This window comes from Ictidomys tridecemlineatus, chromosome 2 (assembly GCF_052094955.1).
Source record: "Ictidomys tridecemlineatus isolate mIctTri1 chromosome 2, mIctTri1.hap1, whole genome shotgun sequence".
In the NCBI taxonomy this organism is placed as follows: Eukaryota; Metazoa; Chordata; class Mammalia; order Rodentia; family Sciuridae; genus Ictidomys; species Ictidomys tridecemlineatus.
Window position 1 is genome coordinate 65,899,369 of NC_135478.1, and position 72,089 is coordinate 65,971,457.

Sequence of the window (72,089 nt, forward strand, 5' to 3'; positions counted from 1 at the left end):
ATAGCAATTTTCAACTATACATCGCATTATCAACTGTAGTCTACAGCTATACAATAAATTCCTGAACTTATATTCTAACAAAAACTTTCTACTTTTGACAATATCACTCCCATTTTCCCCACCTCCTACCTTCTAGAAACAACCATTCTATTCTCTGCTTCCGTGACTTTGACTTTTTTATATTCCACATACAATTGAGATCAGGGTGTATTTATCTTTTTTATTTCACTTAATGTAATATCCTCCAGTTACATCTGTTGTCACAAAATGACAGGTTTGTTTATTTTTTTGAGGTCAAATAATATTCCATAGTGTATATGTATCTTTATAGCTATTGATCTGTTTATGCCATATTTTCTGTAGCCATTTGTCCTTGTGATGGACATTTACATTAATCTCACTTCATTTATTCTTGGGACATTTGAAAAACTATTTTGAGAATAATAACTAATAGGGAACTAATAGGGCAGGAGAGATACTATTTTGCTACATAGAATTTTTAATTATTTTTCTTTAAAAATATTCCTTTTCTCCCATTAACTGCTTCATCCTTCCTTAGATTTTTCCATATCTTCATATCCATATGCTGTATGGTCTTAAAACAAAAACTATATAAATGAAGCATAGTAAGTATCAAAAGCAGATTACCAGGCATATTCAATGTTCCAGCGATTAAATCCCTAAACTGTATAATTCTATTTATCTGCTGTTTCCTGCTGTTTGTCCACATGCCTATGGGCAGAACATAACAATTCCTTAGGAAGATTAATGCAAAGTTATTCCCAGGTCAGGTGTCAGGATGAGCCTGGTGACTGGAACATCATTGCAGTGCTAATAATCTCGATTTGGATCTTTTTTTTTCAATCAAAAATGTGCACAGAAAATTTTTCTTCTTTCTACAGAGAACACTTAGAAGAATATGCTATCTGTCTGTAGCCAAATTTTAATGAAAGTTTTAAGTAAAAAAAATATCAAGTAGACAATACCATATAGGAAAATATTAAGAAGGGATAGTAGTTATTTATCTTTAAAATTCCAAAGACTGGGCCTGATATGTTAGAAATAGCTCAGAGAGGACAAATAATCAGTTAAATGTCTCTTTATATCCATTATTTTCTCTAGCAGGCAAATGTATTCTGTATTTCCACACAGATTCTGATCAAGAGTATAAAAGGAAGTTAGAGTCTCTCACAGAAAGAATTCCATGACTCTCTCTCTACCACCCTGTCATTACATAATTGGAAAACATGACTAGGGGTATTATATCCAGGGTAGTATTATCATATTATATGTTAAGTGGTATTTTTGGAGAAATATGAAATTATTAATAAACTATCAACACAGGAAGGAAAACTTTATAAAAAATATGCCAAATCTTCATTTTCTCATATTATATCCAAAGTCAGATCTATATTAAAACATTACATCTGGTGTAGATATTTCCTTTTAGAGCAAATTTTGGTCTGTATTTGAAAGCATTGTAAATGTTTTTCCAACTTTCTAAGATTCAAAAATATACAAAATTTGCAAACCAGGAAAGGAAAGGTGCTTCAGTTAAAGGAAAAATAAGAGTCTGTGACTTATACACTTAAAATATAAAGATAAAATTGGAATTATAGAACAGTTTCTTGAGGGGAGAAACAGAAAGGTCAAAAACTTCTGATGACAGCAGAAAAATGTAATCTTTTTTGTAATATCTAAAAGATGATCCTTGCATCCATGAATCTCAGTTAACAGAAAGGTCAGTGGGTAGTTTGCTGATTGTCTCAAGGGTTTTAGCTACATGATGGCAGACATCCACGTTTCAAGATGTAATTTTAGGAAATATGATACATATAAAATATTTTTGGCCTATTTTCAGTTAAAGAAATTATGTTCTTATTTCTGGAAGAAAGATGTTTATATATTGTACTTCAAACATTTCTGTTAAGGGTTTCCAAATATTCCCTGTTAACCTTAAAGTAATCTGAAAATTTAAGAGCTAAGAGGTCAACCCTTGGAATACTGTTGCATTGGGATGTTGATAACTGGGTCATTTCAAATCCCATGTAGTTAATTATTTTAGCTTGCATTTATTAAACTTGCACAAGGTGGTGCAGATACAATTAGGAAGTCAACAATTTCAGTGTTTCATGTCTGGATAATTCCAAATGTTAGAAGCATTTTGTTTTATGCATAGACTTATAAAATAAAATACAGAAAATTTTCTTGTATCAAGTCAGAAGTATCTTATAAGTGTTCCTATTTCAGTATATCTCTTCCAGGCCAATGGCGACTGCAAATGAGAGAGAGAGAGACTAGATCTTTTTCAGGAATATTTTAAGCTTTAATTTTTAATCTCTTGACAGTTTTATAAAATTTTCTTAATTCTTTTTCAAAGGTCTCTAACATCTTAAAATGTACAAGTTTTTCAGTATCTTTTGGTTTGACAAATGGATTATGTGAAATTGAACATAGTACTATGTTATAAGAATACAGTAGGATTTTCTCACTTTTTAGCGTGAGACTGATTTAAAATTTTTAGTTGTTGCATCCTACTGCAGCATATAATAAGAAGAGCCAAGTATAGTGGCACATGCCTGTCATCCCAACAACTTGGAAGCCTGAAGCAAGAAAATCACAAGTTCAAGGTCAACACTGGCAACTTAATGAGGCCCCATTTTACAATAAAAACAAAAGACCTGGGATGTAGCTCAGTGGCAAAGAGTCCCAGAGTTCAAACCCTAGTACAATAAAAAAAAAAAAAACCACCCAAGAGGAATATAATATGACCCATTCCCTATAATACCTTTTTTTTTCTTTTGGATACTGGGTATTGAACTCAGGGACACTCAACCAATGAGCCACATCCCCAGCCCAATTTTGTATTTAATTAGAGGCAGGGTCTCACTGAGTTACTTAAAACCTAGCCTTTGCTTATGCTTGCTTTGAACTTGTGATCCTCCTGCCTCAACCTCAGAGCCACTGGGATTACTGGCGTGTGCCACTAGGCCTTGTGCTGTAATATCTTACCAAGTAATACTATGCCTGTTCTATGAAGGTAATATTCTTTTTTTAAACATAATCATGAATATTAGCATTATTTACATTAAGTTTCATCTTATTCAACATTACACAATTGATTTATTTAAATTATTATTTTTTAGATAGTTTTCCATATTTTATTGACAGTCAATGCTATGGTGAGCTTAGTGTTACTCAGAATTTTGATTAGCTTGTTTAGCTTGATCTAAATGATCGTAAGTTTCTTTTAAGAGAAAGCATCTAAAGACCTTTGTATATTCTGCACCACTACGCCAATCCCATCAGTTATGCAGTTGTAAAACACTTGTTGAACACACTGGTAAAAACCAACTCAGCATACATTTTCCTATTTATTGCCCTTATTTTCTTAAAATAGTTCATTTTTAAACTTTGTTAAAAATAGACAAGTTTAAATATATATATATATATATATATATATATATATATATATATATATATATATATATAGAGAGAGAGAGAGAGAGAGAGAGAGAGAGAGAGTTATAGATTACTAAAGACAATTTTTCTGGAAAAAATGAATCAAATACTAGTTTCTCAGCCATTAACTCTTGTAGGTCCCTTGTAGTTCTCTTGTAGGTCTCTTGTATTTTTATTGTTGCTTTAAGAACATCTATGTAGCAGTCAAGGAATTAAAACCTTTAAAATAACAGTTTAGAGTTATTGAAATTTCTAAGGTAGTTATTGAAATTTCTAAGGCCTCTTGCAATGGTGAGTTTACATTCAAGTCTATCATTGCTCATCTTTTGAAGTTTAGAACTGAATTTTTATTTATTTCATACCATTTTCCTTATTGCTCTGATTCTCCTTGTACTTTCCTGCTGACCATGGGAGCCTAAAGCAATCTGTGCTAATCTGGAGAAATTTTGGTTACTATTACACTCTCTCTTACAGAAATTCTGTGACTCTACCATTTTTACCCCCCTGGGTAAAACACTGTTTCACTATTTCAAAAAAATTCTCCAGTGATGGCTTCAAGATTTTCTTGTAATACTATTTATTTTTTCCACTCTAGCATCTAAATGTTCTTTTGAAATAGAGCTGTAGTGCTAACATGAATTTTGTTCCTATTTGAAATTCTATTTGTTCTCCATGTATAATTAAATTCTGGCTGATCAGTCATAGGTTACCACACTGAGCAAGGCAGGGTATTCTTTGAAGCTTGCAATGATTACTATGATTTTATGTTATTTTCTTAGAATTTTTTGATTCATATCTATTGTTAAACATTAAAATTTGCCAAACTAGGCCTTATTTATCTTAACCAGTTTAAATAAAACATCAACCAAAGAATGATTTAGCTTTTAATGAGAATGCTTGATTAAAAAGTTGATAAATTAAATCTCCTTCACTTCCACCTAATTTTTCTATATGACCATTTCTAAAAAAAATCACATATATCCATATATATATAAATAATTATAAACATAGTAGAGAATGAAAATGAATTTGCACTTGTACCTTCTAATTTTAAAATTCTTAAATTTTAATTCTTAAAAATGCCAGGGTACAGGAGATTTATACATATTTTAGGATGGATCTCTTGAAACTGCCTGAATTTTATAAAACAAGGAATTATCAACAGAAAAACCCTCATGAACCACATTTTCAAAATCAGCATTTTTAAAAGTGCATGTAATTCTAAAATTACCTTCAATGATATCATATGTAAATTAAACCCAGCATAAAGTAGGTTTTAAAAAATTAAATAGAGTTATTATAGTCTTTTTTCAAGTGCAATTCATTTCAACTGCTGAACATTAGGAAAAATCTCCAAAAACAAAAGTCATTCAGATTAACAAACTAGTTAAATGTTATTTTGTATTGTTCATCTTCCAGTGCTGTGCATAGAATGCTATGCTGAGTTGCTAGTGTTTAGTTGTTTGTCATAGCACATTGTTCTGTTAATATAAGGCATAGATATGCACTCTGACATGATGAAAAGCCAATCATTTTAATTTCTTAAAATGATGCTTTAAATCTAAACTTTCTCAATTCATTATTATTCTAATCTCACATGGGAATATGTTTCACCTTAGGTGCATTATACCATTAAAATGATCAAACATAATGACTAATGAGGTAGGAAATGCATTGTTTGTGTCATTGAAATGGGTCTCAAGTAGCACTCTCTATAAAGCAGATGAAATCTCAAGCCCTTGATAGATAGCAGAAGAGAAATATATGATGATTCAGATTTTAGCAAAGAGAAAGAGCTTATTTAGAAAATGAAAGGTGTGAAGATATACATTGTCAGAGCAGAATGTGGGCTATCTTCAGAGTCAGAAGCACTTTGAGGGTCTCAGCTTCCTCTTAAAGGAAACTTTGTAAGGAAGGCATGGGAAGATATGTGGGAGCCACGTCAGCCAGGTGAGGTCCTTTCTTTGACCATGGATCACAAGATGTTTATGGAGTCTCATCTTCTTCTAGGATCTTCAGTCTTTCATTGTCTCTTCTATCTAAATAATATTTGGAACATGCTATGTTATTTGTTTTTTTTTTAAAAATCTATATCCCTGCCTTTGCTTTATATAAGAAGAAAATACATTGTGTGGGCTCCCAGTGCACTTAAACTTAAATCAAAATAAGCCCATTTTCCTAGATAAGTGAATTTGCAATAAATAACTCTAAGATTTGTAGATTTCTCAGGAATTCAAGAGTGTCAGACATAGAGGGAAAAAAACAGGTCTAGGATGTAAGTCTGATCATGTGACTTTTAGATTTATAGCTAGTCTGTTTTTTCACTTATTTTTTGTCTTCTTTCTACATGTTAATTCCTTCTACCAAACCTCATTCTAATCAATTTTCCCCTGAAATATTTATTTATGTATTTATTTTTTTGGTACTGAAGATTTAACCCAGGGGTGCTTTACCACTAACTTACACCCCAACGATTTCTAAATTTTATTTTGGGAGACAGAGACTTGCTAGATTCCTTAGGGCATTGCTAAATTGCTAAGGCAATATACAATCCTTCTGTCTCAGCTCCTCAAGTAGCAGGGATTATAGGTGTGTACCACTGTGCCTGCCTGAAAGTACTTCCTTTTTAAAGGAGGTAACTTGGCTCTGAATTCTGCTCCATGTCATTGTGATGCTTTGTGCCTTATCTAAAGAATTTTATTTGCTTGTAGGCAAAATATTGTAACTTTTCTGTTGATTCCTAAATTTACATGGATGATTCTTTAAGCAATAAACATTTGGGTTATTGATAAAGTGAAAATTCCATAAATTAAATTCATGGATATTGCTGGGGAGACAAAATTGACAAGGCAGTAATATCATTGAAGTACTTAATAAATCAATCCAGTTATAGGCAAGAGGATATAGAAAAAGATGGTGCTTTAAGGTACATAATCACTACTAAAATCAAGGAGCACTTTCTTTTTATCCTCTAGCTGATCTTAACATTTCTATTTTAATGTATAATCAGAAAACAATGGAGAATGAATTCTCCTGATCTCAAAGAAGCCCCTCAGTAGAGGTATAGCTGAGATCTCTAATATAAGAGGTGAAATTCACTGTAACCAAACATGCAAATTTATTACCCTGACTTTTAAGTAGGTGAGCACCAAGCTTCAAAACTGAAACTGTCTTAAGAAATAATGTTGTGGCAATGCCTGACCTGAAATTGGGCTGCTTGAATTAAATTTTTATATTTCAGTTTCTGGAACAAGCAAAGAATCTAGGACTTCAGGTTGCTGCATGATTTTGGCAGCCTTTCCTTATATCTCCCATACCAGAGTATATTGCTGAAAAAAATAAATAAAAGGGAGAAAACAAACATAAAGATTTGTACAGAGTAATCAATACTTTGTCCATAGGCATTGTGAGTCAGAGATAAGGTAACTGGAGATGCCGTTTTGAATAGTGATCCAAATATAGAATACAGCCTCTGTATATTACACTGCTGGGCAACAATGGACAGTCATAAATTCCCTAGGAAACAGAACTTTAAATAAGAAAGGCTACCTTGGAAATGTTCAGGGTAAATAAAAAGCGATTACAATGAATAAGCTTGTCTGAGTTCATGGAAAAACATATTCCTAACAAATAATTCTTAATTATCTGCTGACTAGCAATGTTTGTGTTGAAATGTAGAAAGGAACAAGAAGAGTTTTGATTACATTCTGTGGAGGGATGTGGGAGGGATTTAGGATTACATGTCCAGAATATTGGAGGACATTGTGGAGAAATTAGGATACACAAATGGTTTTTTGAACAAGTTACTGAAATGAAAGTACATGTCATGGAAATGAAGAGCAGGAGATAACATTGTTGGGCATTTTGAAAGTGATTTTGATAAGATGAAGCACAGGACAACATGTAACTGTGAATGGAGCAGATGCAGTTAATAAAGAAGGTGGAAGTTTTAGAATCCTAGGGCAACAATGCTCATAAAGACAAAAAGCAATCACTAAAGAAGAAATGGTTGGGAAGAGCAGATCCTTTCTTCCATTTACAGCATCATGATTTAAGGTGGTAGAGAATCATCCAGAATAAGCATCCTAATACACAATTATGAAAGACGGTCTTGAATAAGGTCCCTTATTCACTTATTTTATAAATATACCAGGCTTTATTATGTGATAGGCCCTGTACCTTGTTCTAGGGAAGTGATCATGAGACACAGTGATCTAATAGAAGATATAGTCATCTACACAGGTACTTGCATTCTGTGTGAGTAGGCTAGCATTTATGTATCAATGAAAACAGGTCTGAGAGAAGCTCAGCTTAGCCTATCAGAGAACATGCTATGGCAGTGAATTCTAGACAGCTTAATAATTCATAATTGTCAACAAGGTGAACAGGAAGAGTGGCAAAATGATCAGAATTGAGAAGCTTCTATTGAGCATTCAATGGATATCTTGCCAAATCTGGAGAATATTAATAGTCTGTCATAGAAAATACATGTTTAGATAAGTCATAAGTTTGGGTGATTTTATGAAAGGAAAGATTATGAGAGATTGAAGACAGGAAGAAAATATTTTGAAAATATCCACATAAAGTACAAGTAGGTGAAAAGTGGGAAGAGGGAAAAGCAAGGAGAAAGGTAGCCAAAGATGTAAGCCATCAAGAGAAACACTGTTTTATGGTGTTATTGTTCTATTTTACAAAAGTGAGGACTAAACTGAGAATTTTTATTGGAACTGATACTTAAGATATTCTTCATTACAGTTCTTTATTTTTTAAAAAAAATAATGTTTTATTTTTAAGAGACAAGGTCTAGGTCTGTTTTCGAGGCAGGTTCAGAATTAGGTTTATTTCATACTTCTGCCTTTACCTCTTGAGTAACTGAGAATTCAGAATACCACCAGGCCTGGCTCTAGTACTCAAGAAAAAGGTCTCTGAAGTATAGGAATACATGTGGTGCAAAGGAGTGAAACTTACAGAAGTTGGAAAAACTTTACAAAAAGGAACAGTGATGACTATATGCGACTATTTCAAAAGTCTTAGAAATAAAAGGATGAAAAAAAGATTTATCATTTGCCAATAAGTACAGGAAAAATGTCAACTTAACTAATCATTAAAAATCAAAATCCCAATGAGATAGGACACATACTTTGAGTGGGACTATTATAAAACAAAATAAAGTAGAAAAGGCAAGTGAAAATGTGGAGAAATTAGAACACTGGTGCCACTCTGATGGAATTGTCAAATGGTTCAGCCTCCATGGAAAACTGTGGCAGTACCTAAAAAATTAAAAACACATTTACCACTTTACCCTATAATTCCATTTCTGACAGAGACTCAGAAATTATTTGCACACTCATGTTCAGAAAAGCATTATTTAAATTAAATGTAAATTTTAAACAACCCAAATGTCCATCAATGCTTCAATAAACAAAAATATACAAATAATAAAGTATTATCCAGCCTTAAAAGCTATGGGTTCTGATACCTGCTGTCACATGGATAAGTATGAAAGTTTTGTGCTAAGTAGAATAAGGCTCACACAAAAAGGGATAAATTTTGTATGACTGATGTTATGTAAGGTCCTTAGAACAATTTAATTCAAAGAGACAGAATGTAGGACAGTAGGGACCAGGATCTGGGGAGGGAGCAACAGAATTTCAGTTTGAAGTAGTAAAAATTCTTGAGTTGGGCGATAGTTATGTTTGCACAACCACATGGTTGTACTTGATGCTCTGGGCCATACATTTATTTAAAATGGTTCAGGCAGTAAACTTTATATCATATCATACATTGCCACAACCAAAAAAATTTTAAATTAAAAAGTCAGATTATGAGAGGCACAAATGTTCTAATTTCTCCACATATTTACTTGCCTTTTCTACTGTTTGAGAAGATATAAACTTAAAAAAATATATAGTAATTATTTAGTCAATTAATTACCAAGATACTGATAGAATTTATCCTCTAATCCAGGATAATGGTGAGTGAAAGAACGGGACAAAAATGTTATTAATCTATATACTGAAACAATAGGCATAAACTGCACAGTCCTTAAACATAACCATATTAAATTGAAGCATATTTAACACACACATACAAGGAAGCAGTGATGTGGGTGTATCATTTGAAGAAATCAAGTCAAAATTTAAAAAATATTTTTTAACACTTTCCTTTAATTAGACTACTAAAATAATGAGGTAGTTAATTGAGATACAATTTAATAAGTGTGGGAACTATTACACCAGCTACAAAATATATTAGTGTTTGGTCAATCTCTATTTTGTGTGTTTTTTTTTCTTTTAAAGTTACTCATCAATTTTTCCATTTGTCAGGGTAACATGCCAAGTTTTTGGACAATATTCAGGAAAGAAATTGGAGGAAGGAGAAGTGATTCCAATCAGGTTTCTTTTAAAAAATGCAGAAACCTTCTGGTGACTCTATGCACAAAAGCAACTCATAATTATCAACTGTCATAACAAAAAAACTGTCACCTAAATCCCACAAAGACTTTCTGTGTGGATTCTTTCACTCAGTAACCAAAGTACCTGTAGAATTTGTCATCCAATCCAGGACACTTGAGAGTAAAAGTGAGTGATAAAGATGCTATTAATCTATGTACTGAAACATCACACATAAATTGGCATAAGTGAGTGGTACCTCACTTCAGGCTAATTTTTTTCTTTATATATATGTGTATGTGAGTGTGTGTGTGTGTGTGTGTGTGTGTGTGTGTGTGTGTGTTTTAGTTGTAATTGGACATAATGCTGTTATTTCACTTATTTTTATGTGGTGCTGAGGATTGAACCCAATACCTCGCACATGGTAAGTGAGCACTCTACTGCTGAGGCACAACCCCAGCCCACTTCAGGCAAATTTTGAAAGTTCAAAAGTTTAGAAAATAAAGTAAAGTATCAAGAAGTCTGTGTTCAAAACCATCAGCCATGAACTCACTGAAATTGCATAATGAACCACAATGCAATGATATGGAAAGAATAGTACTAATTTGAAATACCACTCTAAAGACAATAAATAGCACAATAGCATCACTTAAAGTTCTCTTTCCTTACTACAGAAATGTCAGGAAGAACTGATAGACACTGCATGATTTTGATTTGTAAAGAACCAAGAGAAAAATATTTTAAATTAATTTCTTATTACTTATAAAATTTACAATACAGTGGAGTAGTAATTTTATGTTTTTTAAAATAGTTCACCGTGTATATATGTATAATTAATTGACACAGCACATTTATGTTTATACATAGCATCAATGTCAAATTGTCCTATCTTAATTTTAAGACACCGTTTTTCATAACTTTGAAATTTTTTGATGCTGAGTCTTTGATTTGAACTGAATCAAAACACTTTATATGAGAAAAGCTAATCCATCCTCATTTACCTAAGTAGTGCACTAAAAGTGAGTGACTATCTACAATTAATATCTTGCCTAGGACACCCTGAGAAAAATACAAGTGTGCACTGATGAGTGGTTAATGTTGTATAGCATCTTCAGCCCATGCCGGGCTTCCCTTATGCTACTGAGAGAAAAGAGATTAAGGCAAAAATAGTTTTATAAAGAAGATAAAAGTAACAATTAGGTGGGGGTAATGGTCCAATTAATCCCTTATTATCCTGTTGTAAGTGGTATTACTACAAAGACAGATACTATTCAAAATGAAAGAGAAGTGTTGGGAGCACATTTCATGTCCACCACCTCCATTCTTCTTTCCATTGTTTTTTCCATTTTGTAGCTCCATCTTTCATCTGAACCAAGTCAAGAAAGACAAAATTCATTTCTTAAACTTGTAGCTATACAGCCCTTAAAATTTTCATTTTTTTACCTAAAAGATATATGGTGCTGAAAATGTGAGGAGAAGGGCAAACAAAGAAAAGAATCCTTAAGATAAAAACTACTGGCCAGAAACCATGGAGTAATGCAGGGGTACACATTGACAAGGGGTCTTAATGGATCAATGACTCATGCTTTCCTTCTTAAAAGGTGGCACTGTCAGAATCATGATGTAGTAAGAAAATTCAGACTTTTCTATTTTTCCATACACACAAAAATTATATTCATCTATTCCAAAATTAGTACTATTTACTGATCTCACTATTTTGGTAGAGACAATAGGAGCAGAAGGTTATAGCAGAAAGGCAAAGTGGAAAGAAAAATCTCAAAGCCTTTATTTTTTTTGAGAGAGAGAGAGAGAGAGAGAGAGAGAGAGAGAGAGAGAGAGAGAGAGAGTTTCAATATTTATTTTTTAATTTTTGGCAGACACAACATCTTTTATGTATGTGGTGCTGAGGATCGAACCGGGCTGCACATATGCCAGGCAAGCACGCTACTGCTTGAGCCACATCCCCAGCCCAAAGCCTTTATTTTTTAATGGATTTCTGAAGTGTTTCATTGGGTGGGATCTGTCTCTTTCTGGCTTATAAAGGCAGCAAATAAACTTGGAACAACTTGTACACTATATGTAAAAACATAAAATTATTTTCTCCTAAAGTTGTAGACATTTCTAGAAGCTTTTGCTTATCATTCAGGACATCCTCGTATCTTTCTTGTCCAAAATGTTTTATAAACATTTTTTTCTATGTTTTACATATACCTTATTATAAATGGATCATGTAGCATGAGTAGTTTCTTTGTGTCCTGAGGTCATTATGGCAAGATGTAGAATAACAGTTTCAATTCTTTTGTTAACTTCTTAAAGGAAGTTATGTTCCTTCTGAGCCTTTAAAATCATAGAGGTCTGACATAATATTTTATATACATTTATAAACCCTATTTTATAATATGTTGTGAATGAGAATTGAATTCAAAACATAAAATTGAAATATGTATGACAGGGTCCAGAACTTTGTTTTAAATTGTTTTATTTAAGAGAAATAATTTTGTTTGATTTTAAAATATCTCTTATTTTTTTCAAGAGACCACATGGTTCAAATTTGAACCTTTAAACCCAAGATTTGTAATGTTCACATTATATAAATATGCCTAATATCTATGTTTACAGGAGAGGTGTGCAGTATTTTGATAGAAATATGTTATTGTTCTTTAATAATGATCACAACTTTCAGTTTTACTTCAACATTACCAAACCACATCAATAATTATAGTCAAATTATGATTCTCCTAGTTTTAGATTTCTAAACACAAAATCTCCTATTGGTTTTTAAGTTAACAAATTTATCAATTTAAAAACATTTCTTTAGCACCTATCCACAGTTTCAAAACTATTTCAAAGATACAAAGTGTTCTCAATTAAGACTCTTGCAACATAAAATAATATGCCTCTTATTGACTAGTAGTCAATAATCTACATGTTTCCCAGTATGCATTTGTCTTGTAGAGAACATAGTTGGTACATTAATGGATAAAATTCCAGAATACTGCCTCTTATTTGAAAATTCTGGAGAAAAAATAATTGTCATTTAAGAGCTGTAAAACTGAGCTTAAAATTTATGTAATTAAACCTTACGTTGAAAGTCATAAAGCTTTGAAGATAGCCCAACATTTCAGAATAGTTTGTCATTCTGTAAAATTGCTCCTTATAAGCAAGATGTGGGCCTGGAATTTTGCAAGGCTGTGTTTTTCAACTCCTGGAGAAAAGTTGCCCTCCATAGATGCCAGCAGAGACAAAGATAAGTTATGCAAAAGAGAGAAAGAAAAAGACCTGGTGTTCTAGGGACCAGCCCAGCCTGAACTTCCCACAAGAGGGCTAACAAACTTCTTTTGTATGCATAAACTTCTTTGATATGGTAATGTGGTACTTGCCACTTTATGAGGCTTGACAAAGGAAAATGCAGAGTAAATGCAGGCAAGAGAAAGAACAAGTGCTCACATTTAAACATATACAAAATGACATAGACAGAATCTCACATTATAGCCATGTAACTGAGACCCTAAAAGACCTGACATCTGTGCTGACTGTGACCCCAAAGGCTGTTCAGACAGATATTCCCATACTGAAGCTATAAATCAGAGAAAGAGTAGATGAGAAAACCTGTTGAGCAGACAAGCTTACCATTCTGGGCCATGGACCGCTGCCAAAGAACCTCTGTGCTAGATAAGGTGTGCTGCTACAATATCCAAAATCAACTCCCATAACCTAGTACACAGATGAAAACAACATCAGAGCATAGAGACTATGGGCTATCCTTCTAAAATACACAGGCCATAGACACAATTAGAAAGTCCAATTAGTATCACATTTAGTCTTTGTTTACCTGGTCTTACAATGAATGCTTAATCTTGGGCAGTTCATGACAGGCCCCAAGGCCAAGAGTTTAAAAACCACTTCAATTGTTAGAATTGTTAGAATTCAAAGCCAAAAAAAAAAAAAATAACAAAACCACTCATGATGTTGTCATTTAAATACTTTGTATGAATATCTATTTGCACAAAAATAGAATTATTGTATAATATGAATTTAAAATCTGCTTTTTGTAATGCAAATTTGATATAAATAATTTTCAATAAAATATAACCCTTTAAACAACTGTATATGTTTCTTAATTGTAACAATCTCTTGCTGTTTATTTTCTTCTGTGCAAATTATTAACTGAACTGTTATACATGGAGTTGGAAACTTAGAAAACTATATAATTATTTGGTAAATTTTAGAATTTTCACATAACGTCATTTAGAAAGAAAAATTCTTCCTGAATTATTTAAGCCAACCAGAAGGGAAACCAATAAGCTATAAGTGATCCAAATTGACTTCTACACATCTGTTTAAACAGAAGAATTGATGGGTAATGGGATTTCACCTTACTAAATTATTTTTTTCCAATACAAGTTAATAGCAGTGCTGGAGCAATTAAAGGCATTTACGTGTTTTATGGAAACTTTTCTAGTGAACAGAACTAGAGTTTTCAGTTGACTTTCTGGTTTGGCTTTTAGCTGAATTTAAAATTGGAGTTATATAATAAACAGGAATTTGAAGCATACAGGGGAGAAACCTTAAAAATTTAATGAGTTATTTGATTCTTTTGTGCCCAGCTTAATCTTTTATGTGAGGATTTTGGAGAAATAAAATTTTACAGCAAGTTAACATTTCTATTGGAGTCCTAGAGAATTTTATCTATAGAGAATTAGAAAAAGAAAACAATAAGACCCCTTTCAGCTGGGGAATAATTGCTAAATTTTCATAAACACCAGACTATTCTTCAAAGCTAATGAAGCATTAACTATTATAGTAATTTAAGGTGAAATGGGATGTTTGCTTTATCAGGAAGACAAGTTGGAAAAAAGCAAGTTGCTACAACACAATTTCATGCAATTGGGAAGAAAAATATATTTGGGAAAACTTTAGTCAGGGACAGAATAATGTGATTTTATTTTGGAGGTAATTTACCTAATTCAGTCTATCTCTCTGCCTTTGTAGGCCCTTGAAAGACTTTGATGTTTACAAAATTTCTAATTCACTTTTTTTGCTCAGAGACTTTCTCTCAAAACCATCAGACTTCTGTTTTTACTTTGCTTGAAGACTGGAAAAAGGTTAGCAAATGCAACATTTGGAAATATTTGTGTTGTCCTGTTGCATCCATTTCTATTTACTCACTTTTCTTATTAAATTCCATTTCCCCAAATACCACAGAACTATAATTTTTCTACTGATAGTCTATATTTATATTGGGGACTTCAAGGCCCTAAAATCCTGAAAGAAAAGATAAAAGAATAAATTACATAACCAGCAACCATATATCTAATCCAATTTAGTTAATTTCTCTCAGAAAATAACATGCCACAATTCTGTGAAGTTCTAAAACTATTTTAAAAAAGATAATTTTTGGTCCTTTCTATGAACTAAGTATATAATCATCTGCTTCATCCATGGGAAGGACCGACACAAGTAAGGTTTTCATTTTTTAGGTTCTCTTAGTGAATACTGGAAATCCAAATGCCTAAAAGGAGATTGCGTTCTGTTTGAATTCTTGGTCACAGAATACAAGTTGCAGAGAGATATGTGATGTGAGCCATGGGCAATGAGATAGGCTGTGGCAGACTGGGTTTAGAACCCAGGACTTGCTGTCTTGCCAAGTAAATATTTTGTGTCATTCCTGATTTTAAATTGGAAATTTCTAATAAAATGTAAAAAAAAAACACATACAATTAGGAAATTTTGATACATAGCATGTTAACAGATGTTTGGAATTTGGCCTTCAAAATATTTTTTCCAATAATTCTTAGACTGAAAACATTTTAGTTGGCCTGGAAAATATGTATCAATCATAAATAAAATTATTCTTTAAACTCCTTTTTGTTAACTGGATTTATTGTATTATTCAATTTAATTTGATATTATATACTCTTTGAAGCAGTGAATTTGGGAACAATTTGTCTCTTGATTGCTGCTCCATAGTATGTGGAGAGTTTTTGGATGTCTTTCTTTTGTTAATCCAAAGATCCTAGAGATCCTTGTATGGAAAATGAAAACAATTATATGACTAATTAAAATAAAAATATTTGCATATTTATCCCAATATTTAGAATTTTGTTATGTTTCTTTTCTTTCTTTTTTTTAAGACAGGTTTTGCTAAGTTGCCAAGCCTGGCCTTGAACTTGTTTTCCTTCTGTCTTAGCTTCCAGAGTCACAGGGATTATAGGCATGTGCCACCACATCTCTCTAATAGTATTTCAGGTGAAAGATTTTTTAAGGTATGGTATTATTTGGCTAATCAATCTTCCATTTTACATATAAACATAATAGAAAGTTCTTGTTAAAGACATTTCAAAGAGGGAAAATATCATAGATTTATTTTTATCCTAATTTTTATTAAATATGATTTATTCTACAAATAGTACTTAATAATACTAGAGGGAGTAACAAAGAAGAGAGGGAAGGAAGGAAGAAAGGAAAAAGTTACCTGTAACTCTTACCTTAAATCTAGTAACTATCTTCAGTTTTCATCTTATCCTCTATATATGAATAGTATCATAACTGTGAATATGGGTAAGTGCCAGTTTGATTCTGTAAAGACACATCATCATAGATACCGGCATATTTTTGAGTATTATAACAATTTGTATGACCATCATTTTTAATGTCTTTTTCTTGTTGACCAAACTGAAGAAAACTGCATCACATAAAACACTCTATCTCCTGGGCCCGTGGCACACGCCTGTAATCTCAGCAGCTGGGAATGCTGAGGCAGGAGAGGTACAGGCAGGAGGATCGTGAATTCAAAGCCAGCCTCAGCAACGGTAGGGAGCTAAGAAACTCAGTGAGACCCTGTCTCTAAATAAAATACAAAATAGGGCTGGGGATGTGGCTAAGTGATTAAGTGCCCCTGAGTTTAATCTCTGGTACTCCAAGAAAAACAAAAAACAACAACCAAAAAAACATTCTATCCTTGGGAATTCCATTGTTTTCCAAGTTTTGATAATGTAACTAATATTATAATAAATGTATTTAAGCAGTTATCCTTTGCTCTTATGTAGGGCATAACCTGAAAATTTATGTCCTATTTCTAAACTGTACTCTACAAAACTGTTTTAATCTCTATTCCACTAACCATAGTCATATATTCATATATTCAAAAACCAAGATTATGAGATCATGTGTCTACAATGTAACTTAACCATCAAAAATTTGAAAGTACCATATTGATATTTATGAACTTTTAGACTTATTGAAATGGTTGAAATTATGTTGAATACAAGGAACCCCATGTGAGAATATCTAACAAGTTTTATCAAACTTGTCACTTTCATTTGTAGTGAGTAATAAAGTTTTTAAAATGGCATTTCAGACACACTAGCAGGTAATTCAATCTAACAATGAAACCAAAATGTTATTTTGAAATCATCATATTTTGACAGAAATCTATTTATAAAGAAAGTAAAGACTTTTATGTTATTAGAAATTTAATAAACCTAAAAAAAATGAAATAGCTACCTCATTTTACTCCCTAAAATTCCAATAGAAAGCATAATTTCCTTAAATTCATGAGAAATACCAAATCCAAATAATTTGAAAAAAAATCTTGTCCACAATTATAAGAAAAAAGACTCTTAAGAAAGTCACTGAAGTCATCCTGAATCTAAATATGCAACAAAATACAAATCTAAATACTATTTGATATTTAGGAAACTATATCTAGTGATTGAGTTGGAGAACAATCCTCTGTTCAGAAATGGTCTTTTAAAAATTAGAAAATACAAATTTTATATTTAAAGAAATAAATGTAAAGAAAATTTTGAGGAAATTTAAGCCTGCTTTTCATTACATTCTGATTTTCAATTTTTAAATTCTTTTCACTTATTTTCTAAAACTAAAGTTTATTATTGAATTCTAACTTAGTTTGTAAGTTTTTTGTTCCCTGCCTTAACTTATTCAAAGACAATTTTATATTTGACTACCTATTTCTAATTTTATTGTAAAGGAAAATATAATAATAATTTTGTAAGAATAGCTAGCAGTAGTTAAAAACTCAGTTACATCAAGGCATGTATCTTTGGACTCTGAATATGCATTTTCTCATCTGAATTTCACAACAGTTCTCTAAAGAACACTATTATCTTCATGTTATTAATTGGAAAAGTGACTTTCTCTCTTAAATATTTCTCTTTATATGAGAATATAAATATATGGTTATTAATATAATTATTATTTAATAATTTATATAAGAAATTATTTGGTAATTCCAGAAGAATCATATTCTTAGACTGGGGTCATGGTTGGGAGAGAAAGAGCTAGAAACAAAGTGTAGTTTCACCATGACATAGCAATGGTACTGCTTCAAATGGAAATTATTGGTGTTGACCTTGATCACCTGGCCAAGGAAATATCTGTCAGGCTTAGCTTTTTTTTTTTAATCACAAATTTCCACTGAATATTTAAAAGATGATAAAAATTGATTCATGTGTCTCCTCTTAGGAACAATTAGAATCAAATGTTACAAATTAGAATCATAGTGTTAATTTTGAGTAGGAAGAGATTGCATTGAAATGAATCCACCTAAAACTAGCTAAAATTGATAAGATGTTTGAATTTTCTGTCCAAGTTAAAATTTCACTTTTTTATTATTTTTTTAATTTTAATCACAAATTTCCACTGAATATTTAAAAGATGATAAGAAGTTGAAAGCACAAAATCAACCTGAAAATTTCCTTTAAGTATTAAGCTTATACTCCAAAATATATCAGACTTTTGCCAATGCAACACAAAGGCTAGTGTAATGTATTCATTAAAATATTTGAACACCTTACCTTTCTGGAATCACACATACATTTGTTGGCTTTAAAACCTAAGTGAACAAGTTTACCTTTTATTCCTTCTTACCCATGATCTGTATGCCTATTATTTGTAGGACATAATAGGAAAAAGAGAAACTTCCAAATATTGGTAAAACAGATAATCTAGAAAGTTAAAAAAGTGATAATTCATAAGGTGTATAATAATCATATTTATACCTTATATGCATATAATAATCATATTATTATTAAATTATTTGCATAGAATTAGTTGTTGATAACTGGAACTCCCATAAACTGATCTAGACAAGATCCTTAATCAGTGATATTTAAACAAATACATAGGACATGTTTTGAAATATGTCAGCAAAGAATTTACTTCTCATCTGTCTTATTTTTCATGCTGGCTAATTCATTTGAATTCCCCCTCTTTGTTTTCTAGAGTATCAGCCACGGGTTTCCATCCATGATAAAGTAGAAAGTCCATTTGAAAAATAGATCCAAAATTTTTAAGGATATCCCTGAAGATTGGCCTTATTTAATCACTCAAGATAGAAATTCTTTAGAGAAATGTATTAACCCTCTATAGGATGACATAGCACATAAAATTACATCTGTCTGGTGAAGTATTTAATAAAATTTGGCACATAACAGAATCTGAAAATTAGAAATAAGTACTCTCCCTCAACAGAACAGCAAAGTCCACTTAAAATTATAGATAAATTGATGCTGAATTTAGTTATTTCAGAATGACTTATCTTCAATCTGATGTAAAAATAGTTGCTCTTTTATTCAACACTTTTATTAAGCATCTATTTTACAATGATGAGGATATAGTTATAAGAAAAGCAGGCAGGAGTCCTTGCTCTCTGAAGCGAATGTTTCAGGTTGGTGGAGTGTGTGTGTGTGTGTGTGTGTGTGTGTGTGTGTGTGTGTGAGAGAGAGAGAGAGAGAGAGAGAGAGAGAGAGAGAGAGAGAGAGAGAATATAGAGGAGAAGTAAATATGTTTATAAAATGTCAGCCGGTAAAATGTGCAGTACAGAAAAACAGGACCGGAAGGGCTTAAGGAACATAGAAGGAAAATATGCAAATTTAAATAGGGTAGTCTGGGAAGAGCGTGCTGAAAATCTGACATGTGAGCAACACCTGAGGAGACAAGGAGTGAACCATACGTGGTAAAAGAATTTCCTAGCAAAGAGAGCAAGAAGCACAAAGGCTGTGAAGCAGGAGCATATCTGGCATGTTTGGAGAATAGCAAGGAGTCTTCCATGGCGGGAAAGATGTGGATGGGGCATAATAGTAAAAGATGGAGTTAGACAGGTGGAGGAAACAGATCGTGTGGGTCTTTGTAAGGACTGAGAAGGGTTTCTGGCAAAAGTGTGACATCTGAACCCAGTTCTAAAGTTTGTTCTGGCTATTCTTTAGTATTGTAAGTAGGAGTCCATTGCAGTGATCCATGTGAGAATAGGTGGTGCAATGGAGATGGTGAGAAGGATGGAACTTGAGCTGTTTTGAAAGATGAGCCGGCTGGTTTTGGTGCCCAACCAAATGTGGGATGTGAGTTTGTTTTTGTCATGGGCAACAGGGACTATGCAGGATTTTCAGAAATTTCTCTTCTCTTGTCTGCATAATAAAGATTAGGAAAGAACTGAGATTTACAAGGTTCTCTGTAGAAGACTTTATAATTATACACCCTGAAGAGGGAAAGTAATCAACATAGAACTATTAGAGATAATAGAACAGAAGAAAAACTGCAGGTCAAAAGATACAATGACACAATTCAGTCTGATACTCAAATACCTTTACTAGGAAGCTAAAAATATAATAGTGAAAGACTTCAAATTAATGATAGCCACAAAATTGAATTATGTGTTAATTAAGCTTGTGTGAGGATATGTATCTCTAAAAAATTCTACAAAAGTTTAAAGATAAAAAAAATAGAGAAATATGTCCTATTCCTGGCTTGGAAGATCAAATGGAAGCGGTAACTTTTGATGGCTTAATCTGTGGTTTTTATGTAACTTCAGCTGAATTCCAATGATGTCATTGGCATTTTATAGAATTCAAAGTAATTGATTTTACAGTAAAAATAGTGAGATAGACAAGCATACTAGAGGGCTAATGAAGGATTAATAATTAGCTCAAAAATAGACTGTTTTAAAAAACAATAACTTATCTGATGTAATACTGCATTAAGAGGAGAAATACAGACCTTTAAATAATACAGAACATGCATTAATAATTTTAAATACATATGAAAACACAATACATTGCAAATGAAAGTAATAGAATTATAAAGAATATAATTTTCTTGTACATTCTGCTGGGAGTAACTTTATTTCAGTAAGGTACAAAAACAAATTTTCCCTCAAAGAATTGTAATTTAAAAAATAAACTCATATACAAAGAGAGTTTGATTATTTAGCCAAAGAGGAAAGCAGTTTAGATTATTGGAGAAGTTGTGAAGAAAAGATGGGCAAAAGTGTCTAAAAAAATTCAAGTATCTTCAAAATTACAATAAAACAAGGAGAAAATAGTAGCAAAATATTTTAAGTTACTGTAAGAGGTCTAAGCATCGGAGGGTAATATTAAGTATTCTTTAGAGTTTCTGATAGTTTTCAAATTTAATATAGCAAAATGAGGTTTAGTATATAAAATACACAAAGAGCTTATAAAATTTCAAAAATTGTCACCAAATCTCCAATACACACACACACACACACACACACACACACACACACACACACACACACACACACACATCTACCCAGAAATCACTCATCCAAAAGAAAAAATCTCTAACATTATTTATAAACAAAGATATAGAAATTAGTTGTGTGGTCAGTTACATACCTGGGAATAAGCCCACATCCAGGGGCAGCTGATAAATCTTAAAGAAAGCTACCTCACACCATAGAAGTGACACTATTGATGGATTCAGTCCTCCACCAGGGCAATATTTTAAGTCAGCTTTAAAATATTTTTTAGTTTTATTGTGGGAAACTCATTTGGTAGAGAGATGAGATGGGAGGGAAGGGGAGGGGAAGGGGTGATAGGAAGGGCAGCAGAATAAAATAGGCATTATTATTGCTATATGTATATATGTGACTACATGACCAATGTGATTCTGCAAACTGTACACTAAGAAAAATGAGAATTATACCCCATTTGATTCAAATGTATGAATTGTCACGATCATTGTACTGCCATGTGTAACTAAAAAAAAGAAAAATAATTTGAAAACATATAAATGTTTCGTGCACAAAGATATGTAATAGAAAGCAACAACTAGAAACAAAAAATAAATCTTTTACATTTTGAGAAAGATCAATTAACCTGTAGTTCAGTGATTCCATGCATAATCCAGATTCATGTTTACTATGAATCTGAGGTAGGAAACTAATATTTGCCACATAAGGTTTATAAGGAAAAAGAGCAAAATTCTCTCCATGTTCCAAATACAGAACAATGTTTCCTTATGGTTAAAGGTAGAAGATACAACTAAGACATGTAGTTGAGTGCAGGTGAAAGGAATTTGGATATAATTGGTGGCAAATTTCAAAAGCCATGAAATAAGTAATGTGAGTGTGTACCTGTATTAAGGAATCAGTTGGAAATGCTTGGATGTTACAACAAATGGATCAAATGACCTTTTCCTTATTTTTTGACTTCCTTAAACAATGCAGCTCATTTCATTTGAGAGCTGGGGTGAGCCTGAACATTGTCTGTTGGGATCTTTTTTCTGTTGTCCCTTGGGGCAGGGAGTCATGGGGGTAGGATTGGAGTAGAGGAAGCTGCCCCAGTTTGTCACGCTGCATGGAAGGCAACTGGGTCACAAGACTCCATGTCTTGGGGGAGCTGTCAAGCTGAGCTGGATCCCAGAAGATGTTGCCATATGAAGCAGGTCCTTGGCCAGCAGGACAGTGGTCAGTGGTTAGGAGGTCAGGGAGAAAGTCCTGGGATGGAGGGGGGAGCAGCCTGATGGAAGGCAAGAGTTACCTGGAGGGCTTCCCCCACCCCAGCCAAGGATTGAATCCAGGGGTGATTCATCACTGAGCCACATCTTAAGCCCTTTTTAATATTTTATTTAGAGACAGGGTCTCACTGAGTTGCTTATTGCCTCTCTAAGTTGCTGAGGCTGGATATGAACTTTCAATCCTCCAGCATCAGTCTCCCCAGCTGCTGGGATTACAGGCATGCACCACCACGCCTAGCTGAAGTTTATGATCACCCCTCATGACCTAGGATTTGGGGGCGTGGTTGGAGTTTGGTGACATTGGTGTGTGGCAGAGGACAAGGAAGTCAGTTGCTGGGCTGCAGCAGGATAGTTCCAGCCCTGGGGTAGGGGCTCTGAAAGAGCAATATAAGGGAATGGGCATCTTGGCCCAACCTAGGCCTTGTCCAGGGTAGCTTGGTCTTTCCTGGTCCTCTCTTTGGCGCTCAGGAATCTGGGTTTGCAGTTTGGGGTCCCTTCCATCCACATTTATTTTGGAACCTTCTGATTTCCTATTGGGAAGGCTCTGAGTGAAGAGCCTAACATGGGAAGATGCTGAGGGCATGGGCTATCATCCTGGGACCAGCACTCCCAGAACATGTTGGTGCCATCGTGAAGACAGGAGAAGGGAAGCAGAGCATGTGGAACCTTCTCTGAGATCAGTGGCTTAAGTAAAGATGCCTGCAGGTCCCTTCCTTGATGAGAACACCTCTGCCTGCACCCCACCCATTTCCTCAGCACTCCTCTGCACCCACCTTTCTCTTTCTCATGGGGACAGGCCACCCTCTTCCCCAGGAAAAATAATCCATCTGCTTGGGATTCCCTCCTTCCTGGCCTCCTTCAAGACTTGCAGAACTTCCCCTATTCTTTTTTTTAAATTTTTTTTAGTTGTTGATAGACCTTTATTTATTTATAAAACATGGTGTTGGGAATTGGACCCAGTGCCTCACACATGCCAGGCAAGTGCGCTACCACAGAGGCCAGGCCCAGCCCCAGCCCCAGCCCAAGAACTTTTCCTTTCCTTACTGGCTTCTTGTGTGTGCCTTAATACACCCCAAGGACTTTCTTGCCTCTAGCAACAAGAGCAGTATCATCTTCTCTTCAACCCCCAGCTCCCCAAACTAGGCCTTTCTGAAGACTAAGTAATAAGCTATTTCTAAAAGAATTTTTATTTGCTAATTCATAATGTAACAATAACTTAAACTTTTGAAATAAAGAAATCACTCAATCCAACAACTAATTTTATATTTTTGTAATTATCATACTATTCATGTCCCTTAAAAACAGCTGTACTGAGGTGGAATCAAAACAGAGCAATCTGCATGTATTTAAAGTGAATAGTTTGATAAATTTTGACACATGTATACACCCACAAATCCATCACTACCATCAAGATAATGAACATATCAATCATCTCAATCACTCCCCAATGGTTCCCCTCTGTAATTTCTGTCTCCCACCCCTTGCTATGTGATCTCTCTCTCCCACCTTGTCCCTATCCCTCAACCACTGATCTGTCTTCTCTCACTCCACATTCATTTGAATTATCTAGAATTTTATGTATATGGAATCACACAGTATTGGGGGACGGGGTGTTGGCCTCTTTCATCCACTATAATTATCTTGAGATTCCTTCATGTTTTTCACGGTGGTGATAAGGCATTCATTTTCATAAAACTCAGCCTTTTAAAGGTACATTTTTAAATTTCACCTGTTATAAATGTACAATTCATTTATTTATAATAAATTGTGTAACCATCACCACAATGCAGTGTCAGGACAGTTCCACCAACTGCAAAAGACCACTTGTGGCCATTTGCACATCACTCTCTGTTTCTCCCCCTAGATGCAGACAATCATCACCTGTCACTCCAGGCTTGGCTTCTTTGGACATTTCCAATAAAGGGAATAATCAAGGTGTGGTCTCTGCATCTGCATCTTCCATTCAGCATATGTTCTTGAGTCTGTCCATGTTGTGGCATGCACCAGGGCTCCATTCCTTCTTATTGCTGAATAGCAATTTATTCTATGGATACAGTCCATCTGTATATTTACCCACTGATGGACATCCGGCTCTTTCCAGGTTTTGAATATCACAAATAAGATTGCCATAAACCTTCATGTGTGAGTCTTTGTGTGGACATAAGCTTTCGTTTTCTTGGAATAGCTGGTTTATAAAACAGGTTTTGAGTAACTTTTAAGAAAATGTCAAACTCTTCCAAAGGCAGCAAGGTGGATACTGTATGTTGTTTTATATTCCCACATACTGACACTTAGTATGAGTGATCATTCTAATTGTAGCTATCTAATAGGTGTGCTGTGGTATCTTGTTATGATTTTAATTTATACTTTTTCTAATGACCAATGATGTTTACACCTTTTCATATACTTGTCTGCTATACATAATATATACTTTATATCTATATGAATACATATAGATAAAAAAATTGGTGAAGTGCTTATTTAAATCTGCATTTTTCATTAGGTCATTTATTTTTCTTATTATCAAGTGAGAGTTCTTTATTCCAGATACAATACCTGTATCAAATGGATGCTTTGCAAATATTTGCTATTTTATGGGTTAGGGTTAGGGTTAGAGTTAGGGTTAGTGTTAGGGTTAGGGCTAGGGCTATGGCTAGGGCTATGGCTAGGGTTATGGTTATGGTTAGGGTTAGGGGTTAGGGTTAGGGTTGTACTTTTTTTTTCTCTTAACAGTGTTTTTCACAATACAAAAATTTTAGTTAATTGTTCATTAAATGTGATTTGGATGCTATATATAAGAATTTTTGCTTTACTAAAGTCACAGGATTTTCTCCCTCACATTTTCATCTACACATTTTTAAGGCCCTAGGTTTCACAGTTCTGTGATAGTTACAGCTTATGGATGAAGTTCATGCATTTGCATATGAATGTCCTGTTGTTCCTGTAGCATTTGTTTAAAAGACTGCTTTTTCCACTGCACTTTTGTCAAAAGCCACTTGTCAGTATATGTGCAGTCTCCTTCTGAACTCTCAGATGGGTTTGTTGAACTATGTGTCTATCTTCACAATATTTACCCTATTAACTATAATATCTTGAATTATTAATCCAAATTTTTTTCAAAGTTATCTGGCTTCTATATTTCCTTTTCATTCCCATTTAAATGTAGAATCAGCTCACTAATTTCTACAAAAAAAAATCACTCAGATGATTCTGTTAAATCCACAGGTTCATTTGGTGAGTATCGGCTCTTTATCACATTAAGTTTTATTCTTTTGTGAAGGGTTTTGTCAAATGTATTGAGAAATATAGTTTTCTTCTCCAGTATTTTCATTCCCCTTTTTCTAATCCAATGAACTTCTTCCCTCCGACCTTTCTTATTGTGTGTTAGCATCCACATATTAGAACATTTGGCCTTTGGTTTTGGTACTGGCTTATCTCACTTAGCATGATAGTCTCCAGTTCTATCCATTTACCAGCAAATGCCATAATTTCATCTTCTTTACGGCTGAATAATATTCCATTGTGCATGTATACCACATTTTCTTTATTAGTTCCTCTGTAGAAGGGCACCTAGGCTGGTTCCATAGTTTAGCTATCTTGAATTGAGCTTCTGTAAACATTGCTGGGACTGTATCACTATAGTATGCTAATTTTAAGACCTTTGTGTATATATCAAGGAGTGGGATAACTGGGTCAAATGATGGTTCCATTCCAAGTTCTGAGAAATCTCCAAACTGCTTTTCAGAGTGGTTGCTCCAATTTTCAGTCCCACCAGCAATCTGTGAGAGTACCTTTTCCCCACATCCTTGCCAACATTTATTGTTACTTGTATTTTTTGTAACTGCCATTCTGACTGGAATGAGATGGAGTCCCCATCTAGTTAAGTTGCTGTCATTTCAACTCCAGCCAATGCTGGCTGTTCCAGCTTCCACCAATGTGGCCAGCCTTGGGATGATTTCCATGGGCACAATGGGGGAGCAGCCTTAGCACTCCAGTGCCCAGACTCACAAAGCCTGTGGTCTCTGCCTCCACTTCTCGGCTACCAAGAGGAGTTCGTAATAGCCTTGAGCCCCAGGGATTGAGTGTCCTATAGAGTTGATTTGACCAACACTGGTCACCAAGTGGGCAGCAGTGGTCTCTTGGCAGTGGGCTGCTGGTTTCCTCTCCATGATGGGTCATCCTATGAGGGGAGGTTCCACACCTGTCCAGAAGCCCTTACTCTTGACTGAGCTCCTCCTGCCTGCCCTGGTGCCATCCTGCCTCACATCCCTTGTGTCCTCAATGTGGAAACTGAGGTCTTCCTACAAGAGACTTGCTGCAGGCCTGCATTTTGAGGTAATTGTGGCTATGTTTCATGCACATGTGGAGTTAGGTTTTCCAAGCAAAAAGAAAGCATGAGCTGGGCACAGTGACACATCCCTATCATCCCAGAGGCTTGGGAGGCTGAGGCAGGAGGATCACAAGTTCCAAGTCAGCCTCAGCAACTTAGTGAGACCCCCAAGCAACTTAGTGAGACCCTGTGTCAAGAGAAATTTAGAAAAGGCTGGAGTTGTTGTCAACTCAGAATCTCTCAGGCTGACCCTTGCAACCTGCTCATGGTTCTCCACACCTGACCTGTCCGTCTCTCTGAAAGATACGCCACCCACCCTCTACCCACAGTATTCATCCCTTGCAATAGCTCTCCTACAGTTTATTTTTCTTAGGCTATCTGTACTTTCTAGTCACACAGTTCATATAAAATCAGAAATCAAAAAGTCATAAAAACAAACAAACATGTCCTGCTCTTCCTCAAGTTCCAGCTCAAGAATTATGAAGTTCTGGAAGTCAAAGCAGACTCTCATGTCTCTGTGCCACTGTAAGGGTTTCATATTTTTTGCCTCTCCTGGATCCAGAGTCCTGAGTGTGATTTAGGTTTAATCATACCAAGCAGCCCTGACAAACATAAGTGCAAAACTAGTTATGAGAAGAGACAGCAGGGCAGGGAGCATCCACTTTGCAGGGCAAAGGCAGGATGGCTCTGCAGTCCAGAGCTTTCTGCTTCAGATTTATCCTGTGGAAAAGCAGCAAGCACCCCACTCTGCAGAGGCAGGATGGCTCTAGGGCCTTGTCGAGATTCTGCTGCTAGACTCTCAAATTTTTTTATAAGTCACCTGCAGTCTTGTATCAACTATTTCTGTTTAAACTAGTTGGAATGGTTTCTGTTTTCTGCAAATGAGCCCCAACTAATAAACTACCCACCAAACAACACCCTCATACATTACCCCTTTTGCTGAGACAGAAGGAAGGAGGGAGGGAGAGAAAAAGGAAGTTCTTAGGATGCATGAAGATTCTGCATTAAACAGGAGGGGAATCCTTAGTTTCCATCATCACATGGAATTGTGTTGGCAGTAAAAGTTAAGGAATGCCAGATGAAGACTAGGCCAGAAAAGATTTCTATACTTTCTTTATACTTACCAAATTTTCTCAATAAAAAATGTGTTCATATGCTCAGGAAAGGTAAAAACTTTATAAAGAGATAAAAATTACATACTTTAAAAACTCCCTAAGCAAAGATAAGGAAATGGCGACTTTAATTCATTTGTGACATTTTTCTGAACGATGAGACCAAGCATTGACAGGATGATATGGGGATTAACATATGAAGAAACAAAGAAGAGTAGAGACCTAAGAGCTCCTTGGCATGTAGATCATCCTTAAATCTGTTTTGGGAGCTGCTGTGACTTTGTACTATAAGCTGGACAACTTAAAAGAATAGGCATTTATTGACTCAGAGCTCAGGAGGCTGGAAGTTGGAAATGGAGAGGCTGGAGGTGGGCTACTTCTGGAGGCTCTGAAAAAGAAGCTGTCTCTTGCTTCTCTCCAAGCTCCCAATGGCTGCCAGCAAGCCTTGGCTTTCCTTGTCCTGCAGCAGTGAGTCCAATCTCTGCCTCCATTGTTGCATGATATTGTATGTGTGTGTGTGTGTGTGTGTGTGTGTGTGTGCGCACACTCTTGCATGTGTGTGCACATGTGTATGTGTATGTCTTGGTCTCTCCTTTTCCCATAAAGATCAAAAAGTGTGACTTCATCTTGATTTCATCTACAAAGCTCACATTCAGACTTAAATGAAATTTGGACTTCACCTAATTTTTTGGAGATTACAATTTAACACACAACAGTTATTTTCCTTTGGGAGAAAAAATTGAAGTTCACTCCAGAGTATTACTTTAGTAATAGTTGTGTAGTTTGTTGGTAGGCGATTTAATTGAAAACAGTTCAACTTGCACTCACTAGAATATGTCCACCTCTCAATTGATTCTTTGTTGCCTTTGAAATAACTTAGAGCTCCAATAGCCCATGGTAAGCAAGGACTCTGTGCTCAAAACTAAAAATATATCATCTAGAGAAAATAAGTGAAAATGAAACAAATCAATCTATATAGCATATTCATGGACTGTAGGACATAATATTATAAATATGTCAATTTTCCCCATAAGGAATTGATAGATTTAATATATTCCCACTCAATCCTCAAAACTTTTTCTTTAAAAAATGACAAGCTGATTCTAAAATTTTTATGGAAGTCCAAAGGGAAGAGAAGCAAAGGTAATCATGAATAAGTTTAGATGTCAATACCTATTATAAAGCTATATGTAAAAATAGAATAAACTCAACTATAGATAAGCTGACCAATTCAAAAGAAAGCACAGACAAAGCCTCATGTATCCAGATACATGAGAATACCCTCATGACTTTGGAGCAGTCAAACATTTCTTAAACAGGACACAAAATCATGGAACATAAACAAAAATTAATAAATTAGACTATGTTAAAAGTAAGAAATCCAGTTCATCAAAAGTCCTCAAATTAAAGAGTGAAAAATATAATTTGTAGAATGAAAGAAGATATATTACAGATTTATCTGATGAATGACACATAGTGCAAATATATCAAGAATTCCTGCTAATGAATATGAAAAAGACAAATAACCCAATAGAAAAACTAAAAAAAAAAGGTGGGAACACTCCACAAAAGAGGATTTCCAAATGACAACAATCATATGGCAGCAAACCATATTGAAAATGATCATCAGGGAACTGAAACATTAAAACCTACCATGTGATATACCACACACCCACCAGAATGCCTGAAGCAAAATGGATAGGCAATTATCAAATGCCATGAAGATTTAGAGCAAGCCAAAACCTTCCATTCTTCTTAACAGAATGAGAATTTGTACAGCAGTATGGAAAACGTTTTCATAGTATCTGCAACAGCTGGACAAATGCAAACACTTCTGGGATCTAGTAGTATCTGTACCTTGACGTAGGCTTTCACCTCCTGACAATTCTTGAGTGTGTACTTTTCAATGTGTGTATTTCTGTATGAATACTGCTTCCAAAACATTTATTTTTTTTTTTGGTTATAGTCATTTTGGATATTGTTAAGCAAAAATATTTCAACTTGGAGGAGGACCTCCCTGAAAGGTCATGAGAACTTTGAAGTGTCTCCAGAAGCAGATCTTCAAACAAGGATGTTTAGGACCTCACAGCTCCTGAGGATGTTACCACTGGCTGCCAGCAAGGTTTCCCCAGGGCCCTTCCCTCCACCTGTCCTTCTTTGGGGACAGTAGCTTCTGCTGAACACCTCAGAGATTAACACATTTGGTCTGGCATTTCTGCCCACAGCTCCCATGCCTGGCTCCACCTCATGGCTTGTCACCATGAGGTAACTCTTCACTTTCCCTGATACACCTTAACATGGGTAGGCCTGAAGAATGAGGAGAGTTTTTGTGTCTGTCTACCCCAGCACCAAGCCTAGAATGGTATGACATCAGCAGTGCTGTCTGAAACACTAAATTTTCTGTGGATGGGCCATTTTGGGTAACTGAGAGTTGGCTAATTTCATAGGCACACTAGGAAATGGGGCTCTCAGGTGTGATGGGGTCATATGGAGTTCTAATCACTTTGTTTTGTTCCTTTCAGAAGACAGAAGAGCCCTCCAGTAAGATTGACAGTCACTTCCAGTCAATGGCACTTTCAGGAGGGGCGGCCTGCCCAGCCAGCCTGCAGACTTAAAGAGGTCAAGCCCCACACCATCCATTCTAAATACAAATAAAAGTGATTGCCTGGTGCTGAGCATCCTCCATCCAGTCCAAGTTAAATAACACTGTCTTCAGGCTTGTCAGCATATTCTACTTTAATAGCTCAGCCTACTATTTTAGGTACAGATGGAGATATCTGCTGTTTTGAAATTAGCCTCCAGTGCTGGTCATTAAGTCATCAAATCTTTCCCTGCCAAAACTCATATACCCAATGTTGAAATATTTCCTGTTTTTCTATCTACAGTAAACAGCTGATTTCCCCAAATGGAGTCAGCATTCCACCAGTGATATGCCCTGCAGCCCACTGGATCATTGTATCTAGTGTCCTGACACCCACTGAGGCCCACATCCCCAGCCAGGTTTGATGTGACAACTGTTGTTACCCATGGGCAACTGGTGATTGTCAGGATACTTGGAGGGGGTGTTATCCAAGCTATTTACTATTCATCTGGGCAGTGTGGTCACACAGCAGAGGGGAAATGCCAAGGAACCAAAATAAGAACCTCTTTCCTGTTAACCTTAGCTTAGAATGTAAGGGAAGTTCCTGACTGGCCCTGTTCATGTCCAACTCTACTAAATATTGTGAGCATAATGGAACTTGATCTGGACAGAAATGACTCACAGACCTTGTTATCTGTTTCTGGTAGGTTAGTGTTAGTAACTACCATTACTCAGAAATGCAAGATCTATATGGGAAGGGTTAAGTTATTAAAAAAAAAGAACATAGAGCTCTAAGTATCACCAAATTCCTACTATTTATCTGAACAATAGGACTGTGTCTCTCAGTAATATCACCCACAATTTATCTGTCCCTTAATGTCTATCAGCATACATCTTTACTTGAACTATCTTCATTTATTTCAACCAGAGATTTGTTGATTAAGTAAAAGAAAGTACTCTCATTTTATAGGTAGCATATTGGAAGTAAGATGGACTTAAAAAGTCTCAGAAAATTTTCTCATGAATATAAGTGTAGAAAAATAAGTTTAGAACATCTTTTCCTTAGTATTCAAAAAATTACTAACTATAGTGCTGAGGATAAATAATTATTTTTTATTGATGTGTAAGCATCTTTTGAATGTAAGACACTTGTTTATTCAAAAAGACCTTATATTCACTGTTCTCTATAAAGATAATGAAAATTGTAAAAATAGAAAAGAAAGAAAGAAGAAAAACAGGTTTTGAAAATTATTTATTCTCAGTACAAATTTTATTGTTTAGGGCCAGTCTTAGGGCAGGCCATGTTTGAGGCTAGAAAGATTACCAAGCCTTCTGTGATTTCTTTAATGAACAGACTTTATTTTAAAGATAGTTGTTGATTTACAAGAAAATGAAGCACATAGTACCATGTTCCCATATGCCTTCCCTTATTCAGAGTTTTCACTATGTTTTGCTTTGTATATTACTGAAAAATATTTTATATAAGCACAAAATCAAAATATTTTGTCAATAGTTAAGGTATTAAATGATTATTAATGGTAAAAATAGTTTAATTATTTATTAAAACATTAATTTTACAGTTTTTTAAGCATTGACAAAGAATAATGTCAACTTTCACCATGATGGTGTCTTATAGAGTAGATTCACCATGCCAGAAATCCCTGTTCTTCCCCTCTTTAGCATCTTCTACCCCCCCCCCCCGATTTCTTGGCAATGTTAAACATTTTTAATTTTTTGACTTTTCAAGAATGTCACAAATTTGGAATCACAAAAAAATGTGTGTTTCAGACAATATATTCTTTCCAACAATATTTATGTATGATGCCTCCATGTGTTTCCATGTTTATTAGTAAATTTCATTTAAAAAAATTTTTTGAATGACCCTCCAGTGTATAGATGTATCATAATATTTACATTAATATCAGGTAAATAGCTACTGAAGTCTCTCTTAGCTGATTCCTGCTCTTAGCAATGATGAATGAAGAATCTGTGCCCATTTGTATGTAGGTTTTGTGTGGATATAGCTTTCAATTTCATTGAATTAACCTGAGAAATACAAATAGTGGGTCATAGTAAGTGAAAATTTAATTTTTAAGAAGCTATCAAGCTGTCTTTCCGAGTGGCTGTTCAATTTTGTTATCCCTACAGCAATTTATGAGAGTTCTTCTTGTTCCCCATCTTTGCAGCTCTTGATATTGTCAGGTTTAAAATTAGGTGTGTTTAATTTATAATTTCTTGATAACATATAATGTTTAGCATCTTTTCCTATGCTTTCCAAATATATACTTTTTTCCCTGAGGAATATATGTATTTCTTTCAAATTTAAAACAATTTTATTAGGGTAATACTGAAATACAATCATATATATATATATAATTCATACTTTTTCATGTTAGGACATATATATTTACCAGTGTAAAAATGACCACAATCAAGTTTTTAACATTAATAGTTTATGCAGATGGCTTTGTTGCCCTTTTGTAATTTCTACCTCTTGCTTCCTCCTCCTATGGGAGTGAGGTGGGGGGTGGGTAAACAAGACTAACTTTTAATTGTTATACATGATTTATTAAATTGGAAATCACAAAAATTAATTGTCAGAGACTTAGTCTGCAGTGATGGTGACCTCAAATTTAGTGTACTCATCTGTAAAATCAGAAGTCTTCCAATCAGGATTCAAGATACTGGAAAGATATGGACAAAGTAAATAATGAATCAAGAGTACTGACTGACTCAGAAGAGGCTCTTGAATTCTGGTATCCTGTGTTATCATCCATGCTTTAGCTTGGGGATGCACAGTACATGTGAGAGACTATAACTCAATAGTTTGTTTTTTATTTAATTTATTTGTTCTTTTTAGAATATATTTTGGCATGTTATACATACATGGAGTATAAATAATTGTATTTAGGATTCTATTTTTGTGGCTTTACATAATGCAGTTACTCTTGCCATCATTGATTTTCAGGTATGATTTCCAATGTCTGCACAAAACAAACAACTCTTTAGCAGCCACTTGAAATATATTGTTATGGGATCCAAAAAGAGTTTAAATTATAACATGCTGTGTTAGCTGACAGAAAAACCAGACAGGAATCCATTTAAAAGCATGATATTCCATATAATACTTCCAAAGGTTAACAACCATTTCCAGTTACCAGTTAGTGAGTGGGATCACCATGAAGCAAGCATGAACCAGCAATTTTTGCAATTCCCTTAACCAGCTCTAAAGTCATACAGTGCTGGCGACTTCTTGGGATAGTGTTGTTGTTTAAAATTTTAACTTGATATTTAGTAACATTTTTAAATATTAAATTATTTCATATTTAAATTAAATGTGACATACATGCATGCTCATGTTAACCTTGTCTACGTTGACATATTTATGAAGATAACCCAGGTCAAATAATAAGACAACAAGATGCTATGATATGGATTTGTGACAAGGTTTTACTGATTTTCTTACTGCATGTGGACCAAAGCTATGTGTAGGGAGCAATTCACATGTGAGTAAAGACACACATATACATAAGCATTGTGTGCATCTGTGTGTAATGGAGCATTTATGGAATTACTAGGCACTCTATAACTATTTCAGTTCTGTGTCATGTCACATTGAGCTCTATAAAGGATCAGGCATTTGAAGAGGATAGAAAATAAAGAAGTATTTGAGTTAATTCTAAAATAAATTTGTCTTAGTATATTTCCAAGAAGTACTTAAAACTATTATATATTATGTTTACATTTTAGCACTGACTTGTAAATTCATAGACAACAATGTAGCTTCCAACCTTTTCTTATTTTTGTAATTTTCCAATATTTTAGAATTTTATGTGGATCCTCAGACCAATGACCAAATAATGCAAAATATGCATTATACTCATCTCAAACTCCATGAACATTGTTTTATAACATCAAAATAAATATTATTACTTACAATTTTTATATATTTGGTTTTGGAGAATGAAATCATTTAATTTAACACACTATCTGTCTCTAAAGAGCTAAATGTGATCTCACTGTCAGCATCAATTTTCTTCAGAGGTACAATCATGGGTGAAATCCTCATCATTGCCATAGTAACTGTAATTAAAATGACCATATTTTACATATCTCCTCCTCAGTGTCTCTGGAGAGCCCAGTTTATATATTTGATTCCATTTTCTGCTTTTTAATTTTTTTTTTTTTTTTTTTGGTACTGGGGATTGAACCCAGGGTGCTTAACCGCTGAGCCACATCCCTATCCCTCTTTAAAATATTTTATTTAGAGACAGGGACTTGCTGAGTTGCTAAGTGCCTTGCTAAGTTGCAGAGGCTGGCTTTGAACTCCCCATCCTCCTACTTCAGCCTCTTGAGCTGCTGGGATTACAAGCACTTACCACTGTGCCGGGGCAGAATTCACAAGATTTTAACATGTGGTTAACTTATTAACACTGCTGATTTGGGATTTACCAGCCCTCACAATCCCCTCACATGGTCTCTACTCGGCAAACTTGTCCTGGGACAGACCTTACTATTTTGCTAAACAGGTGTCATCTGCTGTGGGCTCTTAAGATCACAGACTTTAACTCTCATGATCTCTTTTGGTTAGCTCTTTTTGCTGCTGTGAGCAAAGACTTGACAAAAACAATTTTAGAGAAGTAAAAATTTATTTTGGAGCACATGGTTTCAGAGATCTCAGGCGATAGACAGCTGGACCCACTCCTTCGGGCTCAAGGTGAGGCAGAACATCATGGCAGAGGAGTGTGGGAAGTGGCTTAAGATATCACACCAGGATGGGGCCAGGGGCACGGCTTTGCTCAACAAGCTCAAAATATAAACCCCAAAGGTGTGTCTTCAGGGTCCCACCCCTTCCTGCCATTAGTTACTCGTTAATCTCTATCAGGGGATTTAATTCACCATTTGGGTTAAGGCTCTCATAACTCAATTATTTTACCTCTAATCTTCTTGCATTATCTCACACATGAGTTATTGGGGGACAACTGATATCTAAAGCATAACATGGTCCTAGTTACATACACCTTCTCATTAGTCTCTATAAGGAGAAGGGAGGCACAGAGCAATATTACACCATCTCCCCATCACCCTCCCTGCTTCTACCCGAGTCAGTTCATCTCAGAGCACAGTTTATTTGTTATTGTTATTTCCAATAGCTCCCTTTTCCATTATTACCTTTATGCCTATGGAGGTGTCTTCTTGAAAAATGACCTAATTCAGCAGTATAGATTTAAAATGTCTAATGAGAATGTTGTGGACACTGAAAACTTGAGACATTTGGTCTTGATTTGTCCAAATGCAATCGCATGTTCTTCAGTTCTCAGGGCATTTAAATCAGGATAAAAATCAATGAGATGATGGGTTTGAATCACTCAGGAGACAAAGCCACTGAGCCATAAATGATCCGTCTCAGTAAATACCTTTGCATTATCTCCTTCTAATGTGGTGATGTAGAGCCAGCTATAGAGCACAGGAAAATAACTAGAAATAGATTTTGTTAATATATTTTGGTGAATGATACCATCTGCTACAATTGTCAGTAGTGCTTTAAAGCAGACTTTATCAAACTCAGCATTATGGAGCTTTTGGACCCGGCAGTTTCTGTTGTGGGAAGAAAGAAAAGGAAGGAAGGGAGGGAGGGAGGAAGGGAGGGAGAAATGGAGGTAGAAAAGTAAGGAAGGAGCAAAAGAGAGGCAGATAGAAGTTCATTAACTTCCGTCTATGGATATGCATTACTTTAAACTTTCATTGAACTTTAAAGCTTAAATTACTTCTCCAAAATAGGATAATGACAACTAAAATACCCTCACTAAAATGGTCACCATTCCTTTGGAGAGTGAGTTTTCAAAAACACATCTGTGCATTTTTCCCCACCTACCTATTTGGAAGAGTAAGGCAACTACTATAAGAATCAAAAAGATTGTTGTTTGAAAAGGTGTTCTGGGTCCACTTTCCTGCAGAGAATTGTGAGAGCTTATGACTAATTTTTGGCTACTCAAAAAAAAGTCACTCCCTTAAATAACTTATGATAAAGCCCTTCACAGTCTTCACAGGCAATTTCAAATGATGTTTTTTTTTTCAGAAGTTGAAGGTGACTTAACTCATTTTCCCCCTACTTTACATAGATTTATTTTTCCCATTTACCTCCCATCAATAATGTGTCATATATTTCCTTTATATTTTAAATTGCTGAGCATTCCCTTGGAGATTTTGTTTCAAAGATCAAAATACCAGATCAAATCTGCATTTTCTGTTATTGTAGGCAAGACGCTCTGCGGGGTGCTGTGGTGGAGACTCAATCAGGTGAGGGCTCAAAAGGATTTCAATACAATCTGGAAGGTGACATCAAAAAAGCCAGGCTGGGAAGGTGAGAGGGTAGCATGTGGGGCATGAGCTTAAATGGTAACCAAGAGGGTGGTGGACATGGCAGGGCACGATTATGATTCCATTCCCTACTCTTGTGCTATGAAATTCTAAGCAGACTAAATTTAATTAGGATTTGAACATGACTAATATATTATTGACTCACCTTGTCCAATAGATCCCTAATTTCCAGTCCTATTAGTATTCCACTTAATTTGTGTCTAATGTATATGTGTGTGTGTGTATGTGTGTGTGTGTGTGTGTGTGTGTGTGTGTGTGTGTGTGTGCATGTGTGTATAAAATAAGGGTTTCAACATTTGGGTTCAGTTCATGCTAAAATCACAAACTGCAAAGGAAAACACCCTTTCTGGATTGATGGTGAGTTCTGAAGTGCAAATCTACTTTCAGTTCTCATTTGGAGCCCTGGGGTAGCCACTAAGGTGTCTGAAGTTTTGCATTTTGCTTTTCCTTCTGATCAGCCTGACAGAAGTCAAGATAGCCCTTCATTGTTTCTTGCCTCCTCTTTAGCATTCACTACATAATGAGCTAAAATCATGGCCCAATTTTCTTTAATATCGTAGTTCTTCTGAGAATGCCCTTTTGGTGTACCTCCCAAATAAAATACGGGGCGCTTTCTTATTATTTGTCTTTCTTTTTTTTCTAGGTGTAGGAGATTTGTCTTGTCTTCTCTCTCTCAGGGCTGTGAATTTGTCTTCTCTTTTATTGTTATCTGAAAGTTAATTTTTCTTATCCTTTGTCCCCAAAATGAATAATTCTTCCCTCAAGCCCCCAAGAAAGTGGATTTGTTCAATGCTTTCTGTCGTAGTGAATTTCCTTTAGTGCAGGCTTCTTGAAATTAAATTTTTCTTTTCTGCTTTTTTACTCTCAGATAATATTTCTTTCCCTCTCCTACCCCCCAAATGGATGGTTCTCATAGTGTTTTTGTTTTTCCCTAGTTTTCTGATAAGTTGAAAAAGCAACATTAGGACTTAAAGGGATAGCCACAATGTTCTCTAGGGTCTTCTTCCAGGAAGCTGTGCAAGTGATTAATTCTGTGACTATTAATGGCTTATTCCTTCTCTCCTCATAGCTCTCTATAATATACAGGTCTAAAATATAGATGTCTACATAATTAATACAAGATTTTTACTTAAAATTGAATATATCCCCTTTTCTCTAGAATTCCTAGACTTACGATCGGTTATCAACAGGCTTGTAATGACTGACTCAATGGTAAGCACATTTCTTGTGGCTTCCTGGGGAGACTGAAGCTTTATTTGTAGTTTGAAAGAAGCTTTCTCTGAAGCTTTTCTTTTTCTAGTTTGCATGATCATGAGTGGTCAGGACAATTGTTCTGCCTGGCCCTCGTATAATCCCTTATACACAAGTATTTATTTCTTCATCAAAGACTCATTGAGAATCTACACTGTTCCAGACACTGGACCAGGGGCAGGGTAGGTGGATAACTGTGGAGCTCTGGGACACTTCTGTGGGACTATCAATTAAGGAGTTGGTGTTGAAATCCATGAACTAATAGACAATGCAAGCAACTGAGCACACCCTCGTTTCCTGTTGCAGGGAAATGCAATCCCTTTTACCATTTTAAAGACATCTGTTTTTTCCACTTCTTACAAGAAAGTGTTGCTGCCACTTACTGAGAGGTTACCATGAGCCAGAGACTTGAAGTCCTTTAATTGCATTATCTCATCTGACCCCACAGGACCGCTAATAAGAGTGACCACTAGTATACATTCTACCCATGTGCAAACTGAGATTCCAGAATGGCTAACTGTCCTTGTGCACACAACTACAGAGTCCAAGGCAGGTCCTATGACTATTAATGGCTTATTCCTTCTCTCCTCATAGCAACAGGAGACTTGATGCCTACACCTTGGATCTCTTTGAGCTGAATTAACTCACTTAGCTCTTTCCCCTTTTAGTCAAATTGTCGCTTTCCATTTCTTATAGACTTTCTCTATCAATCCGGTTCAAACATTTTTCCCTCTAAACCATTAATGATACACTTTGGACAAATGTTTATAATGATTATTTATTTACTTTTTATTCAATCAAGTGCTTGGGAGTCGAATGATTACACATAAGAGTTTGCACACCATAATTCTCTCAAAGAGATGCTCAGTAAATATTTATAAATTGAATGAGAAAAAAGTTAATGGTTAAGGAACATTTTTCTACTTTAGGAGGACCTCACCATCCAAATTCACCCAATAAAATCTAATACAGTATAATACAAAATAATGTGTCAGTAGAGGGATAAACACAGAGGGATAAGAAGAAGGAATTCATAGTCTGGATTTTAGACTCAGAGTTTAGGAAGAAGACATCTGCATTGTGGAAAGGGAAACCAAGTTCCAAAGTTCAATTTCAGACCTGAACAAATGTGGAGAACTGTGTGCCAAGAAGAGCATATGGGTAAATCTAGAGTGGCTGGGACATTATCCCTCGAGAGGGATTGTCCCGAGTGCTGTAGAAAGCTGAGTATCATTTCTAGCCTCTAGCCACTGGATTCTAGCAGCACTACTCACCACCAAATAGTGCCAATCAAAAATGTCTCCAGACATCTCCTAATATCCACATGGGCTAAAATCCCTGGCCTGATAGTGGAACTTGTGTTCAACACAAAAGTGGAGGATACATGATCGAAGACAAGCTTGTGTCAATAGGAAGAAGAGGTTTTGCTAAAGGAACTGAATGACTTTACAATGTGCTTTGACTCCTCAGGACTGATTTCTAAAGGAGAGCAATTCAGTCATCGTTTCAAGAACAGCCTTGGAGAGTAACAGTTGTGGTGTCTGTCTCATTCTTCTCATCCCCCTCTTGGGCATTATCAGATAATATCTGTGTGAATTAACTTGGAAGTGTCAGACAATGATACCGGTGCTGGTAAAAGCCTCAGAAGGCTGCAACTTTAAGCACCTGTAGACAACGAGCTTGCCTGTCACTCATTGGATGGTGAATTGGAATAGAGAATCCATTTTTCAATGACTTTCTTGGCCTGTTTCCCCTGAATACGTCCCATTAAACTCTCTCTCCAAGAACCTGCTATGTGCAGACACTGGGTGAGATAAGGCAATGAACTGTTTTGGGATCTCAGGGAAGCAGTATTTTCAAGCTCATGGTTGGGGGTTACCTGAATGTGTGTGTCTATGCCACTGCTTTTCAGCTTCTGATGATGATAATGTTATTTCACTTCTGCAAGAGGTGGCTTTCTCATCTGTAGAACAGAGACAACACTGATAATACCATGTTAGGGCTGTTGCTATAGTTTGAATCTTACATTTTCCCAAAGATGTGTGTGGTAAAGGCTTGTCCTGGCCTCATGTAGGAGTTCTCAGGCAGTGGGAGCATCTTAGACCTCTGTGTATTGTGCCATATTAGAAAGGCACTGAAGAGAGGGAGTGTCAGAAATCAAGCTATTTTCACCAAAGGGTGAGCATTCCCTTTGCATAAGTGAGTTGTGGCAAGCTTACGATTTGTAGCCTTGCTAGGTTCTAGTTAGTAAGAGATCCACACTCTTGGTGCAGAGCTAGTACTTTACTGACTTGAGCATGTTAGGCGGTCCCAGAAGGCATGCCAACCATTTTTGTGTTAAAGCAGGATTGTAGCCTGGGCAGGGGGAGATTTGGCTCATTAAATGCTCAATGTTAAAAGAAATAAGGAGGCAGAGAAAATTGGAGCTACCAAAAGGAGGCTTGTGATTGACACTAGCTGCCCCCAGCTTTCCAGGGGCCCCCATGAGTGACGCATAGATGCATGTAGCAATGAAGGCCTGTCACACCATGTCAAAGGAAATGTCATCTGCAGCTCAAGGTGGAAGTTTTAGAGCTAAGGGAAACACACGTGGGATGCAATATACATACCGAACCTAGCATTAAATCAAAGCACATTAGAGGAGTTGTTGCAGAAGAGAGCCCGGTCTGAGCACTGTCAGTTTCTCTGTGTTCCCAACTAGGCACATCACAGAAGAAATTCATATCAGCTGTGTGGAAAATTCATCTGTTGATCTTAAAGCAACTGCCCAGCTGTCTTTGGTACATGACAGCTGGAAGAAATTTCTTTCTCAAATCAGTGTTTCAGATGCAAGCACTCACCTGATGGGTTAAAGAGGGAGGAAGGGTAATGGAGATGAAGGTGTGGAGACATGCGGTATGAGAGGCAGAGGAGCTGGAGGAGATGTGAGAAAGAAAATTAAATGAACCTTAAGTGGCTCATAAAGGCACCTGCAGGTTTTAGATAAGTCACCTGTCATGAGACATTTTCTTATAGAAAGGAGTTCGCCCCTATTGATGATGACGGGTCCACACTTGATTCAAAGCCATGTTCCCAAACTGGATTTTCAGCTTTATTTCTTGAAATGAAGCATGAGCTTAGCTCAGATACAGGTAGAGGTCCTCCACTGTCATGATGCCTGACACTCATGTTTGTCTTTCTATGATGCCCTTAAACTCGCCCTTGTCAGTTTATCCTTGCAAAAGGTAAAGTGGGAAAGTCCACCAAGAAAATGGAGATGAGGTCTCAATAAGGGCAGGTCTGAGGGTTGCTAGGTGGTTACTGCTGGGCTATTGCCACTAGATCTCCAGGCAGGGCACGGCAAGCGAAACTCTGCTTATTCAGTAAACAACAGGTTTTTTTAAAAAAATTTTTTAGAGAAAAGATTTCTAAGTCTTTGTGGTTTTAGCAGTCAAGTGATATCAAATGGCATTATTTTTTTGACTCTCACTTTTATTCTTTGTCCATTGATTTTTTCCCTAAAACAAAAATCTATGTTTTTTTAATGATTTAAAAATAGCATATATACATATGGAAATTCTAATTTAAAATGGATGTATACTCTGGTGTACTACATTATGTTTTTTCATAATATATCTACTTTATGTTTTCATTTCTGTGAATATAGACACATATTAATAACTGCCTACCCATTATTACATGAAATAATTATTTTGACCAATGATTTATTGATAGACTTTTTTCCTTTTAAACAATAGCACAATGAAAATCTAAATTTCCATTGTGTATCTTTGGGCAATGCCATTTTATTTCTTTAGTGAAGAATTCCTAGAAGTAAAAGAGCTGGATCAGAGGATACATGTAAACTTTCTAATACACATTGGTAAATGAGCCTATGGAGAGATGGTTCTATTTCATGTATCCATGGCAGTATATAGTCACCTGTCTCATTTTAACCAACTGAGAAGTGCATAGCAATCTCTTCTTTACACCAAGTGGGCCAAATGCTCAGGAACAGTAGGAAATGTCCCTGAGATGAAACCCATGTCTAAGAGGTTTATAACTGTTTTCAACAAGCCTTTGATGAAATTAATGTCTGGAGTTGGCCAGGACTAGGGAGGGATCTTGGCATAGTAGTAATGCTTAAAGTAGAAAAATTATCTGTGCAAAATTAATCCAAAGTATTTAAGAAGGAAAGTTGCAACATATCTCGGATTTTGTAGGTCAGAGGTGAGGATCAGCTGGTTCTTTCATACAGACTCAAAAGGCCAAAATCAAACTGTGGGCAGGAATGTGATTTTTGTCTGGTTGGTGAGTCTGGGGTGAATGTAACCCCAGTCCCATTCACGTTCCTGGTGAAGTGTGGCTTAAGTCACTACTAGGACTACAGTCCCATTTCCTTGGTGGCTGTGAGCAGGTCCTTTTCTCGCCATCTGGAAACTGCCTGCAGTTCCTGGCTCATGGTCTGCTTTATTCCATTTTCAAAGCTGAAATCAGTAGCTCCTCATAGTCTGACCTTTGCCCACATGCCTCTGCCTCGTCTCCTCTCTGCTCCTGAAGAGTGCATGTCTGTTTTCCCTATCAGCTTTGCAAGCTCTGTGAATACATTGGGCCCACCCAGGTGATCCAGGATAATCTCCCTGTCTAAAATCATAAGTGGCCACCTCAATTTTATTTGCAAATTCCTTTCAGAGCATCACTTCATGTCTTCTAAAAGGTCCAAGTACAGAATATCAAAGATTCTTAAGTTTTACAATCATTCAATTAAAATATATCAGACTTGAAATTCAAAGGAGTAATGTACACTCTGGGTCTTCGAAGAATTTTTCTGCCATTGGTTATAGAGAAATACAATTAGGGAGTACATACATGTGTATATGTGTGTGTGTGTGTGTGTGTGTGTGTGTGTGTGTGTGTGTGTGTGTGGAATTTTTTTATATATACTGATCCCTTGGGGATCAGTATATATAAAAAATACTGATTTTAATATACTGATCCCTTGGGGTTTATAGCTCAGTGGTAGAGTGAGAGGCACTGGGTTTGATCCTCAGCATCACATAAAAATAAATAAATAAAATAAAGGTATAGAAAAATACATTAATCCCTAGCACCACCAAAAAATGTGTGTGTGTGTGTGTGTGTTTGCTTGTGTGTATATAGGGAATATATATATATATATATATATATATATATATATATATATATATATATTAGATATAACTCATTCTCAGAGAAGAGCTAAGAGCTAACAAGAAAACTTACATACACCTCTGCTGTCTTCACAAATATATTCAACTTTCAAGTTGTTCATGTTGATTCTCAAGAAAAATTGCCTTCCCCCAAAGAAATAGGGTGTAAAAGCTAAATAGCAACAAAGCAAATACTAATATTTTGCTTCCTTTGGTTTTAGTGAGAAAGTTCCAAGTCCTCCGTCACAGAAATAGATAGCTTTCTTGATCCACTTTTACATTTTGATTTATATCCATTTCATTGTGGAGAAGGTGGGGTAGAATAAGAGGACAGATCCATAGAAGAGGGAGAAGCCCAGCTGGGTGGGATTTGTGGTTTCCACATCTGAGAAATATATGGGCACTGGGAGGAAGTAATGATGTTAATCAAAAGGCACCATAAAACCACATTCTGGAAAGAATATGCTTGTCTCAGTTTCCACTCAGAGGATGAGCGATTAGCTTGTACGGCAATTCCATGACATGCCCTTCTTATCTTCTTTGCTGAAATTATGTTTATGTACAGGGCTTCAGCCATTGATCCAAGCACATCATGTTAGAGTGGAGTGCCCAAGATCCCAGGGGAGACAGGAACAGGATTCATTAATTTGCATATATTAGTTGAGCTCTAGTTAGAGGGGATTGGTTCACTTCTCAAAAGAGCTGGTCCCCTAAGCCTGCAGACACACATGCAGGGACATACACTTGGTGGACATTTATTTCTCTAATTCACAGTCAGAGGTGGTGGGACAAGGCTGGTGACCATAACTCTGAGGAGTTATGGTACTATTGTCTCCATTTTATAGCAGAGAGGCTTTGAGGGATCACATACTCCATTTACATTCTCATGTCTTGTACGTGAAAGAGCCAGGACTGAGGCAACAGAAGTCTCCAGATATTATACTTTGGACACTGGAATCTGGCTGCTCAATTGGGAGATGAAACAGTGTCTTGATGGCACAAGTGTCTTGTTTTTTGAAAAGGTAGAATAGATCAAGAAATAGCAAATTGAGTGTTGTTGAACATTGTGCTATTTCTGTAGAGTTCTTTGTTCTTCCTTCTTGATTCCTTAGTTCTTGGCTTGTGAAGGTGATTAATTTTGTCCAATGAAATGTGGGCAAAAGTCATGTTATGCAAATTTTTTGAGTAGTTTTTTTTTATCAGAGGGGTTTTTTTGCTTTATTTATTTATTTTATGTGGTGCTGAGGATCGAACCCAGTACCTCACGCATGTGAGGCAAGCGCTCAACCACTAAGCTATAACCCCAGCCCCATGGTATGCAATTTAAAGGAGAACCTTAAAAAGCTTCCATGAGTTTCCACCTCCCTTGAGCTGTTGGCTTCTGCAATAATAGCTAGATTTGGGTGGATATTGGCTTTTTAGCTTGAGCTCTGGAATGAGAAGATGTTGGAACAATCCAAACCTATTATAAGCTTGGAGCAGAGCCAACACCCCTGTCCCCACATCCCACCTGTGAGGAATAAATACAAATTATTTGTAGCCATCAAAGTTTGGAGATTGTTTGTTATGCAACATTATCATAGCAAAGGCTGACTCAGACAGCTGTGCATCAAATATATAACTTTCAATGAAAACAATTTACATAGACTGTCAAGGTTCACAAAATAGCCATGATAAATACTTCTATTTAGTAAGTAATGTTCTTTACATCACTGTTGTCTTATTCTCTTTCAAGACAAAATAACAATTTCAAGAATAATAGCAATTATTGAATAATGTGTGGCAGATATTTTTTCTAAGCTCTTTACATGTACTAATTCAAGATAATACATATAAGGATGTTGTCCCATATTATATAGTTTGACACTGTAGAAGCTAAATAGCTTTTTCACATTTCATACAGTGATTTCAAATGACAGCACAGGCTATGTGCATGGGAAATTTGAATCCAAAGCATTCCTGTCCACTATGGAATACTGCCAAATAAGTTAGGATGTTTTAACATAATTTACATGTGGATTTTAGTACAATGTGTAAATTAGTAAAATTGTAGCTTGCTAGTATAGGGGAAGGGGTGCTAGTGAGTTTGCTTTCTCTTTCTCTCTGTCACACACACATAAACACATGTGCACACATGTGTGTACCCACACACATACACACACACACATTCACACTTTACTGGATGGTGAAGTTTGTGAATATTGTGATCTCCCTAGAAACACAGGCATATGTGAGTAATTTGTAAATGTGTTTCAGGGACTTCCCAAATTGACAGGATCATTCAAGGCCAAGGGTTGAGGAATACTTACATGGAAGATGTTTCCTTTATTTTCTTTCTTGTACAGTGAACAGGTGCTTGGTCCTCAGTTAACATAGTGCACACAGTGCCAACTCTGACAGTTTTTTTGTTCATATTGTTTTCATTCTGTTCACCTCAAGTGATTATGGTATAGTTTCCTCTGGAAAAGTAACCTATAAAAAAACTCCTGGGATTTTGATATTTTAGAATTCTAATGGTTACTTATTTTGGAAGAAGAGTTATGACATCTTGTATACTTCTGCATAACATGAAGAGAGAAAGATGTGAACCTTTCTGGAAAATTCATCATTAATTATCAATTTAAATAATTTCAAGTTACCTTATCCCACATGTGCACACACCCATACCTCATAAGGATGGGCCACATGTGATACAAGCAGGCAATACTGTGTGGTATCCGTTAGGTCATTAGACCTTTGATACATTAGGTGTGAAGGAAGTTGCAGCACACCAGAGTGATTTGGAATACAGTATGCCACTGACTTTGATTGTTCAGTCAAATATCATTAAGTAAAAATTCAGTAGAATTTACACAAAGAATAATCGGAAAACAATATGGACGGTTAGTATCTTGTCATTTTATCCCTTCAAAATGTGTATTCCCTAGTGACGTAAATGATAAGAAAAGCATTCTCTTATTCCCTTCAATCACTCCACATTGTTGTGCCTGAAGACTGATTCTTTCAAAGTACTTCTGTCTCATTTCTGTCCTAATTTGTGTTATATTCACTGTATTTTATCACTTTTATTATTGTTTTTACTGGGCACTAACTTTTTACTTTCCTCTTTGTTTTAGAAACTTTAAAACTTACTTACAAGTTCAGATCCCCAAGGAAAGGGAATTGGTATTTCTAAAGATTTCTCTTGTTTGAAGAGAAGTATCTAGGGCTGGGGTTGTGGCTCCATGATAGAGTGTTCGTCTAGCAGGCGTGAGGCAATGAGTTTGATCCTCAGCATCACATAAAAATAAGATAAAGATATTATGTCCACTTAAAACTAAAATAAATAAATAAATAAAGAGAATTATCTAAACAGATAAACTATGGTTAAATGGCAGAGCTGATGACTTTCCAAATTTGTCTGGCACTCACATGGGCAGACACGAATGGGATTGGAAACTGCAGTAAAGATATCTCATCACAGCAGAAGTGCAAACCTACAATATTTACTGTATGGTGCACTAAGCTGTTTCCACATGATCAGTGCCCATTTTTTCTGGGGTGTTCTGACTGTGTATAAATGTGTAAAATCCTGACATTTGGAAACACAATCATGATATAATCAAATGTCATCTATGTCACTGTGCCTCATTTGCAAAAGTGTTCATTCTTGCTGCAAACATCCCCAGGTCAGTTAAGAAAGCAGACCCTGGCTTTACCCATCAGATTTCAAATTAGCCTTACTGTGAACCCGATGTCTATCAATGTGGTCAGCTTATTTGTGTATGTCCTAATATGACAATTGTTGAAGTCGGGAAATGAGTTCCTCCTTCTAGTCGTGTGAGTTAGAAGCTTAGGACAGGTATACTCTAATCAACCATTAATATTAGATGTTGAAGAATCATTTTGAAACAAATGCTAAATTTCAGGCTTCAGCCTCACACTATCTTATACTGAGCATTAATTTTCTCACACATATTCTAGGTGCTACGAATGCTTTTTTCTTTTTAATTAGAATAATCCTAAACTATATACTAAGTCCAGATTTAAACTGTGTATGTTCTTTTCTGCCACAAATTTGTTTTGATGTGATATTTACCTGTGAACTTCAACAGCTTGATTAGTTGAGCAAATTAATAATCAAAAAAGATAGATAATGAGCAAATGAGTAAACCATGAAAATGACAAACTTAAAAAATAATTTTCATGGAGTCAATCAGAGAATGCCAAATGCAGCCACTAGGCCTTCTTCCTAAGATTTCACAAATTTGCTTAAAAGCTATGCCTACCCTTTAAGAGGCTTGACACTTGACATTTTCCCAGGTTCTAAGTAACTTGGGTAATAAAGGTGTAGGGAAATTGAACTTGTCAGCATATTAAATGCATTTGTCTCTTTGAATATAATAAACCACCCTGGTGGAATGGGTAATAGTTACAAGCATAGTTTTGTAATTTATTACTATAGTACTTAAACTCTTTTTGAATTTTTATTTATTTTCTCTGTATGTTACCCTTACATCAAATTTAAACTTTACTTGGAACAAAAGGCATATCAATATGCTCTGTTTTACTAGAGCCTTGGCATTATGAGGTGAGAGTATTTTGTAGTCATTTCAATTCGAAGTTTGAGTTTTGGCTGCTAAGGATTTATTTAGTGTCTCTCATCATTATGGGTGACGCTATCTTTTATCTGATGTGTTGTGATATGTTTTATTACCTGATGCATTTGTCGAAGATATGGTTCTAGATCACATTCAGAGGTCACACACTTAAATGCCACATGTATGAAGTGAGCTGAGCATTTGGAATGTATGCTGCACTTTGCCTTGACCCTGATGGAAAGCCTAGTTGAATCCCTAGGCTCCAGAGGGAGCATGCTCCCAGGGGGCTAGGACCATCCACCCACTTTACATGCATGAACTTGTCTAGTCTTCATAATAATCCCAGATGGCAAATACTATTATTATTATTATCCTCAGTTTATTAGGTGAATAAACGGAGGCACAGAGAAACCTATGTTCACACAGGCAGTTACTAAAAGCCAGGATCCAAGTCCAGGATCTTGGTGCCAGAATAAGACACTTTCCCCGTAAACTGTGTTCACTTAATTCATGTATCTGACACACACCGCATACACTCTCTGTAACTGTACATTATATACATATTTTTTAAATGAAGGCAAATATTGTAAACTGTGTAAGACATGTAAATCTGAGCAGAGGATAAATGTGTGCTTGGAATGTTGTTTTTGTATTATGATCTACTGTCTGAAATCTTTCGCAACAAAAGACATAAAGAAGACAAATTCAACTTCCTGTGCTGCAGTGGAGACATGGAGCTGCCTATCACGAAGACAGGGCTCAGCACAATCAATTTCCTGGCTTTGTCACTTCTGCAGGACACACTTGCTTCTCATTACACTCTCACATGTGTTAACAGTCATTAAGCATTATGGTTTGTAATTATGGTGTTTACAGAAGAAGCCAAATGAAATATGTGGAATAAAGATAACTTGAGGGGGTTGACAGGCATATCCTTTGTGAAGGAGGAGGGTTGACTGCATTTTGCAGCTGAACCAAAGTTGGAGAATTGAGCAGAAAGTTGTGTAAGGTCCACTTGTTGTTAATGAGATGGCAAACCTGGTGCTTCGAATGCTTTTTGTGCTTAATGTCTAAAGAAGAGACAAATGGAATAAAACAAAGAGATTTTCCAAAAGGTCATGACTTCAAAGATCAGCTCTTTATGCCACACTACTCTTGATAACCAAAATATAGAAACTAAATAAATCTCCCTCCACAGAAGAATGAATAATGAAAATGAGGTTTGTATCTACACACAGTAGAATACCACTCAGCCTCGGAAGGAAATTTTGCAATACACAAGAATGGATGCCAAACTTAAGCCTGGTCTGCCAAGTGGAATAAGCCGGTCACGGATGGACAAACGGTATATGAGCTCACTTACAGGAGCTGTCTAAAACCATCACATTCATGGGACAAAAGAATGCAAATCTAGTTGCTAAGTTCTGGCAGGAGGGGAAAATGGGAAAGTGTGGATCAACAGGAATACCTCCTCAGTTAAGTAAGAAGAATAGGCTCTGGAGTTCTGCTGTCCCACAGTGGTACCTGTAGCCAAAGACAATAGAGTTTTCACTTAAAAGTTTTGTTGAGGTGGCAGAGCTCACAGTAAGTGTTCTTATCACAATAAAATGAAATTTATTAAAAAGAGGTAAAAAACCACTTGCATACGGGCTGGATCTTCTCTGGGAGCACCTAAAATAAAAGCAGCTTAGAAACACAAGTGGAGATTTAGCATATGAAAACAAGAAAATTTGACTTTTGGCATGAGAAAGACAGTTGAATCTGACAGTTTTCTTTTTTCCTTTTCAATGTGAGGCAGTACTGTAGGAACATAAATTATCTGCTAAAGAAATGTAGATGTATATGCTATTAAGCTTGATTTGTTATGACCTTCACTGACAAAATAAACAGTTCTGTTGTGAGTACGTCTTAACTAAATGGAAACAAAAAATGCATTAAAGTGAACAAGTTTCAGAAGAATTATAAAACTCAAGCTTCTCAAGGATACTTAACATTCAGGGGTTGAAAATAGCAGTTTTCAAATGTGTTCCACCAACAAATACTTCTCCAGATTACCCCATCCTGACAGCGCCTCTGCTTAATCTGTTTTTCCTCTTCCTCCAGCTCTTTACAAATTAAGGAATGGTAGGCATTTCCACCTAATTCCCTAAATTTGCCTTTTACTCTTCGATGAATGTGCAGTCATTTTTAACACCCACACTTGTCAGTTTCTTAATTTCTAACATGTTATATTGTGTTCTAGAGTCTAAAAGTTTATCCAGTGTTACACTCTGTGATTGTGGATGTTGGGGACCTATGAAAGGTACTTTCTGGCACCCAATTATGCTGTGGCCACCACAACATTAGGCACCATCACCTCTCTTGGCTCTAGGAAGAAACCATTCTCCCCATGGAGCCAATATCTGTTGTGTTTCTAAAATTATAATTATTCAATTTTTTTTAGCCCAGCATTTATCACCCCACCTTAAATAATAACACCCCAATTAATTTTCATTTGAGGGGCAAGCCCTCTTTTCATCATTGATCTGTGTGATTTGAAAGGTGCAGGGAGGCACCAAAATTAGGTTTAGAATTAGAGCCACAGTTCATTGTTATTCTTTTATCAGCCAGTCCCCCGCCCTGCACAAGGACACCTTTTGGTGCTGCAATATTTGGTGCAGCTACTGGGAGGAGAAAAACTCAATCCAGTGATGATATTGAACAGTTTGAGTTTGTCAGAAGGGCAGAGTCAAGGGCTGGTGACTGAATTTCAGCCTGGATATCACTGGAAGTAGAAGCCAGACCTCTCCTGGGAAGGTTTAGTTTTAAGAGTCAACACTGTTGCTTGTCTTGCCTGAGTCCATGGAGCACTTTTTCTAACTCAGAACTTCAGGGGTCCAGAGTAGACCACCCTTTACTCCTGGGCAGGAAGAAATGATTCCATCACAGAAGTTTCTCAGGGACTATCCATGATCTGGCTCTCAGACCTCCAGTGCTCTTCTCTGCAGGAGTTTCCTCCAGAGAACTTAGGGAGCCACCCTACAGCCAGATTCTAGGCTTTCTTAAAGTACAGATTTGTGAGTAAAATATTTTCATAACAAGACACACAAACACAAACAGAGAGACAAATTTATACACACATAGTGTATGAAAATTGGCTTACATGGCTTTGAAACTCAGCAGGTGTAAACTCTGTGGGCTTGGTCAGCAGGCTGGAGACCAGGCCAGGGGTGATCCAGCCTGTGTCCTGTGTCCAAATAAAGTCTGTGCACAGAACTCCTGCTTCCTGGTCCACTTGGATGATGGAAAGTAATCTTCTTTCTTCAAAGGCTATTGCTTGAACTAATTTTATCAAAAGTTCCTTCACAGAAACATCTCATATAATGTTTGACCAATATCTAAGTACTGTGGTCTAGCCAACTGGATGTAAAATATCAATCATCACAGTAAAAATTGATATTTGGTACATGGAAAAAATATATAACATACCTATGTTCTATTTGTAGGTTAAAAAGAATAATAGTGACACCTACCCATGGGTCCACTGCCCACTCAAGCGCTACTCAGGATGAGTGCTGCCCAGCTTTTGGTGCCCTTTTGTGGCCTGTTCTTCTGGCTTTCTCTGTTTTTGAGTTCTTTGCTCTCTTGCATTTACAAAGCCATTTGTACCACATAGGCCCATGTGCTTTGGTAACTCTGGTCTGGTTCTGGCCATCGTTTTCCTCATTTGCCATCACCTGTGCTTGCTGCTCTTCTCTGAACTCTTCCTGATTCACCTGTCACCATGGGTGGCTGTAGCTCATTCATTTTTACAGGTGTAAAATTCCACTGAGAGGCTATAGCATATTAATCCCATCCAGTGTCTTTTCAGTAGATCTTAGAATTATTTCTACCTTTCTGCATTATTGGAAATGCTGTTGCCAAGATGCTTATACCAGTAAGTTTTGGAGATTTTCTAGGGTAGGGGTTTCAAGGAGGGTTCCCTGAAGCAGCTAGAGCTGGAGCAGCAGCAGTATTAGCCTCATCTGAGAATTTTTTTATGCTATGGCCTGAAGGTTTATGTCCCTCCAGACTCATGCAGTGACTTCCTAGCTTCCAAGGTGATGGCCTGAAGAGATGGGGTCCATGGGAGGTGATATGTGAATGAGCTTTTGTGAATGAGATCGGTGCACCTGATAGAGACCCCAGAAGGGTGTGGATGCAGCCATAGGGTGGTACCTATGAACCAGGATGGCACCCAACTTGCGTTGGACATGGACTTATCAGCCTCTAGAACTATGAGAATAATTGAACCCTGCTCATCAGCAGTCCAGCTTTTAATAGTTCATCATAGCAGCCCAAATAGACAAAGATGGTTAAACATCCAACTTCTCATGTCCAAGCCAGACCTGCTTCATCAGAAAATCCAGGGTGGATCTTTAGGTTCCCAGGTTCTCTCCAGTGTAGGACCTGGTTCTAGTGTGCCAGGTAGTGGCCTACTAATTCTTGACTCAGTTTACATCACTTATTAAGCCTCTTTTAGTGGAATATTTCTCAGTTCTCTTCATCTCTTGCCTGCATGGTTTCATCTTTGATCTTACCAGTTCTGGGCCTCTTAAAATGTCTTCTAAATAATTAACATTTTCTATCTTAATCTCTAAATTCTAGTCATAGACTCGCCAATTTCTCTCTCTACAATTACTCACTTTCTTCTGCTGCTTTTGCCCTTTTCCATCTATTGGTTTAAATATTTCAGGTTTTATCTCATATTTATTTTAATTTCTGATCTCCAATCTGTTCTCACCCTCTTGCAGCACCTATTATTTCTGTATTCTTCATCTCATTCCACATTTTCCCTATGTTCTTACTTCTTAATGTACATCATTTTTATTCTTGGCAAGAAATGAGTCTAGAAATTTGTGAACAGAGAATCTCATGTTACAGCGGTAAAATACTTGAGATATTTTTGCTGCAAGTATCTTAACACCTGTTTTTAACCTTCCTAAAACTCATGTACAAGAGGATATGGCAAGATGTGATCCTCTTACCCTGTACCACATGGTCTGTGGCTGGTTTGTTTGCTGGAACCGTATTCCTTATTATTAACTCATTCTTATTGTCTTTGGATAGGATTCTTTTCAACTCAGCTGGTTAGACTCAGAAAAGTGGTAGAATCCCTACCCTCCTCCTGGACTTTAGCCCTGGGCCCTTCTCTTGGCTCATGTGTAAAACGTCTTGTGTTATCAGAGAGACTATCCCTAGGGGATGAAAAGATTCCTAGAAGAGCAGCGGAGTCACATTTTTAGACTCTGTAGATACCAGGAGAACTTCGCATTCCAATGGGAAAAATGAAATTTGGAATTGGTTACCCAGCCTTTGTGTGTAAGAACTCCCATTGGTCTGTGTTGATACAAGGAATAATAAAGGAATAAATTAAAGAGAGTAATGATGCTTAAGCGTCACTGCTTTAAACACTGAATTGTGCTAAACTTTAAAGGTGGTACAGTGAAAGGATTAAACATCAACTCTGGATCCAGCTGTGTAATATTGAACAGGGATTAGGAAGCTGTGGACCTTGTTAGTTGGATGATTTTGGGTAACTTACCTAACTTCTCTGTGTCTCCATTTATTCATGGATAAAATGTGGATAATAACATAACTTTTCTAAGGATAAATGGGTCATTATATATAAACTGTTTAACATGGTGCTAATAAGAATTGTGTTTTTTCTGTTATTACAATTGTATAACGCACATTTTTGTGATTGTATAATGATATTTCCTTAAAATTTAGAAGATACTATCTAGCATTTGACAAATCCTTATTTTAGCCAATGTTTTAATTCATTTCAAAATTATATTTTATAGTTGATAGGAACATATTTTGACTTTTCTTGAAAAAATGTTTTTTAATAATCCATTAAATATTAAGGCAGCTTTTTATCCATTGGAATATATCACAAAGAACTGCAGATCTCCAGAAGTTGTAGCTTAGAGTTGACTGCTAAACAAAGAGTGTGTTCACATGCATGTGTGTGCGTGCACACACACACAGCTTATGGTTACATGGGCTTGCTGTGCAGTTTAAGTTCTAACACAAAAGAAGCACATGAAGCTGGAGTTTAGATATAATTTTCCACTAATTGACTCTAAATTCTTTAATGAAGAATGCTTACTGAGCCAAGTTACACACATTGGTGTTAGGAAATAATTAGGTCCATAAATAAGTAATTCAAAATAGTGAGGACTTATTAATTGATATGCATTGTAAACAAGCCAACGTGTGGTCACCCTGCTAGAATTAAAAATTAATGGATGAGCTGTCCCTGTAAGACTTGGCCTTCTTGGGTCTACTATGAGAAATACTTTCATATAATTTCTTTGGAAAATCTTCCCTATCTTTCTCAAAATTCTCAAGAAACACTGAAGAGAGTCAACAAATGCAGGCTGTGGAGACAATCCACTTAGTTTTTTAACATGCTTGAGAGTTGGGCAGACTTGAGATTTAAGTGAGTTGGCTGTAGTGTATGGCCATAAACGGTTCCTTCTGAAGAGATGTGCCCACATGGACCTCATAGGCAGAGTAAAGACAACATTTTACTTTGAACAACTGTCGGTTCACACCTTGGCTATTTTCCATGTGTTTTAGGGCTAGAAATGAGGATGGAAAAACAGTTTCCTTTCTCATGCCAGCTCTGATCAGTGGGTGGTGAGCAGCTGCCTGGACTGTGTGGTAAAGCAATCAGAAGTTAATTCCCAGCTCAGAGAGTGCTGCCATCCATTATTCATGTCTGGCCTCCATGGTGGGAAGGACAGTCTGTGCTAGCCAGGTATTGTCCATCTCAGGTGGAGGTACATATTGGAAAGGAAAAGTTCTCCTTTTTTTTCAACTCTGAAATGATGTTTAAGGGCCTGTATTTATTTTGCATATTTATTCACAGAATTAAAATACTAGACTTTTCAATAGTTCCTTTTTATTTATTTATTTTTTTCTTAACTAGTTAGCCTAAACCAGCAAGATGATCCTCCTTCCTAGCTGCACCCAGTCCCGATAGGAAGGTCAGATTTACTTTTGTTTCCCATCAGTTCAATACCTGACACAGGGCAAGTGGTCCATAAATTGTTGTTAATCGCATATCTGTTAACTATTTATGGATCAGTGCTATGGGTCAAGAACTTTCCATACACTCAATAGTGAACCACAAAGAAATGTCATCTCTCTCAATAGAGCTTGTTCGTTAATGAACAAGCCCATCAAAATTGATATCCTGATGGTGATTAAGTGCTACTAGGTCCAAGTGCCACACTTGGGGAGACAGAAAAATGGTGAGATCTGCCTGGGGATTCGGAGTTGGGGAAAGATGCTTTGAGAAGAACCTTTTAATTTGAAACTGAAGGACAGGTTAAATTTTTCCAGCTAGAAGGTTTTGAGTGTGTTTAGAACTACAGCATTTCTAGTAAAAGAAGCAGCATGTGCAACATCTGGGGACAAGAAAGAGCTTGGAATAAGGTAAAAGGCTGTTTGGGTTCAGGTATTGTGAGAGAAGGAAGAGTCACTGAGAGTGAAACTGGAGGGATGGGAAAGGCCAGGCTCTGCTGAACAGGGAGGCCCCGTAAATAGCATGGGGTGCATTTTAAGAGTCCTAGGAAACCAATGAACATCTGGAAGTGGGTTGTGTGTGAAGCTTTATTTGATTGGCATTTTTTAAAGTCACACTGAATGCTGGGAGAAGAATAGGTTATCTAAGTTAATTTGCCTAGGATCCAAAGGACAGAATCGGGTGGGTAACCTGGCACCAAGACCCATATATATGGCTACTCTCCAATAAATGATAATGAACACATAGACAAAGAATGAGTTCTCCGGTTTGCAAGAGTTCACCTCCTCTCCTTTGGTCTAGGATGACTATAGCTGAAGGGAGAAGTAGTGATGTCCTTTACACTTGACCCATTCACCCCAAAACATAATGTGTCTTCCTGCTTTAGCAATATATCTGTCATTATGGTGTCACTATCTTAATTGGAATCACCCATGCTCACACTTTCCCTAAACTCCCTTTTCCAAATTGAAGAAGGCCAAAACAGAAGGAAACCTGTTTTCCACCCTTCAGAGAGGTGCACTGGAGAGGAGATGGGAGACTTTCCTTCACCATTTTTGTCATCTGTAGACTTGATCTGGGAATGATCATTGCCTCTGAAGATTCTTGAAGGGGTGTTTTGAAAATAAGCTTAGTACATACAGTAAACGGTGCCAGAGTGGAAGGAGGAATGGAATATGATTATCATTACCTTGTTTTTATTTTGATTTTTTTGGTACTGTGGATTGAATCCAGGCATCTTTACCACTCAGCCACATCTCTAGCCCTTTTTATTTTTATCTTGAGACAGGGTCTGTCTAAGTTGCTTAGGGCCTTGCTAAGTTGCTGAGTTTGGCCTCGAACTTGTGGTCCTCCTGCCTCAGTCTCCCAAGCTGCTGGAATGACAGGCATACACCACCAAGTCCACCTCTGTTGCCTTTTGTAGCAGGATTCTCTGACATCAGGCTCAGCTGCCCCCTTAACCCTTTTGCAAGCACCCGCCAGTGAGCAAACAGAACAGCCATTTGAGCTGCTTCATGTGAAATGGGAAAATAATCGCCAAGCCCAAGTCCCTTGGCAGCCTTTCTGAGAGGGTTTGGCCCACATCTCATCAATGAGGCTTAATAATGTGGTTACATTTTGTTAAGGTAACATTATGTTAATTAAATCAGCAGGAAGATATTGGGTGGCTAAATTGCAATTGTTTGGTCTTTGATCAAGACACAGGCTCCTTCAAGTAAGCTGGTTAGAGAATAGGACTTTTGTTGTTCACATTGCCAGCAGCAAGAAAAATCCATTTTCCCCCAATCCAGAGATGTTTAAATACATCTTAATTGTCCTGATTTCTCGGAGAGTTTTATTCTCAAGACTTGGCTCTATTTAAAGGGCTAAGTTCTTTTGGAGAAAAGCAAATCTGGCTGAATACAGCCAGCTAAGATCGATGGTATTTTAATGCCTTAGTAACTAGTTGTTTTATTTCATTTATGAACTAAGAAGTAGAGCAGATATATCACAAAACATTCTGACAACGCAAAAGCTTATCTTCTGAAGAAGAACACCCCTTCCTTCCACCCTCAGACTGTCAGCTCCCCAGACACCATTGCCACAGCAGAGATGGGAATGGATTCTCATGTCTCCTTCCAGACCTAGTTTATACCCTACTGTTGCATATGCTTCACTTTATGAGGCACAGATAGAGCCTTCTATTACCCTCACATGGTAGGAGGATGGGAAAGCTCTGTGTTTCTCTTTACCTTATAAGGTAGCTAATTCCTTTCCTGAGGGCTCTGTCCCCATGAACTCATCACCCCAAAGGCCCCACAATTTAATACTAATGTATTAGGAATCAAGCTTTATCATACTAATTTGGGAGGACATAAACCATGCAGACCCCAGCAACACCTGCCATTTTGTTTACTCTCATGTGGGCCTCCTGTACTCACCGATGTGCTCCCTGTTTTTCCCACTCACTTAGCTTAGACGTAATTTCAAGATTCTAGGTGATTTCAATACTCAGGTGAACAAACCCTCCAGCACCTGAACTCTCACTGTCATTCTCCTTTGGCGATTTCCAGCCTATTTTTTTTCTTGACCATATTCTAATCTAGACTCCTCATGACCAAAAAAGGCAGCAGCACTTCCTTCTCAGTTTCATGATTCCTGGTCTCCAGTTGTTCCTTCTGCATTCTGACCCTTTTATTGGAATTCCAACATTTTTTTCACCATGCTGAAACCTATCAACCATGCAGACTGCTATCCTAATAGTTCATGAACACCTCAAATCTTCTCCTTTTACTCTACTGAGACCACAAGGACCATTGGGGTCACATTCCCTCATATATTCTTAAATTCTCAAATTTCTAGTCATACTCATCAGAGAACACCCCAGAATGGGTAAAGTCCAACTTTTGCCTATTTCATACTTAACCCTATGTGTTGCTGTATTCCTACTTTTTCTTAGTTCACTCTTTCTCCCATTCTCTTGGGACACTTGCTTTTCTTCTCAAACCCACGGAATCTCACCCAGCTTGGATGATGGTGTTGATCTTCATCTTCTTGATAAACTAGCAATCACACTGAGAGCTTACATAAAAACACAATAATCCAGCAGCTGATGGGCTCTTCAATCATATTCTGGCACTGGAAATGTGGGTCTGGCAGGCCTGCTGTAAACATCTGCAGGGCTTGGAGAATGGATATAATTGGAGGTCTCCGCTCAGGCCCAAAGTCCTTCTTTTTCAAGTTTTATTCTACTCTCCCAAGCACAGAGCAGCCCTTCCTCCAAGAAGCTGACCTGGGGAAAGAACCTCCTATGTTCTGGATGTGGATTCAGACCCTTAGAGTAAAACATTGGGTGCTGTGTACATGTAGTACATTGTAGAAGAGGAAACCCTGGTTTCTGATGGACATCTAAGGAGAACAAGAAGGAGCTTCTTAGAGCATGAGGTCTAGGACTGTGGCTCAAGCTACCCAGCTGTACCAGTGGCTTATCCCTTTGGTCTGTTAAGTGACATATCCTGCCGCAGTCTGGCTGGGCACAAATAACCGGGAGGTCACGAGCCACTTGTAGGTTCAAAATAGGAACTACTTTATTGCCAGAACCCAATGGGAACCCCACCGGAACTAAACGGAAACTCTGCGAAAACTCAACGGGGAACTCAACATTAACTCCACAAGAACTCAACAGGAACACAATGGTAACTCTGCGAGAACTCAAAAGTAGCAGGCACCCGAAGTAGCAGGAGCCGCCTTATTGCAGGACAGCAGAGGTTCATATACACAACTGAATACACAGCTTGTTTCAATTTAGCATCATCCAGTTACAGCAATCAGTCATTATCTTAATAATTATACACAGCTTAACTTAATTATCATCATCTTAATGGCTTGCTGGCATTACTTCTCAACCACTCCTTCTGGTAAAATGCCAGGCACCATCTTGAACTGGTTGTGGCTCTCAACAATATCCCACAACTTGCATAATTCCACCTCTTCTCTTTTCTTATTTTATTGGCCTTTGTGCTGGTGCTATTTTTTCTTCTATGGACAATTTTTAGCATACACACATAGTGTAATCGCTTCCATCATACAAAATAGAAACACAGTAACATTTGAGGCAGTTCATTAGGCAGTAAGGGATAACTACAAAGCCTTCTAACATAATCTTAAAATCAGTCATCCTATGAATGAATGAATATACTTCTCATTCACATAGTTTAAACTTTATACAATCTTCTGTCTTCTCTCCCTTCCTCTCTTCCATAAAGCTATTTCCCTTCAGCTAATATCTTGTTTCTCTGCTCACAAAGACAAAACAAAACTCTTAGAATGCATAGTCTAGAATTGCTGCCACCATATTTTCTCTCCCATTTCCCCCAGATATCAGGTAGACTTTTCTCACACCTGCTCCACATGACTGCTCTGGATGAGGTCACCATGGCTCCAGTGTTGCTAAAACTAGCTGTTAATCCCCACTCCCTGTCCTCCTTGACCAACAGAAGTCGGCCAGCTCTTCATGCCATTCTTCAGCCACTTCTTCTGTTGGCTTCCAGATCATCACTGATTTGGGGATTTGTGCATTTCATTGGTTGTCCCACCTCATTTGTCAATCTCTCCCTTCTGAATGCTCCAGAACCTGCAGGCAGCTGCTTTCCCTCTGGACACTCCTTTCTGAGTGGCTTCTCTAGTCCTGCTCTGGTAAGTACTATTTAGGATTGTTGGCATGGTAATAATGAGAAGCAGAACAATTTTAGTTATTTTATTATTGCTCAAAAATTCTTGCTGGGCACAGTGGCTAATGCCTGTATTCTCAGTAACTCTGGAGACTGAGGCAAGAGGATCAAGAGTTCAAAGTCAGCCTCAGCAACTTAGCAAGGCACTGTCCCAAAATAAAAAATAAATAAAAAAGGGCAGGTGATGTGGCTCAGTGGTAAAATGCCTCTGGGTTACATCCCATGTACTAAAAAATAAAAATAAAAATCTCTATGGTCAAAGCAAGCCCACATTGCTGCACACACAGGACAGACCCCCCCAGACACTTTGCCTTTGACTCTCCACTCTTGGGGGACACAGAGAAAGTGTCCTTGAATGGCTGTTCAAAGCTTGTCTGTATTGTCTACATTATATACGATAATGTCATTATATACTATAATGTCTTTCAAAATTTCTGGTTTGGACAGTTTTCTGAATGTTGACAGGTTCTGCTGTCTGCACTTGCATGTTTAATACACTTTTCAAACTTCATAAGTCCAAAGCCAACAGCTACCCTCCTCTAGACTGCTCAAGCTGCTGTATTTTTCTTCATTGCAGTAAATAGAAATTCCATTCTTTCTTTCTTTTACTCAGGCTTAATGCCTTGGTGTGCCTACAAGTTCTCTGCATCCTACCTCTAATATAGCTATAGATAATTTTAGCTATACTGCATGCACACTTAGAAGGACTAGTAAACTTGGACCTTCCTCATTTTTTATCATTCCCTCTCTATGACAAAAGATTTTTCAGTAACTGTTGTGAAATGAAAATATTGAAATACTGACATAAAGAAACACAGACAGGAAAATTTTCTTCATCTATATATGAACATTCTAGCAAAAAAGGAAAAATATAAATACATATGAGAAATAACTATGAGAAAGGAAAACAGTAACAGTAATCCATTTTAATTATATTAATGCATATAATTAATGCATTAATATATTAATGCGTATAATTAATGCATTCTATTAATGCATTAATAGTGTCCATACATTTGTCTTTCTCAGTAATACAATCAGGGCTTCAGTTCTCTAAGCAACTTGTTAAAATTTTAAACCCCCAAACTCCAGTGATCACATCAAGGGACAGACTTGAAGCATCCCATGTTTGCTTTTTCTTTACTGTACTCTCTGGGTAATCAGTGTTTATGTCACAGCTACTATTTAAATGCAGCACTGCTTCGTCCCTCAGGAGTTCAGGAGACAAGCTATGCCTGAAGTGATGTTGAGGGTTTCTACAGAGCCCAGAGTTTATGTGACTGATTCTGCATGTGTCCCAGCCAACACATAACTGGGGGTTCTCCAAGCAAATTTCTATCCACAAAGCAGTGTTTACTAAAGGAAAACTAACAGCAGTGGGATAATCTGAAATATTTTATGCCTTATTAAATAAAACCCACTGGTAACCACAGCAATTGATTACCACTAAGAGGAACAAAATATCTCGTGGGAGGGTTACTTTCATTACCAATATTTCCTAGAATTGTTGGCATGGTAATAATAAAAAAGATTCACTTTTAATTATTTTATTGTTATTTAAATATTCTCTAAGTTCAATGTGTACCCTATTGCTTGTACATGGGACCCCCTCCCACCATCCTGCATTGGATCTCTACTCCTGGGGGACACAGAGGAATTTCTCATGACTTCAGTGGGAGTTCAAAGCTTTTCTGTGGTGTCTACATAGTCAACAAAGTTTGCAAAATATTATTCAAAAAACAAATTGACCCTTACACATCTTTTATCTTAGTTACAGTGAGGTTTTAAGTTGGTGGCAATCATTTAAAAATATGAAGAGCACATAACAATCTGCATGGCTGTCCACTCTTGTTATCCTGATAGCTGCTACACCATGCAGGAACTTCAAAAGCATCATGCTAAGTGAAAGACATCAGTCTGAGAAAGACTTATCCTATGACTCCATTTACATGAAATGTTCAGAATAGGCAAATCATAGAGACAGGAAATAGATCTCTGGTTTCCAGAAGCTTGGAGAGAGAACAAAAGTAATTGCTAATGGAAATGAAGTTTCTTTTTTGGGATAGTGAGCATGTTTCCATTGAGTTTATGGACATCGTTGCAGAAAAATAAATATACTAAAATCCAATGATTTGTGTACACAGAACCAGTGCATATTTTGCTTGTGAACTATGTCCCAATAAGACTGTTAAAAAGAAAATAAAAGTGGGGGGTGGCAACCAGAACATCAGATGATGATGTTACTCCTCCCAATTGCAAAACTTGCTGTTGATTAAGGCTTTTTATATTTTGATGGAAATGTCCTCTTCCTTATCACTGTCCACACTGTTCCTCACTTAACTCTCAAACCTGAGGCCATGTCACAGTTGCTATTTGTCACTGTTTTTGCATTGTTTTTCTTACATTACATTTAAGAGGACATTATAATTTTTTGGATCCATGTCCTCTAGCAAATGTAGGAAGTTGCAACATGTTTCTAAAAATCAACCAATTGTTCTTCCATGAATGGGAAGCAACTGAGTTTTTTTATGAGTTCATTTTAGTTATACATTAATGAGGGTTCACTCTGACATCATTATACATGTGTGGAATACAATTTGCTCTAATTAAGTCCCCCTGTTTCTCCTTTCCTCCCCTAATATGTTCCTTTTCATCTACCGATCTTTCTTCTATTTATTTATAGTTTTTAATTTTAATTAGTTCCTTGTGAATATACATAAAGGTGAGATTCACTGTGTTATATTCATATACATACATTGGAAAGTTTGGTCAGATTCATTCCATTGTTCTCACCCCTTCCTGTTTCTTCTCCCTCCCCCTCAACCTCTGTTCTTCTCCACACATCTCTTCTATTTTCATGAAATTCCCACCTCTCTCTCTCTCTTTCTCTCTCTCTCTCTCTCTCTCTCTCTCTCTCTCTCTCTCTCTCTCTCTCTCTCTCTCTCTCTCTCCTACTTATATTGGTCTAGATTCCACATATCAGAGAAAACATTTGACTTTACTTTCTGCGTCTGGTTTATTTCACTTAGCCTGATGTTCTCCAGCACCCATTTACCAGAAAAATGACACAATTCCGTTCTTCTTTATGACTAATTAAATCTCCATTTTGTCTATATACCACATTTTCTTTATCCATTCATCTGTTGAAAGGAACCTAGGTTGGTTCCATAGCTTAGCTACTGTGGATTCTGCTGCTATAAACATTGGAGTGCCTGCATTCAGTATTCTGACTTTAGATCTTTGGGATATATACTGAGGAGTGGGATAGCAGGATCACATGGTGTTTTCCATTCCTAGGTTTTTGAGGATTCTCCTTACTGATTTCTACAGTGGTTGCAACAATTTGCAGTCCTACCAGCAGTGTATGAGTATACTATTTCCCTCACATTCTTGCCAACATTTATTGTTACTTGAATTCCTGATAATGGCCATTCTGAACAGAGTGAGATGAAATTTCAATATAGTTTTGATTTGCATTTAAAGATATTGAACTTTTTTCATATGTTTATTGGCTATTTTTATTTCTTTTGAGAAGTGGCATTGACTTAAAAACACTCCTAATGCATAAGAAATAAGATCAAGATTCAAGAAGTGGAACATCATCAATTTTGAAAGCTTCCTCACAGCAAAGAAAGCAAGAATGTGAAGACATAGTCTACAGAATGGAAGAAGAACTTTGCACCTCCTCCTCAGGGGATTAGTGTCCAGAATATATTAAAGAACTCATAAAACTTACCCCCCACATAAACAAACAAACAATCTAATTAATAAATGGGCAGCTGAGTTGTGCTCTGGCCTCCAGTTTCGTTCTGCAATTTGTGTCTTGAAGTTCTCCCTAAGAGGAAAGGCAAGAAGGAGCAGTTTTTGATTCACAAGAGTGCCCCAGGATGGGGGCCAGCATGCAGGCTGGGCAGCTGGAAGTCAGACCTGTTGATGGACTTGAATGGAGAGCATCCACGCTGTGCCCACATTAAACATTGTGAAGTCCTCTTCTGACATGTGCCTCACTCAAGTATCATTGTGAAGTGGACCAGAGGACCGTAGCTTCAATCTCCATAAATATAGGTGCAATTCTTTGGTTTTCACTCCAGGCTGACCTTGTGTTCCCGGGCCATGCTTCATTAGACCCCTCAAATTTTGATACTTCCCCCTCACTATAACAATGGAAAGTGCACAAGTGGAACATAAAGCAAAAGTCTCACAGGGGCATGAAAAAGCAAGAAAATTTATAACAGTGACTGTGTGAGGGCCATGCCTAGATAGGTAGGCCAAGGAGGAGAGGAAAGCAGCCTTTTGCACCTGAGAACTCAAACAAGTCAGGTGCCATCTTCTTCAAACACCACAAGAGAGCTGAGATGAGGTGGATTTTAGCATGGGTCTAGTGGGTGGACGTTCATGGAAACTAACCAGAAAACAGACAGAGATAGGAAACAGTGGAAACTCTGTTTACATTTGTGCCAAGCTCATATGACCCTTAGAATTTGATATTTAATTTTCTGGTAGGGAAACTTAAGTCTAGAGATTAAGTTTGTTATTTTGATGTCACAAAACTGACAAACTTGAATCCCTGAGATTTCTTTGAACTGATTAAAAGTTGTTGTGGGTTGAACTAAAAAAAAACTGGGGTATGTTTTCATGCCTTGAATTTGAAGGGCACAAGATATTTCTAGATAAGTGCATCCAGCACACAGATGTGCAAGAGAAAGGGAATCCCAGTCTCAAGGCTCTTCTACCCAGGCAGTGGTGGAAGAGGGGTGCCAGCAAGATCACCAAGAGAGCATTCCTGGAGGGGACAATTCTCTCAGCAGTTGATTTTACCACTGCTGGGTTTTACCAGAAAGAAAAACTTTTCTCACAGCACTGTAGAAACTTCTGGATGGTTATCACTTGCTGTAGTTAACTTAGCTGTTCTACGTAATTGTTCGTTGATTATGTATACCACTTTGGGAATATGTTTACCTTAAACTTGCAGGGTTTTAGCAGGCATGCAACCCTTTCACATACACTAGCTTACTTGGGCCCATGACACTCTTGAGAAGAATTTAAAGAGTCCTTGGTGGTGTGTCCACCCAAGGTTGAATCTGGGTCCCTGAATCACCTCCTGTACTCTGTCCTGTGTATCATAGTAAGTTTATGAGAAAGAAAATGTTTCTCCAGAAAGCTGAAAACAGCCCTTAAATTTCATTTTTTTCAGATTTATTAAGGAATAATCAACAAACATAAATTACATATATTCAAAGTATGTATTGTGATAATGCAATATGCATATACATTGTGAAGCAGTTATCACAATTAATACATCTATCACCTCACATACTTATTGTGTGTGTATGTGTGTACACTTAAGATCCATTCTCTTAGCAAATAATACACCATTATTAATTAAAATTACCATGCTATGCATTAGATCATCAGAACTTACTCATCCTATAACTAAAATTTTACTATTTGAACAACATCCAATTTCATTTTTTCTTATTGAATTTAAGTGCTGTCCTTCTCCGAGGCAAACTTCGCTTACCTGAAACTTTTCTTCTTACTAAACAATATAGCAAAAAGTGGTAGAGGTGACTAGCAACCAATAAGGATGATGATGATTAGTGATTTACTAGATGGCAGACACTAAGTGCTTCATATACTTTAGATTATGTAATCTCAGGATATTGTAATTTTTCTCATTCTACAGATTTATAAACTGAGGTACAGAGAGGTAAAGAAACTTATGGTCTTATAGTATGTTTAGTGTCTGAGATCTATCTTCTTAACTACCACATGAACTGACTTCTTACCTGTAAGTTTGGTTTTAATTAAGCCAACCCAGTACAAAGAGGGGCCTTGTTATTTCATTGTGAAAAATACTGAAAACTCTGGGGTTCCATGACATTACTTTTCTTTCTATAGTAATTTTCTCAAGAACTACACTTCTTGAATAAGTGATCCATATGAATAGTACACCATTCGCAACTACTAAAGGATGTGTAAAAAATATCAGCTTCCCTCTACCCTGTTCTTCCACTGCTTTCTTCCCCTCTCCAGCAGTCTGCTGTTAGCAGTTTCAGTGTTGAAAAGGCTGTTTGAAGATTTACTTTCCTCTTTCTGCCTAAAGTAGAAAGAAACCACATAGCAGGGTTCCTGGCACAGCCTCCACAGTGTCCTCTGTCAGGACTGAGGCACATGGGCTGTCTGGAAGATTTGTAGGGCAGCAGGCCAGCAGTCAGAGGCCACTTTCTGGGAGAGTGAGCAGCTTTCTGGGAGAAGGAAGCACCTGAGAGAGAAGGCACCTTGCCCCTGCACAGAGCAGGAGGCTTCTCGGGAGAGAGGGAATTCTAGAAGCTGTGGCAATTTTCTCAGCCTTGATATGGTTCCCCCATGCAGTGGGGTCTGAAGTCCTTTGTTTGAAAGAACCCCAGAGTGCCAAGGTAAAGCATGCAAGGAGCATTCTGGAAGATGATGAACACTGCTCAGAACCTCTCCTGCCCAATGGACCACAGGGTTGGGGGTCGGGTGAGGAGGGAGTCATGGAAAAAATACTTGCTGATTCTCTGCACTGACCATTCTCCTGCTCTTCTGGATTCTTCATTCATGCTGCTGTCCTTGACAGATACCTTTTTTCTTCCCTTTTCCTGTCCAGTTCCTGCTTGCCTTTAAGACTTGGCCAGACAACACTTACCCTAGAAACCTATGCCACCCTCTGCCTCTCTATGTCATTACCTGATTTGTATTAAAATGAAATGCTAATGAGTCAATCTAAGACCATGAACTTCTTTTGTTTAGCAATGGTTTTGCTTAGTTTTATAGTTCTAGTGCCTGGCTCTCAACAACCATAATGTTCATATAGGAATGCTCTAAACTACATTCCTGGAAGCAAAAGATCCCTCAGTGACACTTCAGTTTTTCCAATAATCCACCTTTTGCTAGCTTGGCAGATTTAGTGAAATATTGATAGAAATGGACCTATAGGGAATCTGCCTTTTAATTGCAAGCAGAATTATAAGATCTGCTGAACTCCAACAGATTTTGGTTTCAGAGTATTCATATCTAGAACAAATTGTCTGAATAATGATTTGCATCAATCCATCACCATAACCATTTAATTTTTTTAGATATCCAACAAAATGTTGCCTATATTACTCAAGTTTAGACCATTTGCAAAAACAAAAAACAAAAACACAACAACAACAAAACCACCCAATTGAGAAATATCATCCTGATTACATGGGGGAAATATGAGGGTACATTGAGGTGTTTTAAAGAAAGACTCCACGTTATTGTTATTTTCCCCTCTTGCAATTTAACTTATTTCCGACGCTTTTCTTTACTCCAGAGTTGGTGATTTGAATAGTTTAACTTGGGGCAAGATTGGGATATAGAAAATGGTCAATGCAGAGAAGATAGGTACCTGCCTAATATTTCTAATAGAGTGGAAGTAGATCACAAGAGGTATACTTCTGGCACATAACCCTTTTCTATATCTTTAGAAGGTTGTCAGCGAAGTAGAACAAAATCTGAACTCCAAGCAGATTCTGCCTTGTGTAGTTCCAACTAAATTTGTGTTGAAAGATTACAAGCTTACATGCAATGGTGCAAGCTGAAGATTTTACGCTGTGTAAATATGGTAGTTTCCTGTCGGAGGGCATGAAGACAGGGATGGGAGGGGTGGGTGGGGGAATCAATGTTTAAGTCAAACATTTAAAATTTAAGTGTGATCCTCTTAGTCATCACTTTCATTTCTGTCTGCTAGGGAAATCTGACACAGCTAGAAAGCAATGGAAAACACTAAGGGTTGCATCAGATATTGAAGAGGAACTGATCATACCATGGGTTAAAAAGGGTTTCTTAAATGAGACTTTTTTAAAAGCTGGTTATTTAAAGGTAGCTTTGGACAAAGGAACAAGGGTTCCAGAGTCTAACTTGTCCCCTGTTGGCAGTGTTGGCTCCGTATTAGGAGATGAAATATATTTTGATGCTTTTTCTTTGCTCAGTGTAGGTTGTAAAGGTTGTGCTATAAATGGACTTTCAGACTTTTTCAGGATGTTTCCCAATAGAGGATATTCTAGATTGTGGAATCATGTCTACAGTAGATTTAATATATTTGAGATTTTATCTTAATTCTGGTAGATCAATGGTTTTTGTTTATTCATTTTTAATTCTGTGTCTAATATTAGCCTACAGTGTTACTGGCACTGTATGTGTGACCCAGGGAGAAATAAAGTAAAAGATGTGTCCTCAGTGAGCTCATTGGAGAGGAACCATACAATAATGATAATTAACATTTGTATAGCACTTTAAAACTTAAAGGTCACTTTCTACCACATTACTTCACTAGCTTTCTTCATGGGTGTGTTGGGTAGGCTCCACTGTCCCCACTTTATAAATGAGGACAGTGGAGCTTGGTGAAATTAAGGGACTTCCCTGGGATCACATTTCAGTAAATAGTAGAGTTTGAGCTTAGAAATAGTATTCTGCCTCTAAAACTGTATCAGATTCCATTGAAGGCTGGTGATTATAGCCCAATAGCCTGTATCAGGACATGACCCAGGTGGCTCTTCAGGGATGGTTTCTTGGGGAGGAAACAGTGAGTTTGGATTATTGAAGAGGGTCAAAGAAGCACCTACTATGGAGAAAAGGTTAATAAATAAATTACAAAGGAGGACAACAAGGGCAGGACTGAGTTTGCTATGTCTCATGAGAAGGAGCCATACCTTCTGAAGCAGAAGAACCATTGTTGGGTTTAAGGGGAGGTAAGTCTAGAAGGCATTGGAAGATGTGTGTGTAAGGGTAGGGGACAGTAGCACCTGGTGGGGGCACTATTGTCTCAGGAGTCTCCAGTGGAGGGGCTGAGAGCACTCCTCCTTTGTTCTGCATTGGTGCCTCAGTGGTAGAAAAGGGAGTTGCCAGGCAAGTTATATATGGAAGGTCTACAAGGGAAGTTCTTATGCAAAATGACTAAACATGCTTCACTGCCCTCCCTGGTTACTTATCCATGTTATGTGTGTGCAGAAGTCAGTGGGAGTCCAGCCACTAAGAGATTGCTCAGAGAATAAATGAGAATGAAGTTGTTAGAAAAGATGAAGGGCTTCTATGTTATCTGCAACAGCTGAAGACAGTATGTCGTTTTGCCATAGTGGAGACTGCTTAAGCCACATTCCTTTAGAGCATTTCCCTTGGAACTTGCAGGAGACTAAGTGACCTAGCCTTACTCAAGGGAGGGAAGTGAGACATGATACAGACTTGGTGATCTTTACAGTTATGTAACTTTCTGGTCAAAAGCCTCTTATTAAACCACTAGATTCATAAAACAAAGATCACTGTATATTTGAATCACTTCAATGACCTTGAAACATGGGACCTTTAGGACTGGGGGTGGTAGCTGCTCATGTCAGGGAGACTCTTCTCCACAGTGCCACAAGCACAGTAGCATGAAACTCAGTTGGGAACTCATGGTAGCCAAACTCTGAAGCACACAGCAATAAAATGGGGAGAGTTCAGAGGCTTCTTCCTCTGAAACATGTGGGTAGGTCCAAGGGAACACATAATGGCAAGATACATTCTGCAAGTTAGTGTCTGTACTTGATGTACTCTCATCCTGGGGTTGGGGTGGGGTTGCCTAATTCTAGTACAGGGATTGTAGTTTGCTGCAGTTGGTTCTAAGTGCACAGGTTCTAGAATCAGGGAATGTGAAAGTTTATGGAAGCTCTTGAGGCTTGACTTTCCTCTGTAAAATAGTGGAAAAATTATGGCAAGGATGAAATGAAATAATGTGTGTTTTGCATTTTTAATTCCTTGGGACCCAGAGTATGAGGTGGAGATTCGCATAAAAAAAGGCTACTGGGAAGTCCTCCTGGGATCAATAATTTTGTAAAGTGAAGGTAGCATTATTGGGTGGAGGGAGAATGTGAACTGTGATGCAGTCAGAAGAAAGACTTCATTACTCACATGGTGGCCGTGGAGTCATCTGAATTGAGACAAGATTGACCCCATCATTGGTCAGTCACTAACTCCAGGAAAGGGAATGATCTTGAGTAAAGAAACTCTTGAACAGAGGGCAATGCTTGCAGAGGGATTCAGCTGATGGCTGATAGCCATCAACCTTTCTGGTTGAGAAAATGAGTCATTGGGCTTGAAGGGATGATAAATCTGCAGTTGACTTGCTTCCTGTAATAAATTCTTTGAATAGATCTGTCAGATTTTGATGGGCTCTCTTTTTGGGGAAACTTATAAGATGAAGGTGAATGAAATAAACTATAGCCCTCACCCCAGCAGCTACTCTGATCCTCATTTTCTTCCTCTTTTCCTACCCATTCTAGCCCACCCTTCTCCTTATCTGGTCCAAATAGTTTACTTGGTGGCTGCAAAACTAGCCTGTGACTGTTGTACTTATTGATTTCCCTTTGAGAGACACCCAAGTGGATTACCTGGGTGCAAACAGTCTTCCCTGCTCTCTCTGTAAAAGCATTCCTACTGACGGCTGGTCAGAGTCAATTCCTATGTCATAATACTCCTTTTTTGTCTACTTATAATGAAGAAGGTGAATTAACTGAGTGGCAGCTACACCTTATTGTTTAATGGGATGTTATCTGTGTTCCCTGTGAAAACAGGGTATGAGTCATTGAATCTGCATAGGCAGATTCATCTGTTAAGCATGCATTTACTGAGGCCTCTAAAATACTTTCCACTTCTTGCTTCTCAGGTCCACACAGCCCTGGAATAAGATTGTAATGCAATTGTTATCTGTTCCTAATGAAAGAGAACTATTTCTAATCTCCCTATCTGATAGAGATTGAAAAGAATGCATTTATCAGATCAGAACAGCAATCAATACACCTGAGGCAATTCCAGCCCTTCTATCTGGCAAAGCAGTTGCAAAGAGAACCAGTGTTAAGTGAGTTTGTGCAAGTCTCTGGTCATCCTCCAATATCCATGTGGCTTTTCTGGAGATGAATTACATGAAAGTGTAATGGGGATCTGCCATTCCCTTTGGGATATGATACTGTTTTTAATTTCCTGACATGACTGGGGTGGGTAAGGGCAGCTTCAGAGGCTTCTACTTGGTTTTCCCACTATGATATCAAGCCAGACCCACGACCACCTCTGCCCACAGGGAATACCTTCCGGAGCTCAGGCTCCTGCCAGATCAGCCAAGCCAGCTGCTCAGGAGCCTGGGCAAGGGTAAACCAAGTTCCATCCGGCCACCTGCAGACCCTTGCACAGGTCAGGCCCAGGCCTGATCTGCCCAGCTGAACTGCAGGGAGCTCGTTCTCAGGGTAAGCCCGGGTCCATCCCACCATTGGCTGACCTCTTCTGCAGCTCACCGCTCTGCCCTGATCAGCCTCTTCCACCTGCGCGGGAGTTCTAGAGGGGCCTTGATCCATGCAGCCACCTGCTGACCCCTGCCAGAGCTGAGACTCCAGCCAGATTCACTTTGCAAGAATTGCAAGGGAGCCTGGGAACAGGGTAGGTCAGAGTTCATCCTGCCCCCGCCAGATTGCCGCTGTAGCTTCCGCTTGGCTCAGGAAGGCCTCGCCGACCTGCCTGGCAACCATGCCCAGGGTACACCACCTTCCATCCAGCCACCGTCCGACCCCTGCTGCAACTAAAACTCTGCCCAAGAGCTGGGCCCCAGGGAAGGCCCAGGTTCTACCTGCCACCTGCTGAAGTCTGTAGGTCCTTACGATCGGCCCAGGACTACCTCCACTCATCACCAGACAACCTCAGGAGCTCAGGATCCCTTCCAGATCTTCCACAACGAACCTGGCACAGGATACCACAGGTCCCTACCACCACCGGCCCACCTCTGCAGGAGCTCAGGCTTGGCCAAGATCCACCTTGCCAACCTGTAATGCAGCCAGGGCCCAGTATAGGCCTGGGTTCATCCTGCCACATTGGAACCCAGCCTGAGTCCATGCTCTACCCAGGACCACTTCTGCCCACGGACAGACACCCGCTGGAGCCTTGGAAAACTCTTGGCTTACATTGCAAATGGATAAGAAGAACCAGAATTCTCACTCTGCCAAAGGGCTCCATGCAAGAGGCAAAACTGTTGCCAGTTGCTAGAAAACAGTATTTTGGTGATGTTCCTTGGGGTGTCTGCACAGCTCACCAGAGCTTCATCACATACCTAGCTCATACAAGTCAATGAGGAGAAACAAATAACTGAGAAAAATGGGAACACCCAATATTGACTGTTTTTAAGATGGCATACCAAAGATCCAGAGGTCTTTCCACGTCACAATCTAGTAATCCAAAGGAAACACAAAGTACATGTGTGTTTTTGCCTGTCAAATAC